The sequence below is a fragment of the Nerophis ophidion genome, linkage group LG07, assembly GCF_033978795.1.
Source record: "Nerophis ophidion isolate RoL-2023_Sa linkage group LG07, RoL_Noph_v1.0, whole genome shotgun sequence".
Lineage (NCBI taxonomy): Eukaryota > Metazoa > Chordata > Actinopteri > Syngnathiformes > Syngnathidae > Nerophis > Nerophis ophidion.
In genome coordinates, this window is record NC_084617.1 from 54,703,133 (window position 1) to 54,765,632 (window position 62,500).

Genomic DNA, 62,500 nt, shown 5'->3' on the forward strand with positions numbered 1-62,500 from the left:
TAGCTCCTGAATAGCTCATACATTCAAACTTATTAGATGTTAGAAGTATATTTAACAGGGAGGTCCTATTTAACATTTATGGCTTCTGATCTGATCCGATACTTTGGCAATAGATCATAGAACTAAAAATGTTTTATAGCAAGTAACTAAAGTAAACACAATAAGTAAATGGTAAATGGCTTATATTTTCAAAGCACTTTTCTACCTTCAAGGTACTCAAAGCGCTTTGACACTATTTCCACATTCACACACTGATGCCAGGAGCTGCCATGCAAGTCCCTAAGACCCCTGCAGAATCAAGGGTGAAGAGTCTTGCTCAAAGACACAACAGACGTGACTAGGATGGCAGAAGCTGGGGATCGTACCAGGAACCCTCAGGTTGCTGGCACGGCCACTCTACCAACCGAGCCACGTCGTTTTTTTATTGAGGTTATCTTATTATATTTAAACATTTCCTAATGTTGTCTGCACCGGATCGGTGTGGCGTCTTCAGTAATGCGGACACTGTATCGATCCGTTGTGGTGAATGAGCTGAGCCGAAAGGCAAAGCTCTCAATTTACTGGTCCATCTACGTTCCCGTCCTCACCGATGGTCATTAGCTTTGGGTAATGACCGAAAGGACAAGATCACGGGTACAAGCGGCCGAAATGAGTTCCCTCCGAAGGGGTGGCGGGTCTTTCACTTAGAGATAGGGTGAGAAGCTCTGTCATCCGGGAGGAGCTCAAAGTAAAGTCGCTGCTCCTCCACATCGAGAGGAGGCAGATGAGGTGGTTAGGGCATCTGCTCAGGATGCTACCCTAACGCCTCCCTAAGAAGGTGTTTAGGGCACGTCTGACCGGCACGAGGCCAAGGGGAAGACCCAGGACACGTTGGGAATACTGTCTCCCGACTGGCCTGGGAATGCCTCAGGATCCCCCGGGAGGAGCTGGATGAAGTGGCTGGGGAGAGGGAAGTCTGGGCTTTCCTGCTCAGGCTGCTGCCCCCTCATATTATAACTTTTATTTATTAAGGCTCTTTTTCGTTCATTTTCTTATTTAAAATGTTATGTTGATTGTTTTTTGTTAGACCTTAAATGAATGAAATAAAACAAACAAGCAAATAAAACAGGTAAACAAAAGGGGATGAGTTAAAGGCAAATATTGGCCCACAATGAGGACATCTCTAATATTTATTACCATTGTGGCTGGGAGTATATGAGATGTATACTTTCTTTCACAGGACCTGACACTTGAATACGCAACTGCCACCAACCCCACAGCCATCACCCCAGAGGAATATTTCAATTCCAATTTTGACCTGGGGAACCGAGACATCGGACGACCGATTGAGCTGAGCATCCGAACACAGAAGTTAGCCACAGATCATGAAGGAAAATATGTATGTCAAAGCCAGTTGTACAGTTGTTGCTTCTCTGGTCCTATACAGGTTTAAAGGTACATTGTGGATGAGCGAAGAGCATCCCCTGTCCCTGGTGAAGCAGGTGACACCCATCATTGACCTCATGGCTCGGACCAGTTCGCATTTTGCACGACTACGAGACTTTGTAACGCTGAAATTCCCTCCTGGATTCCCTGTGAAAATCGGTGATTATTTAGAGCAGTGGTTTTCAAATGGGGGTTCTTGAGATTTTTAAAAAATATTTTAAAAATAGCAACAATTCTAAAATCCTTTTATAAATATATTTATTGAATAATACTTCCACAAAATATGAATGTAAGTTCAAAAACTGTGAAAAGAAATGCAACAATGCAATATATGGTGCTGACAGCTAGATTTTTTTGTGGACATGTTCCATAAATATTGATGTTAAAGATTTCTTTTTTTGTGAACAAATGTTTAGAATTAAGATCATGAATCCAGATGGATATCTATTACAATCCCCAAATAGGGCACTTTAAGTTGATGATTACTTCTATGTGTAGACATCTTTATTTATAATTCAATCACTTGTTTATTTTTGAGTTATTTTTATATGTTTTTTTCCAAATAGTTCAAGAAAGACCACTACAAATGAGCAATATTTTGCACGGTTATACAATTTGATAAATCAGAAACTGATGACATAGTGCTGTATTTTACTTCTGTATCTCTTTTTTTCAACCAAAAATGCTTTGCTCTGATTAAGGGGTATTTGAATTAAAAAAATGTTCACAGCGGGGAACGTCACTGAAAAAAGGTTGAGAACCACTGATTTAGAGAATACAAAAACCCACTTCATTTTTTTTGTTTTATTCCTAGATTTATTTGGGTTTCTCTTATTCAGAAATTCCACTGTTTCACGTGCTGAACGCCAGGATTACCTTTGGAAACGTTAACAAATGCAGTACAGAAGAAGAAGCCAACACAACACCAGCTGCCACGCCGTCGTCCACAGGAGACGACGAGGACGAAGTGGCCAGCGGTAAGAACACAAATGGACTCATATCAACCGCTGTCTTAACGCTGGCTCTGGTGTGTATCCAGTACTTTCAACATTCCAGGTGTGTCCGTCTGTGTTTGTGGTGCCCGACAACTACCAGCGCAGAGGGGGCAGCCGTCACGCACCTGTGCCGAATAACGACGAAGAGTTTTTGCAGTACGCCATCCATCAAAGTCTCCTGGATTCCCACAGAGTTCCAAGCCAGGTAGTGTGGCGTCAACTATTACCGTATTTTCCGGGCTATAAGCTGCACCCACCAAATTTTAGAAGAAACAAATATGTTGACATGTTAGTCGCAGATACATATCTGTACAAAATATTTTGTAATTGTTTATTTACACGCCTAAATTGTTTCCAAACGATGACTGTCACACAACGGTAAAATGGCGGATCAGATAAAATGGAAGACATCGACCCACAAGCTGCGTAGGCTAGCTCTCCAATCAGCTAAACACACTCAATAACTCATCGCTGACGTTTTGGTGAATTTACAAAATTGAAAGACTACAAAAGTAATGCGATTGTAAGTTAATAATACCAACACAGACACTTGTAAACATTTTAGTTTAGTTGTTAATGCTGACGATGCTAGCTTGATTACAGCATGAAATATGCATGAAAACGCTCCTACAGACATCACACATGGGAGGGTTTAGTAAGTGTGAATTGTTTTAGTATTGTAAAACTTCCAAACTTTGGAGTGATGAATGTAGAATTAGTTTCAAAAAGAAACGCTATGGATGAATACTTCCGGTTCAAGGAGCATAACAGGTAGTACATTTTCAACTCGCATCACCTCCAATAAGTGAAGTCGCCCAAAAGATGGCACCATAGCACAAATAACACAACATTTCAGTGACTCTGTCGTTGTTCTATGAAAACTATTTTTTTGGATACGGAACCTTATTGCTGTTACTGAAGAAAAATTCCTAGATGAGCCGCACTATTTTATAAGCCACATGGTTCAAAGCGTGGGGGGGAAAATTAGCGGCTTATAGTCTGGAAAATACATTATTCCTTGTGTGCATCATCTTCCACTTTCTGCTGTGTTGGGAATGATTGTCATGTGTGCATTGCTGCAGGAGGGGACATGGGACGATACACACAGCGAACTCACTGATGTCATGGCCAACAGCCAGAGTGACAGGTAGCCATTTGCAATCTTACATGCTTATTGCTGTTTGTCCCCATTAACACAAGCATCAGGGTCAAAGTGGATAATTAAGGATGTTGTTCCCCCCAAGCACAAAGTTTAAAGATAATTTTTCTGCCATTTAGATATGAAAGTCATAAATGTTGATATGACATAAAAATAGCTGTTAAAATTCACTAATAACGTTGCTGAAGTCAAAAAAAGAAAGACCACCCTAAAAAAATACAAAATGGTTCGTTCTAACTGGACAGCAGCAAACCTAGCATTAGAAACATTCGGATTCACTCGCCACAGACGTCATTACATCATTAAAGCTCACCTTTATGCATTGACACACTGCACCAACATGTTGGAACAAGACTGAGGTCATAGAAGAAAGGTAAAGATAATAAATAAAGTTATGGCAACATTGGAGAAAGTTATGGACAAGTTTCACCCATGTAGTGTCTCTAATCAGGCATGTGATTTTTCCTTCTAAAGTCGGAATTCCGTCTTTTTTAATCTCGGGGAGGAAAAAAGTGTCGACCAATCAACTACGGTGTAATACAATATTACGCCGTAGTTGATTGGTCGATATGTTCCTTGAGACCAATCAGGACATCTGTTATGAATGATAACGTCATTACCGCCATTTTCCAAATGTAGACGATGTCGGTTCTCGAGAGAAAGGACGCTTCACGAGTAAAAGAAATTGATAAACATGCCAAAAATAAGTTTTGATGGAAAAGGAAATCACTGATACTGTTGGGAAGAAGGAAGTTACTACTTTGTTAAGCGATTTTATTCGGAAAATCGATCGTCCCGGAAAAGTTTTGTGCACGTGGTGTCATGATAATATTGACTATAGATCACGAGGTTTCAAGGCTTTGGAAGTACATGCCAAAAGCCAAAAACATATGAAGCAACTTGAAGCAAGGAAAACGAACTTTTCCTAGCTGGTACTTTTGGTTATCAACCGAAAGTGAGCAAACCTTACAGACTTAATCCTTTGTTTACATCGACAACTGCCGTAGACATCAGCTGCAGACAGGGTAGTTAATAATGAGGTAAGCTAAAAAATATTTGCTTGCGAAATACGCATGTTTGTTTTAAATATTAACAAATTATAGCTTTGCGAAATATTAATGTTTTTTTCTAAATATGAAAAGCCCCATGAAAATATATTATGAAATTACAGAAATTCAAAGAGTCGCATTATTGATTCCAGTTAACAATTTATTTGAAATAAATTTGCATATAATACTCGAGGCAGAAGTTGGCAGTGAAATCCAAAAAAGAAGCTATCAAAGCAGAGACCAAAAGGAAAATGCAGGCTGCTCAGAAATTTGCGAAGAAAGCTCATGTTAGGGCTTTCCGAGCAAGTAAATGTGTGAAGTGAACTGAAGTAATGTGGTAGTATTGTAAATAAACTGTAGATAATAATAAAATTAATACAATGTGACACCTGTGGATGTGAAATAACCACAAGATGTAAATATTAGTGACTAAATACTGTTGGGACTGAACCATATACAGTGATTCATTAGGATAATTGGGGTATGTATGTTCTATTAATGATGTTTTCATGTCTTTAAACACTAAAATATTTTCTTCAAATGGTGCTGTCTTTGTTAATTTTAGCATGTTAAATTGGTGAGACACCAGGACCTGGCTGGGGACCTTCGTCCACCAGACCCCCGGAAATTTTGTCAGTCTTTTTCATTGTGGTCAAATCACATGCCTGCTCTAATTGCATATAACTGTAGTGCATTCAAGGACCCTCAATTATAGTTAGAATCAGAGGGGGGGTCACTAGTTTTTTAAAGACCGAAAGACTTAACTCCCAGGAGATGCTCAAGTAACAATATTATTATATTGTTAATGAGGTATTATTATGATTCGTATTATCCATTGATGATGTTCAGATAATCTGTACTTTACTCTTGACATAATTATATTTAAGTGAAAAATAATTGTCATTATTTAAAGTCATGTTCTGGCAACCTTATATTGAATTTGTAGGCGCTTTTTTAACAAGGCCAAGTTATTCAGGGGGGTTACATATATATATTTTTTTCAACTTAATTTTATTTGGTGTGTTAATAAGGAACAAATATACATTGACTTAATAAAAAGAAAACAATCTTCAACTAGTGGAAAACATATATGAATGTATTTTGTTGAAAAAAAAAGAAGTAATATTTAAAACAAAAATAAAAAACTTGTCGTGTTTGGAGGAAGAAGAATACTGAGTTGCATCCCAAGAACACCATAGCTACTGTGAAGCATGGGGGTGGAAACATCATGCTTTGGGGCTGTTTTTCTGCTAAGGGGACAGGACGATTGATCCATGTTAAGGTAAGAATGAATGGGGCCATGTATTGTGAGATTTTGAGCCAAAACCTCCTTCCATCAGTGAGAGCTTTGAATGGTTGACCAAATACTTATTTTCCACCATAATTTACAAATAAATTCTTTAAAATTCCTACAATGTGAATTCCTGGATTTTTTTTTCACATTGTCTCTCACAGTTGAAATGTACCTATGATGGAAATTACAGACCTCTGTCATCATTTTAAGTGGGAGAACTTGCACAATCGGTGGCTGACTAAATACTTTTTTGCCCCACCGTATTTCACCTTTTCTAGGAGGCTACTTTTCATCTAAAAGGTGCTTCTTTACCAAACATAAGTATTATAACCATCTTTTCTTTAACATGCTCTCCCTCACATGTAACATATGAGTCATGCGCTCCCCTGAGAGCTCGATGCCCAGTGGGTCACACTGTGGTCGTCTACCTACTCTTCACTGTCCGTCATGTTATGTAATTCCAGGAGTATCCCAGAGGGGGTGCTAGTGGACTTCGGCGACACCTCCAGCCCCACAAGCACCTTCTCCACCTCCAGCCCCGACTCGGACCTACACCTGGCCATGGAGCTGTCGGCGCGGGCTCAGGAGCAGGACGAGCGGCTCAGGAAGCAGGAGGAAGAGGAGCTGGAGAAGATTTTGCAGTTGTCGCTTACTGAGAAGTAGAAGGATGAAGGAGGGGAACAGGAACAAGATCCAGAAGCAACCACCTCACCTCACTTTCAACTCCCAGTCATCTATGCAACTGCAGAGGTTTCCCTTTAACTACGCATTCTTACTCTACTTTTAAAAGGTGTTTTAATGTAAACACTAACTCTCTTGTCTTCCAGCCATTGTTCTCTGAGGTGTTTTTAATGGCAGTCACGTCAAATATCGGTCTTAAGGCAGCTCACAAGAATGTAATAAAATAAAAAAGACTACTTCAGGTGACTCCACATGAGTTGGCACTCCAGTTTAACTCTTGAAGTGCCAGAGCACTGTATTTAATGTTCCCTTCCCTTGGCATGTCTAATACGAAATCCGTGATCTGATGGCTGGAGCGGAATATTAATGTTTCTACTTTGCATAAGGCCATGAAGGGGTTTACACCAGAAGCCATTTCCATGGAATAACAAATCTCAGGGTTCCAGTTTTACACAACTCTCTCTTACCTGGAAGTAGGTTTTAAACAATGTCACACATCATATGGCTTCAGTTTAAAGTTCACGCAGGATTTTTGTGCTTTTTCAGAAGACTGAGAGGATCACTGCAACAATTGTAAATATTCTGCTTTTCTTTGAGTGGAATTTGTACGACTTTTTTTTTTCCCCCTCTTCCGCTTGAGAAAATACCTGCAACAATCCTGTGCAAAGTGTTGCAGTCTTTTCATGTTCCTTAAAGGTGATTATTCTTCACCTCCTGTAGCCACAAACATCTGTAAATCTTCAGATTTTTTGTTGTTGTTGTGCCAACAGACTTGGTAGAAAGTTTAGATTGTGCCACTTTAAACTTCAAGTTTTTTTGATTCTGAGTTACATCCAAGCATACTCGCTGATGCTCAATTAACCACTGTACTTATTTTACTTACTACAAATCTCAGTAATCTCTCCCTTTTTTTTTGTTTTTGCCAAACTGGTTAATACTGGGACTTTTTTTTTTTTTTCAATATAAAAAAGGGCCAACTTTGCTTCGTTTATTTGAGATGTACTGTATGTAACAACCAATGTGAGCTGGAAGTTTGTTTTCCCCTAAAAAAATAAAGCACTTTATTTCCATAAGGACACTGATGGTGACCTCGTGCCTTATTGACAAGAAGGCAAACTTACATGTTATTAGGTACTTAAATGTAAACAAACAAATGATGCCTTTACCAAGATGTGATTAATTGAACAATGCTTTTAATTTTATCGCAATTTTTCTGTAATTACTCAAAAATAAATTTTGATGACTGAAGTTTTTTTTATATTTTATACCTACCTGAGATAATTTTGAAGTTGTATTACTGTCAACATAGAGCTGGACAATTTGTTTACTTTATAGGAATGCCTTTTTCACACAAAATGGACACAAACATTCTTACTAACTCATATAGATTACATCATAAACATATTTTTTTTCCATAACACTTTTTGAAACATGCTAACTTAAAAATATAAATATATAATTGACACATTACATTATACAGCTCACGCTTTTGTAAACTTAGTGTTACTGTATTAGTCAATATTTCAGTTACACCTGTGATTTTACTTCACTTGTGTTTTATTAGTACCTCAATTTACAAGCTTAATTGTGTTAAGCTCTTATCTAAAATCAATTGCCATTGAAATTAATTTTGCTTTCTCCCCCCAACCCTCAAGCACAGTTTCAAAATGAAACATGATTTTTACAAAGAAAATCTCTCGCACAACAATTGTATACAACAATACAGTCGAATGTTCAACTAAGAACAACAGTAGTGTAATGAAATAATGTCATAATGTACAGCATTTACCTTGCATAGTGGACTTTTACAGTATCTCCTTCCAGTTGCTTTTTCTGGCAAACACACCATCAGCAGCGTTTCATGGATTAATGCCTACTGTTTAGATATTATTTTAACCTCCTTGGCTGGCGTTGGACTCATTCTGTTTCAGAATGGTGCGGAGTACCAGTGCTACGCTCAAATTGTGTCATATTTTTGATTATTATTTTTAATACATTTTATGTAATCTTCTTAGCCCTGACTTTCACACTCATCTTCTTCATTCCCAAGGTTAGAAAAAACAAGTTCAGTCCACATTTAGCTTCAAGCTAATGCTAGCAAGTAAGACCAGTCGTTTTACTCGGATCTTACGGGGGTTCACTGTGACATTTACTGTGCCAAATAATGGCAGCGATGCTTGTAACTCAATTTTTAACTAAAAGCATAACAAAAAGCTCTTATCTCAAAACACTATTAAGTACACTGAAATAGTATTTTTAGAACGTGCCACAGGCTGTTAAAAAAGCTAGTTTAGACCTCCCATCCAGTGACCATTCCAACTTTTATTACATTCAGATTGTGAAATCGTTTGTCTTAGGTCAGTGATTCTCAAACTCCATCTCGTGGTATGCCGAAGAATCAATTAAGTACTCAAACAAAGCGTTACTGTTCAAACTGTGTAATGTTACAGAGGCCAAACTTGTTCAATAAAACCTTTGCCTTGGTTTTAATGAATACTTAGGCCTCATACGTACTTTATTTTAATGTTAGTCATTATGGTGGCACTTGGAGAGCCAATTAAATGTTTTCTGAGGTGGTACTCGGTGAAAAAAGTTTGAGAAGCACTAATCTAAGTAATGTTATCGTAGCAAATGAGCAGTCAAAAAAACAAATAACACCCAAGTGTCTACCAATATAAATTATGCACACTATGCAAATTCCCATCTAAAGTAGCTCATTAATAACCACATTAAAGGGAATAAAATATGTTAAAACTGTTAAGTCAAACAATACAGAATAAATAAAAAAATAATTAAGTACATATACACTATATTGCCAAAAGTATATGTCCAGCTGCCTTGACTCACATATGAACTTGAAGTGCCATAGGGTCCAATATGATGTCGGTCCACCTTTTCCAGCTATTACAGTTTCAACTCCTCTGGGAAGGCTATCCACAAGGTTGCGTAGTGTGTTTCCACCATTCTTCCAAAAGCGCTTTGGTGAGGTCACACACTGATGTTGGTCGAGAAGGCCTGGCTCTCAGTGTCCGTTCTAATTCATCCCAAAGGTGTTCTGTCGGGTTCAGGTCAGGACTCTGTGCAGGCCAGTCAAGTTCATCCACACCAGACTCTGTCATCCCTGTCTTTATGGACCTTGCTTTGTGCACTGGTGCAAAGTCATGTTGGAAGAGGAAGGAGCCCGCTCCAAACGGTTCCCACAAGGTTGGGGGCATGGAAATGTCCAAAATGTTTTTGGTATCCTGTAGAATTCAAATTTCCTTTCACTGGAACTAAAAAAAAAACAACACACACCATAATTCCTCCGCTGACCCATCTCTGTCAGTTTACGTGGCCTACCACTTCGTGGCTGAGTTGCTGTTGATGATGATGATGAATTAGATTTATATTGCGCTTTTCTATTATTAGATACTCAAAGAGCTCAGAGAAATGGGAACCCATCATTCACACCTGGTGGTGGTAAACTACATCTGTAGCCACAGCTGCCCTGGGGTAGACTGACGGAAGCGTGGCTGCCAGTTTGCGCCTACGGCCCCTCCGACCACCACCTATCATTCATTCATCATTCATTCACCAGTGTGAGCGGCACCGGGGGCAAGGGTGAAGTGTCCTGCCCAAGGACACAACGGCAGTGATTTGGATGTCAATAGGTGGGAAGCGAACCTGCAACCCTCAGGTTGCTTTACCCAAACTCTTCCATTTTCTTACAATACAGCCAACAGTTGACTTTGGAATATTTAGGAAATTTCACGACTGGATTTGTTTGTTGCACAAGTGGCATCCTATGACAGTTCCACGCTGGAAATCACTGAAAGCGGCCCATTCTTTTTACAAATGTTTGTGGAAACAGTCTCCATGCCTAAGTGCCGATTTTCCTCACTTGGATGAGTGGCCAAATACTTTTGGCAATATGTATATATGCCTTTTATATGGTCGCTTTTGCAAATGCAAAATAAAACACATTTCAAATAAATGATATTTGATATTTAAAATTATATTTTTTGGACAGCATTATGTTCAACAACTGAACAGAATAAATACACTGACTGTGACAGGCGGTGAAAGGAAAGGAAGTGACGTCACGTTAGGGGTCTCTCCGTCCTTGTTGGGTTTTGTTTTGTTTTTAGTTTCGTTTTCACCGCCTGGACAGAGGCTTGTAGACACACACAGCCATGATGATCATCAGCAGCAGGAGGACGCCCAGGACACTTCCGAGCGTGACTGACACACACACACACACACACACGTCATTACGTCATTCATGTGATGGATAAGGTGTGGTCATCACCCAGCGGCGAAAACCCACATCGACCATGTCTTACCTAAATTCTGCTTGAATAAGACCTCGTAGGGTCTGTCTGCCGTGACGTCATCATCGTGTCCACGCAACGCCACGACGAGGGACACGAAGGAGAAAGTGTGCGCGACGAGAGCGAGCATCACAGCAATGGAGGCTGAAGGCAGCGACGCAGATGCGAGGGTGGAGCCAGATGTCGATGACGATACCAGGGTGGTATCGGTCCGCGCGATATTTTTCCAGCTCTCTTCGACCTTTAGTATCAGTTGGTAGAGCGGCCGTGCCAGCAACTTGAGGGTTGCAGGTTCAATTCCCGCTTCCGCCATCCTAGTCAATGCCGTTGTGTCCTTGGGCAAGACACTTTACCCACCTGCTCCCAGTGCCACCCACACTGACTTAAATGTAACTTAAATATTGGGTTTCACTATGTAAAGCGCTTTGAGTCACTAGAGAAAAGCGCTATATAAATATAATTCACAAATAACGGTGTTTTGTGAAGAGTACCGTATTTCCCTGAATTGCTGCCGGGACGCTAATTAATTTAAAACCTCTTCTCACTCCTGCGCTTACCAAAGGCATGCGGTAAAAGTAAGCATGCGCTAATTATTTTAAAACCTCTTCTCACTCTGGCACTTACCAAAGGTATGCAGTAAAAATTTGAGTGTGATGTAAACTTGGACCTTAAATCCTACTGAATAGCTCTTAATCTTCTTCCCTTCATGCGATTTCAAATTACCGGAATTGAAATCAGCCTCCTCCATTTTGAAAATGATGACAGGGGAAGTGTCACCCGTAACGTCACGAGTTTGACCAGGCGGTAATACTAAGCATGCGCTAATTATTCTAAGAAGCGAGTTTGACCCGGCAGTAATTCAAGTCAGGCGCATACTATATGCCCTGTGGCAATTCAAGGAAATACGGTAGTTCAAGTACTATTGTCATGTTTTGTGCATAAAGACACAGGAACGTATTTAATAATGAGAGCCAATAGAAATGTTTGCTTTATTTTCTTCACATATTTGTAATATGCATCCATCCATCCATCCTTTTTCTACCGCTTGTCCCTTTTGGAGTCGCGGGGTGTGCCTGAGCCTATCTCAGCTGCATTCGAGCAGAAGGCGGCGTACACCCTGGACAAGTCGCCACCTCATCACAGGGCCAACACAGATAAACAGACAACATTCACACTCACATTCACACACTAGGGGCGATTTAGTGTTGCCAATAATGTAATAAAAGAGTACTTTAATTTGTTGGTATTTTTTTGGTCCTAAATATGGTTAAACACTTTCCAAATAAGTGGTGAAGAAGGAGCTGAGCCGGAAGGCAAAGCTCTCAATTTACCGGTCGAGCTACGTTCCCATCCTCACCTATGGTCATGAGCTTTGGGTCATGACCGAAAGGATAAGATCACGGGTACAAGCGGCCGAAATGAGTTTCCTCCGCCGTGTGGCGGGGCTCTCCCTTGGAGATAGGGTGAGAAGCTCTGTCATCCGGGAGGAACTCAAAGTAAAGCCGCGGCTCCTCCACATCGAGAGGAGCCAGATGAGGTGGTTCTGGCATTTGGTCAGGATGCCACCCGAACGCCTTCCTAGGGAGGTGTTTAGGGCACGTCCAACCGGTAGGAGGCCACGGGGAAGACCCAGGACACGTTGGGAAGACTATGTCTCCCGGCTGGCCTGGGAACGCCTCGGGATCCCCCGGGAAGAGCTAGACGACGTGGCTGGGGAGAGGGAAGTCTGGGTTTCCCTGCTTAGGCTGTTGTCCCCGCGACCCGACCTCGGATAAGCGGAAGATGATGGATGGATGGATGGATGCTGTCAGGGGAGGCAAGGTGAGGCACTGCCTCACCTTGCCAACGGGGGAGGGGGGTTAAAAGGCTTAACCTTGAGATATTGAAAAACGAAGTAAAAAATAAAATAATCCATCCATGTCCTACCGCTTGTCCCTTTTTGGGATCGTAGAGGGTGCTGGAGCCTATCTCAGCTGCATTCAGGCGGAAGGCGGTGTACACCCTGAACAAGTCGCCACCTCATCGCAGGGCCAACACAGATAGACAGACAACATTCACACTCACATTCACACACTAGGGCCAATTTAGTGTTGCCAATAATGTAATAAAAGAGTACTTTAATTTGTTGGTATTTTTTGGGTCCTAAATATGGTGAAACACTTTCCAAATAAGTGTGTTGATTTGTTTGTTTGTTTTTCTCTCTCTCTGTACTGCGATGGTTCTTGTAGCAACATGAATATTTGCAGTGACTCGCTGTCAGGGGAGGCAAGGTGAGGCAGTGCCTCACCTTGCCACCGGGGGTGGGGGGTAAAAGGCTTAACCATGAGATATTCAAAAACAAAGTAAAAAATAAAATCATCCATCCATCCATCCATGTCCTACCGCTTGTCCCTTTTTGGGATCGCAGGGGGTGCTGGAGCCTATCTTAGCTGCATTCGGGCAGAAGGCGGTGTACACCCTGGACAAGTCGCCACCTCATCGCAGGGCCAACACAAATAGACAGACAACATTCACACTCACATTCACACACTAGGGCCAATTTAGTGTTGCCAATCAACCTTTCCCCAGGTGCATGTCTTTGGAAGTGGGAGGAAGCCGGAGTACCCGGAGGGAACTCACGCATTCACGGGGAGAACATGCAAACTCCATGGAACTCAGGACTTTGCAGGACCTTCGTAATAAAAAAATTAGTAAATAAAATAATAATATAATAACATTAGTTTTAACATTTTTCTCTTGGTCTATGCTTTCTGTGTGATTTTGGGATGGTTCCTGTATATTTTTGTTAGTTTTCATGGTCAAAATCGCGGAAATTCCGTGTTTCCTGATAAAAATAAGGTGGCAGAGGAGAAGTGAGGCATACACAGGTGGTGCTTCAAAGTGTATTGAGTGCATGCATGCGAGGGGGCGCGCGCCTGTTTCCGTGGGGAAAAGGCAGGCCGTGAGGCAGCAAGTACCTCCGCCTCACAGTAGGGGGCAATATATTGTCAACTTGCAGTTCAAAAGTTTATGAACAGCGGTTGACTCTTTAGAAGTAGAAGAAGAAAACAACTACTACGCGTCCCGCTCACTGTGATGCTTTATGCCCTAAAAATGGAGGATTTGTTTTCTAAAGTAAGGAATTTTTCATGACTGCGCTTTCAATCGAAGCAAGAAATCATTAATACTGGGAGACTAACGCCGGAGCTGCCAGATTTGATTCAAGCGTGTGTGGTCCGAGGACAGAAAATAACGTGTTCACGTCCAAAGGATTCGAAAAGAATGGCTTTGTGGCTGTGCTAAAAAACAAAAAAACACTTTAATTCTTTCCCTGCCTTTTATTCTTAACAAATGACCGTGTTTGGACCCAAATGCATACTTGCCAACCTTCTGGAATTTTTCGGGAGAGTCCCGAATTTCAGTGCCTCTCCCGAAAATCTCCCGGGACAACCACTCTCCCGAATTTCTCCCAATTTCCAGCCGGACCTGAGTGAGGACAGCTTATTGTCACATCCACTTTTCCTCCATATAAACAGCGTGCCGGCCCAGTCACATTATAACATCTACGGCTTTTGGAGCTCAGTGCACAACTGCACACACAACAAGAATGAGACTATTATATATGTCTCTGTTATCCATAGTTGATCTATAGCCCATAAAGTAGGCAGGCACAGAGCTATTTCTCAGTGTGTGTTTATTCCAGCCGGCACGTTAATACACTGACACACAACATCCAGATTCCCATCATGCATTACTTCAAAACTACGGCAAGTAGTAATGTCCAAAAAAAGATAGTGACAGAGAATAGAACGAGGATGGACAATTTAACCCTAAACTCACTCCTTTCCTTCAAATTAAATTTCACAGATGCTGCCCATACCTATGCTCCTTCAAAGGCTGTGCTACTGGCTGCAAAGCATTGCACTTTTCAAATACAACAATGAGTAGAGAGGAGTGTTATGTGTGTGTATGTGTGTATATATATATGTATATACATATATATATACGTATACATACGTATATATACATATATATGTATAAATAAAATATAAATATATATCAACATATGTATATATATATATATATATATATATATATATATATATATATATATATATATACATATATATATATATACATATATATATATATAGAGCCCGTCCCCCGGCCAAATTGTTTTAACCCAATGCGGCCCCCGGGTCAAAAAGTTTGCGGACCCCTGGTCTAGTGTCTGCTTTGTAGTTGCTGTGTTAATTGTGAGCTAAGTGTGTTGAAATGTTTTATTCTAGTATCATACTGTGTGTTTGTAAATCTGACTAGTGGGTCAGTGCCTCCCCAACCTCAAACCTCACTGCACGTCACTGTATATTTGATATATAATTTCATAGTTTGTGAGAATAAAATAAATACGATGCTTAAATATAAGTTTATATTGTACACATAATGTGACTAAAAAGGTATTCCCTTGGGTTAATTCATGCAAGTTTATGTTAAATTAATTTTTGTTACAAACTCATGTAAATTGAGAGGGGTATATATTTTTTGGCCCGGTTTGGACACGTTGTCGGGGGGATAATTAGTATGTGTCGGAATCAAGGAAGCAGCACGAGACAACAAGTGTTTGATGTGGAAGATGTTAATGGAGTCTCGGATTGAAAATAAACTTTATTTCTTTGGAGTTTTTGAGGCCAATGAGGTATGATTATTTCTGATATGTATGTGAAATCAATGTGCTTTTTTGGGGGGGATATCAGACTAATTGTAAGTTCTGTTTGCTTATTTTAGTAGTTCTGATGGCATTATATTTGGCATCGTTGGTAACGTGAAGAAGACGTTGCTAAAATAAATGTCTGTGAGAAAAACAAACGACTTGACACTTGATTAAGACCTTGTAACAATTCTCTTTTCACCAAGTACCACCTCGGAAAATACTTGGCTCTCCAAGTACCACCATAATGACCAACATTACAAAAATAGTGCAATGTGCAATGAACATAAGCACCAAGCACTTTTCTGGCACTTTATGTTGTCAAATGTCTCCGTATGTCCCTGTGTTGCCATTTAATATATTTTACTTCCTGTTTTTAGCCCTGCTTTGTTAATGTTTGTTTTAAAGTCTGTGTTTTATTAATTTGTCTTCCTTAAGAAGCATTAATGTAACCCAATGTTCAAGATACATTTCTTAAACAAGACCATAGAGTTTACCCTGACCTGATTAAAATACAGTAGCATAGTAGGGCTAAGTATTCATTAAAAAGAAGGCAAATGTTTTGTTTAACAAGTATATTCAATATTTACGTCCACTGTACCATTACGCACAGTTTGAACAGTAACACTGTGTTTGAATATAGGAAAATAAAACACTGCTTTAATCAAGTGATTGTCTGGCGTACCACTAGTGGTACACGCACCGCAGTTTGAGAATCCCTGTTGTGTGGCGTTGTATTCCAGTCTTTCCATTGTTGGGCCGCAAAAAAATAACCGTTTCACAGCTGTGGTCCGATAGTTCTCAGCAGTACTCAGTTGCAATACACTTTTCCACCAGTTGTGGCAGTCATGACAATTTCAAACAAACAGAAGCAGTCTTGGGGCTAAAGTCAAAGATACGTTTATAAAGCGCCAAAAATATGACTTAAGTGGTGAAGCTGTATTTTTATTTGCACTTGAAATGTATTGACAGTTTAGTTGAGAATATAATAATATATTTGTTATTATTTATTAATTTAGTTTGGATTCATTTATGTTAGCACTGTATGCAAATGTATTTTTCATCAGTTCTTATGAGTCCCTTCTTTTGCACTATATATGATTAGTGCCTAGTTTTCTAATCAGCCTGACCCAAGTCTTGATATTAAAAGTTTTAGTTAAGACATGCTTTCATATATTTTGACAGGGTTAGTCCTGTTAAACTTCAAGTAGGTAAAACATATTTTTTGAATAACAGAAAAATCCAGGATAAGATTACTAATTCAGTGTTAATATTTAAGTGGGCCCTGGGCCCTTTTGTAGTGGAAAAGTTGGACCCCTGTTTTATTTTGAATATACTCGAGATAAAAAAAAGGAATTTAGTCCCCGAGTTCCCAGATTTATCCAAATTGATACCACAATAAATATGGTATGTACATGATAATGTACATATAATATGATTAAAATAGAGTGGGTTGTAAATATCATATGTTAATAGAATAAATAGGAACATGAAATACATTGTGATAAGAATGTAGAAAAAAGGACAGCAAACCAAACCAATAACAACACAGTTCAGCGCAAGTGGTTTCCTGTGTGCAAGTTCCTTGTGAAAATTATTGTACTACACACTGGAGATCCATCCAAATACATGTGCCGTATGTACTGATAGAAATGATATCACGGGTAGTGGATTGATACTAGCAAGGTAAAATCTACATTTTGCGGTTCTCTTTCATGTTTATTTTCACAAATTAAACAATTTGGTAGCGAATCGCCAAAGTATTTGAATGAGAGCCAATGATGTTTTTCACTTTTATTTAATTATTATGCACTATTGACTTTATTACTGATATTATTTACATTTACACACTTTGTTTAAAAAAAAAAAAGATAAAATACAGTAATGATATACAGGTACTTCATCATATGAAATTAAAGGGGATAAGGGAAAAATGATGGGCTATTATTACATTATCTTATATGTTTGTATTTATATACGGTTTTGTTGAATTATTCACGGATTACAGCAGAATAATAAAATAATAAGCTTGAACAATTTCAGGTGAAAGGTCTCGGTATTAAAGTTGGTATTGGCAATACTGCCCCTCCTTACAGCCATTGGTATCAGATCGATACTAATATATCAAAATCATCTTTATTGTCCAAAATGTGTTTTATAAAGAATATTATTAGTGCAAAAGAGAGAGAAAACTGTGGGATGAAGATTTTAAAACATTTGATTTACACATTTTGAACGAATGAGATATCTAATTATATAATGTACCCCGCCTTCCGCCCGATTGTAGCTGAGATAGGCGCCAGCGCCCCCCGCGACCCCGAAAGGGAATAAGCGGTAGACAATGGATGGATGGATGGATAATATAAAAACAGTACAATGCATCAAAGAACCAGCCTTTTTGGGTATATTACTGTGAGGCATAAAATCTCTCCTTTTATAATGCATTGCAGTTATACAACACTCCAAACCCAACAGTAATATTTATTCTCAATACATCAAAGTTGCACCTTGTGGGATTGTAGGTTTCCATGAAAATGAATACCCTCAGAATACTATATTTATTATCTCCGTCAGATGGCCGTGGTGTTTGGACTATGGTGTGTCGCCTTAGCCAGGAAGTACTCTTTGCCATTAAAGTGGGATTTGTCAGTCTTTTCTTTAATTTAGCCTACTGTTACTCTTTGTTGTGTGTGTTGCTAGTCTGGATTCCAGGATGCAGAGGCGGCAGGCGAAGTGCAGTGTATTTATGAAAAAAGCTAAAATATTGCAGTAGGAAAGTGCACAAAACAAACTAAACAGTTACAAGAAGCACAGGGAAAGCCATGCAACATGGAGCTACAAAGCACGGCACAGCAAAGTGGAAACAAAAATAAGACAGGAAATAAAACAAAATACAATAAACTAATAATAACTGTCATGAGACAACATGACATCTAAAAGTATTGTATTTATTACACAAAAGTTGTTTGATTGTACCGTAAATCTTGATTGTGATTTTTAGGTGTGCTGAAAAAATTCAGTTCACATCCAGTTGCGATTATTTTTTATTTAGATACTAAATCGATTCATCATTGTCAAAAATCGACTCAATAAACAACAGAACATTTTTTTGTAGAATACATTTTTTAAATACGTTTTTCAAGCCATCTCCAGCTTACTCGCTGGGTGTGTACGTCATAAATCAGCAGCCCAGACGATCTTTGGTAACCTGTAACCTTTTTTGAAAAGGTTTTATTATAATTTTTCCACCAAATTATATATTGCAAGAATCTGTTTACTGGGAAATGTGTAGGCTCGAGAATCCTTTCAGAATCAAAACATCACCGCAAGAATCGGATTTGAGTAGAATTGTGAGTTGTTGTCAAACTTACATCCCTTGTAGTTTTTTCATTAAATTTGAAAGGTGTTGAAATCCATTGCCATGTAAAATTGCTAATGCTAATTTATGAGCTTGTCTATGCCAAAACCAATGGAAATTCGCATCAAGCTAGCGCATTTTGAAAAATGGAGCCTTACTGTACTGTACCTGCTTTGTTGGCATGGAAACTTGTAACATTACCCACAGGCAGTCTGGCTGAATCTGAGCGCTTGACTGCTTGTTTCCCCCCCAAGTGCTTCAGCCGGTAACAAATGTATGGAAATAGGGCACCTTTAGATTTTATATGAATTGGTACCCGGTAGTACTGACGGAATTTGATCAGGACCTATCAACGTACCGAATGCGGTACCAATCCTACTTTTAATCCAATTGAAACTTTAATCGTGTTTAACCACAAGCTTTACATAATTATTGTGGAATTCATCGCTTCCTGTTTCTCCAACATACATTATACATTGCGCCAGCAGCCGTAAATTACGTTTAAGTTTACAGGCAGTTGTCTCAGCTGCAAACCTACAAAGGATGTCAAATATTTCTTACAGTAAACCATCACACAAGTGTACTGTAAGGCCTCCATCCCGTTTCTCATCTGTGAAATGTCAAAGAGCAAATGAGAATAGATGGAAAGGTCAAGCTCCTTGGGGCTATATCCTTCGAGAATTACTCAGCAAGTATGATACATGGCCTTTTACCTTCACTCTGTATACAACTTGCTTGTGCACACTATGACTCAACGTGTTGATTTTACTATACAGAAAAGCAGTATAAGATATGGACATCATTTATAACAGCTTTTTCAGACATTACTGTTTTACTAGAAATGTTAAAATACTTTTAATTTTGCTTTCACATCACATTTTCATCATTGCTGTAATTGTTAGTAATATCAAGCTATACCTGTATTACATAACATACTGAATCGCTATGTTGTGTGCACTCATACACTGTTTAAATTACAGTATATATATATATATATATATATATATATATATATATATATATATATATATATATATATATATATATATATATATCCATCCATCCTTTTTCTACCGCTTATTCCCTTTGGGGTCGCGGGGGGCGCTGGTGCCTATCTCAGCTACAATGTATATATATATATATATATATATATATATACACACATGTAAATTATGCTTTTCAATCTATTCATTTATTAAATATCAATACATTTCCATTTCCAACAACCATACAATATAGGTTCCAGTCATTAATATTCCAAGGTTTGTTTTTTTGTTTAAGCATTTTTTGAGTGTAATACAAACAATTCAATTAAAAAAACAAAACAAGTAAAAACAAAGGTTTTGACGAAGAATTGTTCTAAGCAGGGCTGCCCCTCTGTTCCCGCGCTGTGCGTAGGGCGCCATCCGTGGGGGGCCCCGTTTTGTGCAAAGAAGCGCAGGTAAAAATCTTAACTGATGAATGAGCAGGAATAGGAAATTGTACCACAAATGTAGTCCTAGTCTCTTCCTCCTCTGTCACTGATAAGATATAACAGCAAATTTCCCTGATTGTTTATATTGGTCCCTTGTGGTGTTTGCAAATATATCAGTTTTAATTATGTTAATTTTGCACTAAAAAACATCATGTAAATATTTTATTATAATAATATTTGTTAAAAGTCATTCCCTGTTAATCAGTCTTAGTGAAAAAAGGCACAATTTAAATTCATGTTTGACTGAAAAAGTATAAAAATCGTATCACGAAAATACAAAAGTGTGAACATTTTTAGTTTTTACATAAAACTCCTGCCATAGGTCCTTAATTTAGCCACTGCTTCTAATACATAGGTTCACCCCTTTATCCAGATCCTCACCAAAAAAATTGTAATGGCTTCTCCAATGCCTGGTCAGGGTTCCACCCCTGTATATTTGCTTCAAAGTAATCCCCTATAATTAGAATTTTTCACACTACTGGTTAATTTCTCCATCCTGTCACAATTTTTTTTATACAGTTTGTTCTCATTAGGAGTACAAAGGGGAGCAGGAGCCTATCCCAGCTGACATTGAGAGGCGAGGTACATGACCCTGGACTGGTCAGCACAGCTACACATTGGTTTGACTGGATTGAGATTGGCTCCATTTTTCCCAGCGGGCAGTATAGAAAATGGATGGACGTGATGAAACAAGGTGCTTCTGAATACCCAATTACATTTGAAAAAATGTTTTTTTCCTTTCTGGTCCACACATTCGGTGTCAAGCTGTGTTGGAAGAAGAGCAGCAGCCTTTTGAGCAACATCTCTTTTATGTGTATGCTGTTGTATACTTCAATAGACACAAAGCAGCTTTGATCAACGTGGACTAGCTAGAAGCTCTATGGTGGATCATATGGTGCAAATTATTTTATACTCGTGTTTACGTTCCTACCTGTCCTTCTAGCAGTGATGGGGCCTGCTTTGGTCCCCACTAAAACAAGGCTGTCATGTGCAATGTGTTATATGTTGCAAATTACTGGAGCCTGTTAGAACGTGACACTAGTTCACTATAATGTTGATCTCGATGAATTGTATTGACCCAAGTATAAAAAAAAATCTCTTTTTTTAGAAAACATATTTTAAACATGTTGGCAGAGGGGTTAGTGCGTCTGCCTCACAATACGAAGTTCCTGCTGTCCTGGGTTCAAATCCAGGCTCGGGATCTTTCTGTGTGGAGTTTGCATGTTCTCCCCGTGAATGCGTGGGTTCCCTCCGGGTACTCCGGCTTCCTCCCACCTCCAAAGACATGCACCTGGGGATAGGTTGATTGGCAACACTAAATTGGCCCTAGTGTGTGAATGTGAGTGTGAGTGTTGTCCGTCTATCTGCGTTGGCCCTGCGATGAGGTGGCGACTTGTCCAGGGTGTACCCCGCCTTCCGCCCGATTGTAGCTGAGATAGGCGCCAGCGCCCCCCGCGACCCCAAAAGGGAATAAGCGGTAGAAAAATGGATGGATGGATTTTAAAGGCCCACTGAAATGAGATGTTCTTATTTAAACGGGGATAGCAGGTCCATTCTATGTGTCATACTTGATCATTTCGCGATATTGCCATATTTTTGCTGAAAGGATTTAGTAGAGAACATCGACGATAAAGTTCGCAACTTTTGGTGCTGATAAAAAAGCCTCGCCTTTACCAGAAGTCGCAGACGATGACGTCACAAGGGTGAGGGCTACTCACGTCCTCACATTGTTTATAATGGGAGCCTCCAGCAGCTAGAGCTATTCGGACCGAGAAAACGACAATTTCCCCGTTAATTTGAGCGAGGATGAAAGATTTGTGGATGATGATATTGATAGCGAAGGACTAGAAAAAAATAAATAAATAAATAAAATAAAAAGTGACGGCAGTGTGAGCGTTTCAGATGTAATTAGACACATTTACTAGGATAATTCTGGAAGATCCCTTATCTGCTTATTGTTTTAATATTGTTTTAGTGAGGTTGTAAAGACATACCTCAAGGTCGGATGGCTGCGGTGTACACGCAGTGTCTCAGAGAGAAGCCGAGGAGCCAAGCTCACAGCTGCCTTTTAAACAGCTACTGCTGGAGGACGAATAATCCAATGATGTCTCTGGTAAGATATTATCACAATTTTCCAATCCAAATACATGCTGTTTGACGTAGAGAAGAAACATGTTCGCTTGAACGCTCTGTGTTAAAAACAAAGAAACTCCGGCTGTGTCTCGGTGCTAAAGACAGCTGCAATACACCGCTTTCCACCAACAGCATTGTTCTTTATAGTCTCCATTATTAATTGAACAAATTGCAAAAGATTCAGCAACACAGGTGTCCAAATTACTGTGTAATTATGCGATGAAAAGAGACGACTTTTAGCCGTAACTGTTGCTGAGCTAATATTTCCTGACAGTCCGTGACGTCACGCGCATGCGTCATCATTCCGCGACATTTTCAACAGGATACCTCGCGGGAAATTTAAAATTGCAATTTAGTCAACTAAAAAGGCCGTATTGGCATGTGTTGCAATGTTAATATTTCATCATTGATATATAAACTATCAGGCTGCGTAGTAGTGGGTTTCAGTAGGCTTTTAAAATCCAATCACGATGGTCTGAAAAGTATGCCTTTGAATACAATTTCCGAGCGTGTGTGAGTGACAGGAAGACAAGCTCTAACTGAAGATGTTGTTTTTTTCGGCACTCGCGTGAATACATTTTTAAAGGCGGAATATAAGTCGGCTAAGGGGGGAAAATACCGTGAATTGCTTTTTTTTAAGGTATTCCTAGCCACCACCTGCTGCGTGCGTCACTGAGAGGAAAAAAATGGCAACTTTCCCTTTGTGTCGATGCGTTAGTTCTGGTCTTTTGTACCGCATTGACCAAAAAATCAAACAACCCCTCTTTTCCAAGCGTTGTTTTTAGAAAACATTTTTTTAGGAAAGAGTTAAAAAAATCCTGTTTTTAATTGCCAGTCACTATTGAACACCTGGGGATAGGTTGATTGGCAACACTAAATTGGCCCTAGTGTGTGAATGTGAGTGTGAATGTTGTCTGTCTATCTGTGTTGACCCTACAATGAGGTGGCAATTTGTCCAGGGTGTACCCCGCCTTCCGTCCGATTGTAGCTGAGATAGGCACCAGCGCTCCCCGCGACCCCAAAAGGGAATAAGCGGTAGAAAAAGGATGGATGGATAGGCACCAGCGCCCCCCGTGGCCCCAAAGGGAATACGCGGTAGAAACTGGATGGATATTAAACATCATTATCTTAAACAAAGGCCCAACCTTTGGGACACCATTATGGAGCGTGTTGCTACAGGGTCTCTCCAGGCCGCTGGTGTGCGTGCATGTGTGAGTAATAGGAAGAAAAACTCTGATTTAATAGTTTATACATCTTTAAGGCCAGATTATAAATCGGCTCGCGGGAAAATGCTGTCATATATTTTAGTGATTATTATAACACAGTCACTGTTCAAAATACTATTTTTTGTAATTAAGTGTGAAATTTTAAAAATAGCCCAATTTTGTGTGAAAAAGCACATGAATGACAGGGCTCTTCATATGAAATTTTACTACAAACTTATTCCCAGCCACTTCCTGCTCTGTCACTGATAAATACAGGATTTAAAAACAACGCTTAAATAAAAATACTTGTTTTGAAAGGTAGTGGTGCTGGGTTCGAATCCAGGACCGTGTTGAGTTTGAAAGGTTTATAAAAGGATGTTTTAATAATGTTTAAACTGTTATTTAGCAGCAAAAAGAGAAATAATATTTAAGATTTTGCAACCCCAAAAGGGAAAAGCGGTAGGAAATGGATGGATAGTTTTTGTACAAAATATGTATCAAATTCAATTCAAGTTTGATTAAAAACAGGGTAAAAAAAGTTCCACAAAAAAAAAAAAAATTGGAAAATTTTGAGGGGGCTGCATATAAATTCTCACTTTGGGCCCCAATTTAGCCAGTGGCGGCCATGCTTGTGACACTAATGGGGACCAGCAGTGTATGCAATGGATTTATGGATGATAATGACTGCTGTATATCACAGGAATGAAAAAGAGTAAAGACACAAGCTATAATTCGTACTATAATTAGGTCAGACATTTATAAATACTGAAAGCTTATAATTCACACAGCCATGGGCACTTCTCTCATCACAGTACTCACTGGATAAAAAAAATGGCCAAAGCGCTCGTAGATGCAGATTATGAATGAAAAAAAACAATGTTGAGTGTCTTCAGTTATAGAGCAAAAACACTGTCTGGAGAGGCACAATATCGATACAACATTTTTGTAAATACACCGACATATTTAGGCAGATTAAGGCAAAAGAGGCTATTTAAAGTCAACTGAAGCTATTTTTTAAGATGTTTTAAACAATCTAGTTGCACAGTCATCTTATCTCTACATCTCCACCAAATTGCCCTTAGGATCAGTAAAGTTATTACGTTTACAGCCTCATCACCTTAACGTAACAATAAAAAAAAGTGTTAAAATCGTGTTACAGAACATTCAAGGGTTGGCAGGTGTTTTTGTTTAAGCAAGCTGGCGTAGGAATCCTACACTGACTGTATTACAAAGAATTACATCATAAAATTTACAATTAAAAAAAGGAAACCCACACAAATTGTGTGTTTAAACTAGGTTGTGTTCCACTTCCGATACAACTTTTTCACTTCTGATACGATAACAACATGGGAGCCTTGACTATTGGCCAATATCCATACGATAACTGCTCAAATCACATTCTATTATTTTGTAGTGTGGAATGTTAGAAAAGATGTGAACCAGTGAAATGACTCAAACAGAAAACAACAGTAGATAAGAAAAACAATACCCTATTTATCATTAACTGTCTAGAATGGACTTATGTCGTCTTTGAGTTGAAATGGAGTATTTTTTTTTTGGCAACATGCAGTGCCCACAATCATTAATTAAGATAAGCTCATGAAGCAGTAGATTGAATCATGCGGACACCTTTGTTACTGGATACTTTCTAGTGCGCTTTTGCCTAGGAGACTTTGTGTGTGTAAGTATGTGATACTTGTTTGTATTGACAGAGGGCAATATTGTTCAATTAAGGACACATACAGTGGGGCAAAAAAGTATTTAGTCAGCCACCGATTGTGCAAGTTCTCCCACTTAAAATGGTGACAGAGGTCTGTAATTTTCATCATAGGTACACTTCAACTCTGAGAGACAGAATGTGAAAAAAAATCCAGGAATTCACATTGTAGGAATTTTAAAGGATTTATTTGTAAATTATGGTGGAAAATAAGTATTTGGTCAACCATTCAAAGCTCTCACTGATGGAAGGAGGCTTTGGCTCAAAATCTCACGATACATGGCCCTATGCAATTATTTTCCTTAACACGGATCAATCGTCCTGTCCCCTTAGCAGAGAAAATAAAAGCCCCAAAGCATGATGTTTCCACCCCCATGCTTCACAGTAGGTGTGGTGCTCTTGGGATGCAACTCAGTATTCTTCTTCCTCCAAACACGACAAGTTGAGTTTATACCAAAACGTTCTATTTTGGTTTCATCTGACCACATGACATTCTCCCAATCCTCTGCTGTATCATCCATGTGTCCATTTTTGTATAAACTCAACTCGTCGTGTTTGGAGGAAGAAGAATACTGAGTTGCATCCCAAGAACACCATAGCTACTGTGAAGCATGGGGGTGGAAACATCATGCTTCGGGGCTGTTTTTCTGCTAAGGGGGACAGGACGATTGATCCGTGTTAAGGAAAAAATTTCATAGGGCCATGTATCGTGAGATTTTGAGCCAAAACCTCCTTCCATCAGTGAGAGCTTTGAATGTTTGACCAAATACTTATTTTCCACCATAATTTACAAATAAATTCTTTAAAATTCCTACAATGTGACTTCCTAGATTTTTTTTTTCACATTCTGTCTCTCAAAGTTGAAGTGTACATATGATGAAGATTACAGACCTCTGTCATCATTTTAAGTGGGAGAACTTGCACAATCGGTGGCTGACTAAATACTTTTTTGCCCCACCGTATAACATATGTCTAGTTTGTGTGCTATTGTGTGCTTAGCTGTTGTGTAGCTGCTAGCTCCTAGTAGCCTATAACCTACCATGATTACAATTTGTAAATGACTTAACTAAAATATAAGAAAAGACAGACCTGGTGTGTTTATTGGAGGACTTTGGCTGTCCAGCTTTGCACAAACACGCTGCAGGACTGCTTGTATCGCGGCCCCGATATTATAGATTTTAGAAGCAAACCAATATAGTTTTTAATATTGGCCTTTTTGCTAAAATCGGACCACTTTCAATATCGGTTTGGGACATCCCTTATTTAAACAGGCACCCAAAGTAAAGCCTTGTCTTAATCCTATGAAATTACACAAGGAACAAAATACCTTTAAATTTAGCTGAACATGATATTATAATACATTGACTAGTATGTTCCCATACCATAGATATAATGCTGTGATCTCCCATGACATTATGGCAGTGTGAAACATACACTAGTGGAAGAGTTATTGTGGATATTTTTAGTAAGTAGGCTAATGTGCAAAGATGAACACAATGCAGGTGTGAGTATTCATATTGCTGCGCTTCACTATACCCTTAATGTTGAATTCGGAATTGTCCACAGAGTGAGAAAAAGCAGCCCGTTTGAGCTGCAAACAGTCGTAATGTCACAGACAAAACTCGAAAGAAATAAAGAAAGGAGAGACAAGTGTGTTTTTACTGTCTGCTGTTAGTTATGGGACAGTGGCCATGTTGAGGCTGTTGGCATGGATGTCTGGTATGGTTCTCTCTGGCCGCAGACACACTGCCAGCCTCTGTCAGGTACAGAAGTCAAACCATCGAGAAGATGCAATGAATGATTGACTTTAACAAACTCTTTTTTTTTTTGTATCCACTGACCTGTTTCAGAGAACCTGGCGTCCACACCAGCTTATAAACCATGTAGATGGGGATCCACATGAAGGATGACAAGCCAATGAGGTATCCAACTGTGATGCTCCAGTCCGGGTACTTGTAGTCAAACAAGGTGAGGTGGGGTGCTTTGACGAGCGAGCTCACTATGATGTACTGAAAATGGAGGGCAAACATAACACGCTGTTTGTACATAATCAGCTCCTTTTCAGGATTTCTTTGGCTTTTTTATGTGATTGCCGTGGCTGAAAATGTCTGAACAGGGAATAAGCGGCAGAAAATGGATGGATGGATGAATTGAATTGAATGCGCCAGCCTTTTCAGAAAGTTGGAGCAAAGATTTAAGGCTTTTTATGAATGTATTATCAGCATTTTAAGTGTTCCTTGTAATCTAAAAAATCAAAGGATTACAACAAGAAAATTGGATAACAAATACTTTGTGTTGCAGTGCCTGGTTTACAGGCTACGAGGTGGAGCCACCTTGGCGCACACCTTATACCCATTTCCTCCTGACTATTTAAAGTGGAACTGCACTTTTTTTTAATTTTGCCTATGATTCACAATCATCATGAAACACATGACGACGGATGGTTTAAAAAAAAATATTCTAATTATGAAATAAACGTAAATAAACGTCTGCTTACAGCGTAGCCAATGGGAGGTCCTCTATTTCGCCTATAAAATCCAATAAATAACTTTTCAAAAAATGCCAATATTACTTAATTTACATTTTGTGACTTGAAAATTAACAAAGTAGTAGTGATATTGTAATTATAAGCGCTAATGCAAACAAACTATTTATAGCGGCGCCTTGATCACTAGTGTGTTCCTATGTTTACGTCGTCGAGTGGTCAGCTGTTTCCTCACTTCCTTTCTCCCTGTAAGTTGTGTGTAAATCAGAAATCATGCGTCTCATCGGGACAGAAGAAGTCTGAATATGTAATCCAACAAGGGACAAATGATGATCCAGAATCTTATATTTTTTGAGCCTGAACACAAAGAGCATGAGCAATACGTTTTAGAAGCCGAATGTTAAACGGATGCAGCTTTATTGTAACAGTAGCATCCGCAGAATTGGTAGGTTCTAAAAATAAAAACTAACCATAATAAAAGAAACACTTCCTGTAATATTTCCACTGTAGTTGGGATGCCGACTGACGGGACGCTCACGTAAACTTATTTAAATGAAGGTTGAATCGCAATCCTCACGAAGGGTTAAAAAATAAGTAGCCACAACAAGCGTCTTTTTGAGACAAAGCAGAAGCAGCCACCGGCTCAGTGTGTCAACAATAGCGGCGTAAGCTGGCATTAGCTAACTACTATCAATGCGCCGCTAAAATAGGACATTTGCATTGGTGTTTATAATAACAATATCGCTCAGATTTGGTTAATTTTCAGTTCACGACATGTATATGGAGTATTGTTGGCGCTTTCTGCAGGTTTTTAGAGGAAGTATAATCGGGGACCAAGATCGTTTGACTCAACTGTTGGCGATTAACGATTTGGAATGCAAAAAAAAAAAAAGCAAAGCTTAAATGTTCTTGACTTACATTAGGATTGTGAATGATAAACAGCACATCTTCTGACACATTTTTGCATATTTCTAGTATGGACTGATCTGATAATATGGTCAGTGCAGTGCAGAAGCATTACTACAGTGATGTAGTATCTACAGAAATTGCCAAAGATATTTGGAACATAATTTTTTTAATGACTCACTGAATTTGTGGCATTTTGTGACGGTGAGATGATATTTTTATATACTTTGCGGATTGTAAAACAATTGGATATGGTTTGTTGGATACAATGAAACACACATAAGCTGTAAAGTCAACTTGTTTTTTCCACTCTATTGGTACTTTAGTGACAAAAATAAAGAAGTAGTGCAGCAGAGAAGTGTTATGGACAACTAAAGCAAATGATCCAATAAGAAGCACCCTTATTGGAAACCAAGGACAGCTGTGTCCTGATTGCCAATGAGGTACAGATGAGGGAGCCAGAAGTCATGCTGCAGCCCATTCACCTTGGAAGTTGGAAGTCGGAGCTCGAAATGACGTCACAAGCCGAGTTGTGAGTCTTCCAGTTACGAGGTCGGAAATCAAGATGGCCACATCCACGAAAGCTATTTTAAGCCTTCAAACCCGGAGGAAAATATGGTGGATCAAGAGGAAACACAGACTCTACTGCTACCGACGTACATATACCACATGAAAATAAATGTAGTTTACTCTACAGAGTCGTTACCTTATATAAACGTCCAAAAATACATTGTAAAAGGTTGATTTACTGTAACAAAAACAAATCAGAAGTGCTGATAACGGATATCATAGCAGCAGATATCATTGTTTAGAGCAGCCATCTTTAAAAAGAACTCGGGGGTGGTGAGTATGCTCCGACTTTCTTCGTCGAGGAGCGTTCCGGTTGAAATTCCGAATAGGAACTCATAAAATCCGACTTCACAGTACAAATAGAAGGCACCATTAGACCAGAGTAGTGGTGGCAAATGAAGGCAAATAGGAAATAGAATGAAAAATAAGGAAATAATACAAATTTCAAGAAACATATCATGACTGTCATGTGAGATCCTGTGAAATCCATCTGATTTCTGTAATTATGAATTCAAACACTGGATGCACATGTACATACTGAGAAAGGATTATTTTTTCTAAAATGTAAAAAAATAAGTCAAAAGTTTGATATTTCTTGACACAATTTTGTATTGTATCTATCCTAGCACTCTTTTCGTTCACCAAAAATAAAAAAGTAAAAAAGCAGTTTACCTTTAAAGGCCTACTGAAACCCACTACTATCGACAACGCCTTCTGATAGTTTATATATCAATGATGAAATATTAACATTGCAACACATGCCAATATGGCCTTTTTAGTTTGCTAAATTGCAATTTTAAATTTTCCGCGAGTTTTCTTGTTGAAAAACGTCGCGGAATGATGATGCGTACGCGTGACGTCACGGACTGTCAGGAAATATTAGCGCTGCACCACTCGCAGCTAAAAGTCGTCTGCTTTAACCGCATAATTACACAGTATTTTGGACATCTGTGTTGCTGAATCTTTTGCAATTTGTTCATTTAATAATGGAGACTATAAAGAGCAATGCTGTTGGTGGAAAGCGGTGGATTGCAGCTGTCTTTAGCACAGAGACACAGCCGGTGTTTCTTTGTTTGTTGTGAAGCAAAGCGGTCAAGCGAACATGTTTTTTTCAACGTCAACCAGCTTGTTTTAGGATGGGGAAATTGTAATATATATATATCTTACCGGAGACATCAGTGGATTATTCGTCGTCCTGCAGCAGCTGTCAAAAAAGGCAGCTGTGAGCTTGGCTCCTCGGCTTCTCTCTGAGACACTGCGTGTTCACCGCAGCCATCCGACCTTGAGGTATGCCTTTACAATCTTTAAAATCTCACTAAAACCACTTTTAAAACAATAAGCAGATAAGGGATCTTCCAGAATTATCCTAGTAAATGTGTCTAATTACATCTGAAATGCTCACACTGCCGCCACCCGGAGCCGTCGCTTTTTTTTTTTCTTCTAGTCCTTCCCTATCAATATCCTAATTCACAAATCTTTCATCCTCGCTCAAATTAATGGGGAAATTGTCGCTTTCTTGGTCCGAATTGCTCTTACTGCTGGTGGCTCCCATTATAAACAATGTGAATATGTGTGGAGCCCTGCAACTCGTGACGTCACACGCACATACTTCCGGTAAAGGCAGGGCTTTTCTATTAGCGACCAAAAGTTGCGAACTTTATCGTCGATGCTCTATACTAAATCCTTTTAGCAAAAATATGGCAATATCGCGAAATGATCAAGTATGACACATAGAATGAACCTGCTATCCCCGTTTAAATAAGAAAATCTCATTTCAGTAGGCCTTTAAATATGGCCAGAGTAAGAATAACCTAAAACACAATTCAACTGAAAGTGTTAAATGTCAAAAAGAGACAGCCGCAATTAAGGGAATATATATCGGAACTTCATATTTTCATTTGGTGCATTTTTACATTTTGGCATGAATTGTATTAGTCAAATAATAAGTAATAGTCATGACTTCTTACCGCGAGAAAGGCTGGACTGATCACAACCCAGCAAACCTTCCAAAAGAGTCCTGGGGCCTTGCCCAGCATGGCCTGAACGTCATTGCTGAACCTGTTGATACCTAAAAGCAACACAAGTGATGTAAGACAAAGTCTATTACCGTAATAGTCAGTGTCATCCATTCATTTTCTGCCAATTACTAGAGGTTACCACAGTTGACTGGACTGAACAGTCACTAGGCGTGATTTCTGGTTTTATAAGCATATACCACTACGCCAGGGGTGTCCAAAGTGCAGCCCAAGGGCCATTAGCAGCCCGCAGCTCGGTTTTTGTTGGCCCGCGACAAATTGTATATACAAACTAAACAGGTCCAAAATTAGAACAAAAAAACTATGAAAAGTTAAACGAGACCAAATCCCCCAAAAATGGGACCTGAAAACCAAAAAGGGCCGACAACATAAGCGTCTTATTGTATAAGGTCTTTGATGATTTCCGTGTGTCCCATCATGATGAAAAAGTGTTCAAGTTTCTTGTGAGACATGATATGTTTTTGAGTGTACTAATGCTCTCAAAAACATTTCAGTTGACGGTATATTAGCAATAATAGTAAAATACAAGCTTGCTTTAGAGCACGAGTAACATAAATACAAATAAAATCATTATTAAGATGATCAGGAATTATCTTATTGTCTCGTTATCTATAACACAAAGCTGAGATGTAAAAGTTGTTTTCAAATGTTAGCATATGTTGTCCTACATTGTTGTGGTTTGAGTATTTTTTTATATACCAAATGTATAAAAGCGGCCCTCGCATCCTTTAATTTTTCTCTATGTGGCCCTTGCTGGAAAATGTTTGGACACCTCTGCACTACGCTAAGAGTAATAGTGCTGTCAATTCTCAATATTTGCAATTACAAAAAACCCATCCATCCATCCATTTTCTGCCGCTTATTCCCCGTTCGGGGTCGCGGGGGGCGCTGGCGCCCATCCCAGCCACAATCGGGCGGAAGGCGGGGCACACCCCCGGACAAGTCGCCACCTCATCGCAGGGCCCAACACAGATAGACAGACAACACCCACACCCACACTCACCACACTAGGGCCAATTTTAGTGCTGCCAATCAACCTATCCCCAGGTGCATGTCTTTGAAAAAACAATACTGATAAATTGCTATGTTTACCATAGAACCAGGAAACTGCAATGGCCTCAAGGAATCCCACGGCAATGATGGAGCTTCCGACCCCGAACTCCTCCAGCAGCTTCACCACGTATGCACCACCCTGCCATTCATCCATCATTAGTCACCCTTCTTTGTCTATGCAGCAACCACTGCAAAATTAATAAGAGGTGGTCCAAAATAAAAACAAGCAAATTAACCTACATTAGTGAGAGTACTCAAAGAACCCAGGAAGCAGACCACCACCAAGCAAAGGACAAAAAGTTCACGTCTTTGAGAGAAATGATGGGGATATTCATCTAACACCGCTGTGATGATCGCCTCCAGCCCACCGAACTGAAAAAAATTGAGAGGAATTCTTGTTAGGGCGTCCCATTAGGTGTGTTATCAATCACAACATATGCATTTTTAATCTGTTTGCAATTTGTTCAAAAACCTAATGTGTGGAAAAAAAATGTGTACTGGAACAATCCAAAGTCTAATATAATCCGTTCCATGATTGTCTTTCAAATTGCTCGAATTTTAAATCTATTATTCCCGTAGGAAACTATGTAAATTGAATAATTTTATTCTGACCTCACACATCATAAAACATGTTCTTTTTTAACAATACAGTCCAGGTTTTAAGAACAACATGATAAAAAAAAGTGCTGTCAAAGTATTTTTTTAAATCAGATTAATCCCACTTTTGAATGGTGATTAATCTGAATTAAGCCAATTTGCCTGCAAGATTTAAAGTAATTAGAAAAAAAAAAACAATATTTCGACGCAACTGCAATTTTGTAGTCAGATTGTCATACTGGCTCATTTTTTAAATGTTTTACATACAGGCACGTCTTTTGCTTGCGCAAAATTTGATATCAATGGTATGTAAATTTCTTTTAGGAATTGTTTTGAAGTGAAATTTGCTATGAGTCATGTTTGTACTGCCACAATAACGGATCCCTGAACAAAAGCAACCCACGCCACCTTTTGTGTAACAATCGGTGGTTAAGGTGAAGGAGTATGTATAGGAGTATAAATTGTGTGATTAATCTGCATTGATACATGATTAATGCAATAACTTTCTGTGATGAGTCACATTAGTTAATGCATTCAATGTGACAGCCCTCATAAAAAGTATTTAATCCCATGCAATAAAACTAAAACAAAGTACAGCTACCTTTGTTTGAACACATCTTAAGCTCTGTGGTTGTTTTGTTGGTATAAACTGCATCCAGACTCTTATCTTGACTTGTAATTGTATGAATGTTCCCAATAAACTGACACTAACATCCCAGTATGGACATTGGTACTGTAGTGGGTAGTGTGACGTCATCATGTAATTTGTAATGAAAAGGCTAACACACATAGGGCCTGATCTGCTAAAGATTTGCGTGTACTAAAACATGTGCAAACTTGCACATATGGCCTGATCTACTAAAGGTTTGCGTGTTCTAAAACATGTGCAAACTTGATAGCACATACAAATCGTGTGTAAAGTGTTTTATGTCTGTTAAGTGAACGTAATAAGGAGGGCAATCCATTTAGCGTCTTTGTTCTCATGAATATGCAGAATATATACTGATTATCAAAAGGCCCACAATACTGGGAGAAGTAGATGCACATATAATATATAGACAATGCGCAATGTAATTTCTCAACTCTCATCAACGTTTTGTGAACACTATTTTGCATCTTTATTTAGCATGTCTGAAATGTACATGCAAACTGATACAGTTACGCATGCGGCTGTGTGAAATATATATTTGAACGTATTTAGACTGTTAATAATTTTTTTTAAATGTGAAGACGTATCGTCTGTTCAGCAATATCATTTTATAATTTTATAGCTGCATGCTGGGTGATTTAAGATTGAAACAAATTCACATTATGCATTTTGGTGTCCTGAAGTGTTTTTTTTTTTAAGGTGATTGTTTTTTTCACACAAGATATATATTATTAACATATCTCCTGTATGAAAAAAAACTTCTTGAAATGTGCAATTTTTTGCGCCTTGAGCATAGTAAGTTCAGCCTCTCTCCATGAGCGCATCTGCAGCACACAAAAATAAAAGTGTATTTCATTGTGGATGCATCGCAGGACTGCTTCTAAAATGCCAATAAAAAGTAGTACATATCTGCTGCTTGTTTGAAAACATAGCAAAACGCCACAGCTAGGAACATGATAATATGAGTGTGCAGTAAATGATCGAGTGTCTCCAGGGTGAAAACCACGTAGAAAAAACCTCATTTGAATAAGGTGGTCTACACCAGTTATGACTACCACGTGTAATACCGCTTATTCCCTTTGGGGTCTTGGGGGGGCGCTGGTGCCTATCTCAGCTACAATCGGGTGGAAGGCGGCGTACACCCTGGACAAGTCGACATGGCCACTAATACATAATAACACATGCTATTTTAGACATGCTGTTTAGCGCGTGGTATTTGGATCTTAGTAAGTCATACTGTATTTAATTTTTATTCAATAATTGGTAACATCACTTCAGCATTCTACAGCCTTTTGCTTTGTTCTGTTTTCCCATTTTTTTCATTTTATTTCAACAAAGGGCTACGGGTCCATTAAAAAAAGAACTATGTTCATTAAATGGCCCCCAGGCCACACTTTGTCTTCCCGGTGTAATAATAAACCAGTGGTGTGTGAAGTGTTGCCAAACAGCAGACAAGTGTCTCTTAAACTATGTTTTCTAAGTACTTTTATAAGTGGTAAAGGTTGGGTTTCATGCTTCTGGGGGTTTTCTGCACACTTCCCTGAGCTTGTGGTGGCGGATCCCCGCTCTCACTTGCACAGTTTGTACTATAGTAACTGCTTGTTTTTGATTCCTTTATTGACTGCTTGTATTTGATTCCCCAATAAATGCATGGCACAAGGTACACCTCTCTTTCAGGTTTTAATGCTCGCTAAATATAGCGGCAAAGTCGATCATTTCTGCCACGTTTTATTCTCTGGCAAACCAGGCGCGTATGATATGAGTTGTGAAGTGGCGTTAAGCAACACCTGCAGTTATGCTACACTGTCCTGTCACACTTGCATTATAATTTGTTTGTGAATGAGGAAGAACCGGAAACGTTTGTCACAGACTTTCACATATAAGTAAATATATGGAAAACACTTGCTCGTTTTTGTTCAAAAAGTGCAAGCAAGTAAGTTTTTTTCCCGGCGTTGACTCAGTACTAAAATGCTGAGAATTGACATGTGTTGTATAGTATTCTGTACAACGTTCCCTTTAAAGTGTGCACCTGTGCAATTGCGCACTGGTCACATTTCCTCTGCGCACAACAAATCTATGCCGCGCACTGAACTAAATCCATTCTGAACTCTAAACAAAATAAACACAACTATTTGTTCTGTAAGATTTTGCAGAGCAACTCTGTGAGTGTCAGGTGACAACAAGCGGGCACAACAGATAAAAACAATGTTCATTGACACTGTTATTGTAACGTCTGTCGAGACGCTTAAAGGGGACAGGAATTCTATTGATGGTTTTATTGATCAAAACTGTTTCTATTCGGCCTTAACCACACCAAAAATATTAGTAAAAAACTAGTCATTTATTGCCGTACAAACCAGGCCAAAACTTTGTCATCTGTTTTATCAACTGGAGCCGCTCACTTACGCTCACCTGCACCAACACACTCGCTCATGGCAATAAGACGCTGATGCGTTTATGGCAACACAAAAAGTTGGACAACTCTAACACCACACCAAGTGTAAATGCCAGGTCGTTACACTATGACTCCTTAATCAGATGTGTGCTTATTCTACTGCCATTTATAAAGAGTGTTAATTTTTGGATGTTAATCATGAAATCTTGTTACTAGAACGTTACAGGAATGTACACTTTATCTCATGGTTACATCTCATTGTGCAACATGCGAAGGTTTTAAGGGGAACTAAATGTGATCTCTGAAAGGGGTACAAATTATTTCCAAAGTAGGACCCCCACCTAGGCATAAAATACTAGTACATAGCTCATGAAAAACAAGACTTTTTTGTTATTTGCAGTGTAAGTGGGCCAAATCACTTATTTTGGAAAGTAATCCCATGAAAATGGGACAGGTGTGGAGCTAGTATGGCCAAAGTGTACATGTCGGATGTTGCTCACATGTGCTCCACTGAATGGTCTGGGAGTTTTTGTGTTTGCTTAATGCTTAGACAAATGAAAACCTTAGAGGGAACAATGAATTTGTACTGATAATATTTAAAAAAAATAAGTTATTAATATATGTTTTGCATGTTGGTATTGAAGTATCTTATTTCTACATATGTGTGAGGATATTTTCTTTTTTACATCATTTTGTTAAACTTCAACTTCCGCTGTATTCGATTTTGAATCTCTTTCGATATCTATTGCTGTGCATCACATGTAAGACTTGATAGCACGTACCGTACTTCCAAATCATTATGTCTATTTCTTTCTGTCAGTTCATACCGTGCTGTCCAGTCCCAGAGTGATCATCATTACGAAAAAAATGATCGCAAAGAAGGTGGAACCCATCATGTTGGCGATGGCCTCGGGGTAGGTGATGAAGAGTAAACTGGGTCCTGAGAGCAATGAAAACACTGATGAGGATGGAGTTGAGTGGGAATATGGATGATGCCGTGCGTCTTGTGATCACCTTTATCTCTGGCCACATCCTCCACCTTTACTTGCCTCATCTCTGCCATGTAGCCCAGCACTGTAAAGATGACAAACCCTGACACGAAGCTGGTCAGACAGTTCACCAAACTGGTCACAATGGCGTCGCTAGAGAGGCAGACAGGAAACACAAAAAATGTACAGTACATGTAGGCTTTTTGTGGCCCTAAACGCGATTTTGTTTGAGTAGCCTACTGTATGCCGTATCACAGGCACTGTCTTGTATTGAATTTGAAAATGTGTACACCTGCAGCCTACATATGTACAAAATAAAATGAGTCCAAAATTAGGTGGGTGGGGCTTAAATTTAGGTGCATTGTGTAGCCTAGAACTTACGGTAATACTGTATTATTATTATTCCGCCCACTAAAACCTTATCAAGTAAGACACACAGGTCTTTGGCCTTTTGGTTTTCAGGTAACATTTTTAAGGCAATCGGGTAAGTTTAATTTGTTTGTTATTTTTTCAGTGTAATGTTTTGTCTTGGGCTTCACGGTGGAAGAGGGGTTAGTGCGTCTGCTTCACAATACAAAGGTCCTGAGTAGTCCTGGGTTCAATCCCAAGCTCGGGATCTTTTTGTGTGGAGTTTGCATGTCCTCCCCGTGAATTTCTGGGTTCCTTCCGGGTACTCCGGCTTCCTCCCACTTCCAAAGACATGCACCTGGGGATAGGTTGATTGGCAACACTAAATTGGCCCTAGTGTGTGAATGTGAGTGTGAATGTTGTCTGTCTATCTGCGGTGAGGTGGCGACTTGTCCAGGGTGTACAACGCCTTCCGCCCGATTGTAGCTGAGATAGGCACCAGCGCCCCCCCGCGACCCCAAAGGGAATAAGCGTTAGAAAATGGATGGATGGATGGATGTTTTCTCTTAGAATGTGTCATGGGCCAATAAAGAAACTACCTGCCGGTCCCTGTCCCTACATTGGACACGCCTAATTTAGAGCTCGTCAAATGTCACTGAGGGTCCCACTAAACACAGTGCTTCAGAGTAACACAAATCATTTTTAAATAAAATGTTGAATAACTGATTGTATTACATTCAGTGTTATTATACTGTATACAGTATATCATAGCTGTCAGTTGAAATTGTTATCAAAAAGACAATAAAACTAAATGGATGAATAAAAGTGTATTTTTAATAATTCATTTTCTTCTTTGTGTCCTAATTCGAACATTACTTCAGCCGATGTCTCATCAAAGATTTAAAACAAGACTGTTCTTAGTTTTTGGCCAGTGTCATTCACCATGAACTGTTTACTATATCAACTAATTACATCAGTCGAAAACTCATCATGTGTGGCTTTTAAATCAATTTTTTTGCTTACGGCTTGGCATGTTTATCCACTATTTCTTCATTCAACTTCTCTTACCGGAAAAAAAATGTAATAGCCTGTCAACTTTTCCATTTCCATCCATCTGCATATGTGTTTATGTTTTGCTCTTTATTAGGCAAGGTCTTAAGTTATTTAGTGTGTTAAGATGGTGAGTGTTCAGTACAGACCAGGGGTGTTACACTTTATTGAGAGCCACATTGCAGTTATGGCAGATATGAATACAAACGTATAATATGGAGGGAAAACATTTTAACAAATTAATACATCTTTAAATAATGACTTAATTATGTCATTATTAACTATGATTGGAATTAAATACATAAATGTGTTACTAAATGTGCAATTAATGTATTCAATGTAAACTTACGTTGAATCTTTCAGTTCATAATTTATTTAATTATTTCATGATTTATTCATTTTAGATTTACATTTTGTTAATAGGGCCTTTAATACTAACGTTATATAGTGATAATGCATGTTGACACATTTTGTGTTTCGCAAATTTGACAGTGACAAGCGAATGTACTGTATTTTTGCTAGCAGCTAACATATTTTACAGTGCAAAGCCACTTCTACTTCAGTAATCCTCGCCTCTATGGCAGCAAAACAACTACCTCTATGTTTCTTACAAGTACCATATCATTGGAGGATGAGGAATAGCAAAACCTACTACACAACACACCGTAGGAGTATATGCTAACTGCAAGCAGGAGCTCTTGAATGCAAGTGGAGGTGGGCGGATCGATACGAATATCGACAGTAATGATGCCAAATATAGTATGGTACAATGGTTAGATCAATATTTTTTTGCGATTAAACAATCTTTTGTTGTTTTTGTTATTGTTTACAAACTCAGGGGCAAACAACTAAGAATTTTAACTCGAGCTAATAGTAAGAAATAATTGTAATATTTATTTGATATTGTTGCATGCTGTGTTTTATGTCTGATTATAATTGTGATAAAAAATTACATTATTTAATGATCTTGAAATTTTTAAGAGTCAGTATCAGCTTTGGTATGACCAATACGTCCCTTATAACTACTTGGTATTAGATCAATACCTAAACTTATAGTGTTAAAGAAATACAAAATAATAAGTGCTTATTACATTCTGACAGGGTTGTAGATAGAATCATGATTCAACAGAAATGACCCAGATGTTACAATAAATTAGCAAGTGAATTAATAATCGCCGTGACAAAATAATACAACTGGAAATAAAGGAATATGTTACCACATATGTCAGCAAATAAATTAGAAGCATTTGTAGCCTGTTTTGTAATGGTTCTATTATCATTCATATAGCAAATAATATATTGTGATATTAATCGTTATCGCAGGAGCCTGCAATATATATTCCAATATGGATTTTAGGCCATATTGCCCATCCCTATTATGTTGCAAAAGCAGTGTTTGGAAATGTGTATTATGTTTAAATTCGCTTGCACCTTAAAACAGTTATTAAAGATAGTTACACACAATGTTCAGACAGTAATAAAAATGTGTGGATTTGTTGTTAGACTATGTCATATGTTAACAAATTGCCAGTTAAAATTCTTATAGTCAACAATTTAAGCATACATTTAGATGAGTCATGTAATATAACAGTTTGTATAGACCTGGGATATTCAACTGGCGGCCTGGGAGCCAAATCTGGTTCGGGAATGACACCATACTTGAGAGACAAAAACGTTTGCAGAAAATTCCTACAAAACACTAGAGTGCTCCTGTTGTATAGAGGAAGTTGGACCACTGCAATCACTGTGGAAGATCCTTGCATTGATATTTTAACGTTGTTAGCAACACTAGGGTCCGAGCTTATGATTTCCTTAACGGAGGTGTTCCTCAAGGCACCCCTTTATGTCCTCTCCTCTTTTATATAACTAAGGTGTTGCTGTAGCTTGTTTACTTCAGATGCAGTCAGTAGTCATTTGTTCAATGTGTTTAGTGACACTATTGGTGTTCCTCAGGTTTCCATTTTAGGTCCTCTCTTTTTCAGCATTTACATTATTTAGCTTATAGCCCACGCGAGCAGTTAAAAGGTCAGTTAAAAAAATTTGTGTGAGACCAACATTTTTTAAGCAGATTCTTAAAACACTAAAGTGCAGTCATAACGGTAACGCTGACAAAATAAACCAAAATCAAATGTCTACTGTAGAGAACGCTGATAAAATAAGACTACCTTATTTTCCGGACTACAAGGCGCACTTAAAATCCTTTTTTCTCAAAACTCGACAGTGTGCCTTATAACCCGGAGCGCCTAATAAACACCAACATTTTAAATGTCACACGGCGCTAAAAAATCCATCAAAATGTTTTAGTACGACTTTGGTAAGCTATGAAGCCGCACCGCTTCAAGGATTGTCGGAGCATTAAAAAAAAGAGTATTAATATGGTGTGTGTATAAGGTAAGACATATTATCTGGTATTTTGTTTCGCAATATTATGGAAAAGCAACTTTTCCTACCTTCTGGTACTTGCTGATCTGTATTTGGGATTTGCGTGAATCCTGAAAAATTATGTGGGTCCGCCTTTGTAGTCCATGATGACACCGTAGTTGCTAAGCTTCTTATTTTTCTCAATCATTTTGTTATAGGACATTCATTCTGCGCTGTTGCCATTTCTAATATAAAGTTGTAAAAAGTTATCTGTTAGTAAACTCGCCATGAAAGCGTTAAAACATACCGGTGTAGTGAGTTTACATTATTCACCCAAGGAACTTTAGTTATTAGAGCGTTTCAGTCAGACATTTTTTTCACGAGACACATTTCCGGTGTGGTTGTTTCCGGATGAGGAGATGCTGCTCTGTTCTTGATTGAAGTTAAGTCTGAATGTCATTACAAAAGTTAGCTCAATCTTTTGACACTTCTTCCACTCCCGTCCTTGCACACTACACGGCTACAACAAAGATGACTGGGAGAAGACGCTGCCGAAAGTGAGCCACGTAAATAAGACCTCCCACAAAACGGCGTATCCGGAAGCAATTTTCAGAAAGATACCTGAAGATGATCTGTAAAACATAATCATGCAACATTTTGACCAAAGAACCACCATTACATGTTATGTGGACAACAAGGAAGTGTTTTACATTTAGAAAAAAATAATAATAGTATGACTCCTTTAATGTGCCTTATAATCCGGTGAGCCTAAAATATGAAAAAAAATAAAAAATAGACCATTCATCTGCAGTGCGCCTAACAATCCAGTGCGCCCTATGGCCCAGAAAATACTGTAATAGTCGCCCGTCCTTACCTTTCTGAAAATTTGAGCACCACAACAATTTAGTTCTTACCGGTAGCAGTTGTTAGTAAAAGGGTTATAGCTGGAGAGTGCCAAGAGTACTCCGAAGCCGGGACCAAGGGAGAAGAAGATCTGAGAAGCAGCATCCACCCACACCTTAAAACAATATTGGAGAGAAAGCAATTAATATCTGTCGTCTATCTGCATATTCAACTATAATATAACAAAAGCAATGAAGTCAAATTCCCAATAACTCATCATGGTTATGTGTGAGATTTGAGGAGGCTGTGGAGCGTTGTTATGTCAGCTTCATATTGTAGCTGCCTTGTTGCCACCCAGCTGTACACAGGGAGATCTGAAGAGGAGCGTGTTAAAAGGAGAGGGCTGCGTTTTGAGTGAGTAAAGGGAAGCCTTTGTTAATGGGCAAAAAATCTAAACCAATTATGCATCTTATTATCCCACTCTGTAGTTTATTTATGCATCTCATTTCATCTCATCCATATTCGCCTCCAACCAATGCGCTTCCACTGTTTTTTTTTTTTTTGCTTTTTGGCAAACCGCCTCACCGTTCCAAAGATAGAGAAGGATAAGAGCTTTTTACTTACTGTAAGAGCTCTTTACTGTCAGTTACTTAAGGGGATCACATTTGTCAGATGAAAAAAGACTGCATTAATATACCTAAATCCAAAATTATTCATACCCATTTATGTGTTCTTTCTATAAAGCGCACATTTAGATCGAAAACAAAAAAGAAGTAAAAATAAATGACCAAAGCAAAACAAAAAACTATGACATTTCTTTAAATAATAATACCATGGTATTATTTCTATATACAATGTATGCATATTAAGCCTGTCCGGTTCTCTACACCAGCAGTTCTTAATAGCCAAACATTTCATTTCAATTCACAAAATATCACCAGAAATAATGAAACACTACAGTTTTATGGTGAACAGATCATTAGAAACAGTAGATAGATGTTTATTAATGGTGAAGTATTGGCAAATGCACTCTGAATAAGTAGACCATGGTTCACATCCCAGTCAGGGTAAATGGCAACATGTGAAAAAGTAAATTCATATTTTTAATTAGTATAATTATACTTTGATTATGTTTGTATTTGTATTTCTTTGTATTATTACTTCTAGATCATTACACACATGCTCCTGCTCTACATCATTAGTTCTCATCTTCTTTCAGCAAAGTAGCACCTGTAAAATATATTTTTCAGCCTAGTACATTTAAACAGAAAAAGGCATTTTTGGTTAAAAAAAAAAAAAAAGTAAAACACAGCAATGTACAGTAGCATAACATGCATCGGATTTATCACTGTCCAAAAGAGTCTATCCTATCCTATCTTATCATATCCCACTCATCTGTAGTGATCTGGTTTGAAGCATTTGGGGATTATAACAAAATGGAAATACCAAATTAATCTATAAACTTTATTTATTATTGAATGTTTTTTTTTATTCTGTCCCACTCAGTTACAATAAACATACCATTAAAGTTCGGTACAGTTTATATCTTTGTATAAAGAACATGATTCCTATTGTCGCCAATTTTTTCCCTAATGTTATGGGATTTTTAAACTCAAGTACTCTCTGTAGTCCCTTTAAGTAGGTAATTGTACCCCTATTCGAGAACCAGTGCTCTAGAGTATGATATAAGTTATAGGACCCGTTTGAAGAAAGGTGCAAGAGATTGTGTTTACAAAACAAAAAAGCCAGGAATGAGTATGGTCCTTAAAATGTAAACAACAACAATGCTTAGTATTTTACATTAGCATATTTTTAACACAAAGTCTTGCGGTCTTTACAACACAGAGGCCTGATCTACTAAGAAGCTTTAATTCTGGGCGATAAACTATTTAATTGCGATCCAGACAACAAAACAATTTTAGCACGCCAAAAGTGCTCTGGTGTTGAACTGGTGCGTCCGGAATTATCCAGAATCGAATGCATGAAAAGGCAAGTTGCAAAACACCAGCAGAAAACCAAAATGAATAAATTAAACTCATTCAGCAGCTATAAAATTCTAAAATTATATTGCTGAATGGACAATATGTCTACTATTTTTTCATTTCTGACAGTCTGGGATCGCCTTCTTTCTCACATACATTGGTGCGTAACTGTGCCAGTTTGCACAAACATTCCAAATGTGCTCAATAAAGATGCAAAACGGTTGAAGTCTTGATGTATCACATTGCGAGCACTACATGACTATATTGCCATCTCCTACTCACAATATTGTGGGTGTTCTAATGATTAGCATGTACTCTGCATATACATAAAGACAAACATGCTAAATTAAGTGTGCTTTCTATTTTGATTATTTAAAAGACCCAATCCTCTGTGCACAAGCTTAGTAGATCAGCTTTGCGTGCGCTATAAAGTTTATGTATTTTATTACACGCAAACCTTTACTACAAGTATGTCACTCGTTTTTTTTAAGGGCCACATCGCACTATGGCTGCCCTATAGAGGGCCACATGTAACTGAATCTAAATTAATATACATGTATAATAGCCTTCTTACACAATTTGCATAGGTAACACTTTTTGATTACTAAATTATTTCATAAACAGATCGATTGATAACTTGCTTTGCTTGTTGTAGGATCAGATCATTTTACAGTGAACAACGTATACCCTTGTATGCAGTACAATTTTTTGTCAAAAGTACCTGCATTTTGTCAGAAAGTTCTTTATCAATTCCTCCCTTTTTTAAGTTTTTTAAATGACATGGCGGGCCACGTAAATTCATGCGGCATATCACATTCAATGATGCGGCGGGCCAACATAAATTGTAGCAGCGGACCACATAAAATGATGCAGCGGACCACTTAAAATGATGCAGCAGGCCACAAAATGATGTGACAAACCACATTAGAGTGGCTGTTTGCAACAAGGCGCAACTTTCCACTGTATTTTACAGTGGACACATTAAAATGCCGCGGCAGGCCACTTTAAATCACGTGGCGGGCCAGATGTGGCCCCGAGACCCTGAGTTTGACACCTGTGCTTTAGTAAGTCAGGCTCCAGGAAGGCAGTCATTATTTTAACTATGTGAAAAACCCTCATGTTTAATAACTGCTTACATTGTATTATTGGAAGAGCCAGTCTACTCACACTGGTCTCCAGTAGTTTGTCCCATTGGGGTTTGAGGTAAAACTCCACTCCTCTCCAAGCTCCTGGCAGAGTGGCACCACGGATCAACAGAATGAAAAGAACGATGTAGGGCAGAGTGGCAGTTACCCATACAACCTGGATGCAAAAGAAGGACATAATCATCCTGTGTTCTCTGAGCGGAAAAAGTGTATGTTGACGTGTCACCTTTCCAGAAGTCTTCACCCCCTTCCAGAGGCTGAAGTAAACAATAGTAAAAATGAGAAAAAGGCAGAGCATCAGCTGCCAGCGAACACCTCCGACGTTTGCCAGGCCTGATGACTTGTGGATCTCGAGGACGTTCCTCCTATCAGGATAGAACGCATCCCGCCATTACGAGGCTTTCAACACACAAACCTCAACTCGAGGCAAATCTTTATAGCGAATAAGCTGCTTCTTACACCCGCACTTACATGCACTTACGTGTAAAATTCCTCTGCCGGAGATCTGGAGGAATCTGTCCATGTGACGTTGTCAATGCCAAAGTAGTTGGTGCAGTTGGCAGTGTTCCACGCATTGTCGCAGTTTGTCCATGGCAAGATGGTGGAGAAGGAGGAGTAGAAGTAGAAGAGGGCCCAGGCGATGATGGTGTTGTAATAGAAGGACACGTACAAGGCAATGACGCAAATGGCATAACCTATTCCTAAAAAAAACAATAAATCATCAGCAAATTAACTGTATTAATGACACTATACCTATCAGCACAATCAAATAAGAACCAATACTGTATCAAAGCGGTCATCCATTTTCAATATTGCATGTCCTCATTAGGGTTATTGCTTTGTGGTGGCCAAGCAGTGTCTGTTCTCAATGGGTATTTAACATTTAGCCTTTCTCAAAGAAAAATACCCTATGCTTGCGTTGTTTTTGGCTATACAAACCGTTCAAGTCGCGAAAAGGATAAACGTTTCTTTAGAGTTTTCCCGATAGTTAATCAAAAATGACGGAAGAGTGCAAGATTTTCCGAAAAAGAAAAGGAAAAAGTGGCACACACTCCAGTACAAGGGAGCAGAGTCACAGAACGCACAGGTTTGTAGTCACCATTCCGTTGAACGTTTGCTTGAAACATTTTTAATATACTTAAAGGGGAACTGCACTTTTTGGGGAATTTTGCCTATTGTTCACAATCATTATGAGGGACAAGAACACACATGTCTCTGTTTTTACAATTTTAAAGACGATAAAAACTTTGTAGCCATCAAAGCCCTTCAAAACCCCCCAGCAACATTTTATATACAAACTACAAGTCTGTATATAATATAGTAACACACACTTTCATAACACTATGTAATATTTTCAATATTTACTGTATTTTGATCATTTTAATCATTTCCGGGATAGAATTTCTATGCGCATTCATCTCTGTTTCGATAGCAGCGCACGTCTGACTTCTGCCAACATGTGTGTTCCTACTTTCGGAATAGAAGCGAGTACAAAGGAAGAGTGAGACGTTGGAGCAGACAAACGAAAGCCGGGAGATGGGGATGAAAGCAATTTTGATGCTATAAATATGGAACTTGGAGCAAAGATATTTCAACATAAATGGATTGCTTACCCATAATGAACATGATAGGTCCCCGGCAGTTGGACCAGACAAACAACTGTCCATCGAGTGAGTCACTTTATGATCGATCATGATACACGCAGCACACCATGCATGTTAGAGTTACAGTACATATGCTGTCTGGCTAGCTCAGCTGTGTACAAACAAAACATGAAATGTGGGCTAATACATTAATATTACTGTAAGATGGTTGTTCATGTTTTTCAGTAGGTACAGATTGGTGTTGATTGCACTGTTGTGCATTACAAACTCAAATGTGTTTTGTGTTGTTGTAGAAGCTAACTTAAAATTTTGCCATAGCTAGCTTTTACGGCTAATACCGAAACACTCAGGTGTGTTACTACGATAGAAAAAGGGTTCCTCGGTGTTTGCTCTTACAATAACAATGTCGCTACAGTTTGGTTATTACACAGCTTAAAGAACGTAAATTAAGTGTTGTTTACATGTTTTTAATACATTTTCAAAGTGAGTAAGGGTAGAATTGATTGCTCCCAATAGATGCACCTCTAGCTACCTAGAACGAACCGATTTCTATATGTTAGAAAGTGAAAGAAACTAAAACCTTTTATCTTCTCGTCTCTCGTAATGATTGTGAACGATAGGCAAAATTCCAAAAAAGAGCAGGTCCCCTTTAACTTGTTTAGTATTTCCCAGTAAAATATAATTTTTGATATTATTTGTAATAACATTTTTAACAAAAAAGAAACTACAAAGCCATAGTCAATGATCTTTTGTCAAGAAAGGTACCTCTCCATCCACCCTCTTGATTATTTTGTTCACAAATGTGTCAGAGTACATAGATAACAAGACAAAAATTCAATATGGTGATGATTTAGTAATTTCTAGTTTGTTAAACTGATATGCAGTCACGCGTGTTAAGCTTTCAGGTGCTAGTTGTTTACATGGACACAAGACGCAAAGTTCAAACATTGTAAATTGTAACATTACCCGAGCAAAAAACAATGCATTATTATCCAGGAGAGTCTTGATACCGGCCCTGCGATGACGTGGCGACCTGTCCAGGGTGTACCCAGCCTTCCGCCTGATTGTAGCTGAGATAGGCACCAGTGCCCCCCGCGACCCCAAAGGGAATAAGCGGTGGAAATGGATGGATGGATGGGGTCTTGATACCATTTTCCTTGTCCCAGCCACACACAAAGAAGTTGTAGGCCTCAATGATTCTCCAAATCCTCATCTTTTTTGTCGTGTGTAATGACGTCGGAGCACAAGATAGTTCAATATGTCTGGGAACTCCACCGACGGATAATCTTTGAGTTCACATGACAAATCTTTTTTTGATAAAGTATAGGGATCTATTCGATTGCATAGTTTGATTTTTTTTTTCATAATATCTGATTTTTGGCTCTTTGCGTAACAGTTTGCGAGCTGCTTGCTGCAAAACAGCAAGGTTGACCATCGCTTTATTTCACTAGCGGGAAGAAGTCACGTGTCAGAATACAAGCAATAGGTAATTTGGAGCCTATCGCAGCTGACTTAAGGGAACACCCTAGCCTGGTCACTAGTATACCACACAGCACATATAAACAAAGAACTATTCACATCTACAGACCATTAAAGCAGAAATATGCCAAATTATTTTGGGGGCCACATTTCCAGAAATGCAGGACTCCTTATCCTTAGCCCTACTTTGTATATATGCCTGAGAACAGCAGACATTTGGTTTTTATTGATTCATTTTGTCAGACTTTTGCGGTTTTTAACGACCTTCAGCAAAAACGACTGTCAAAGATCATCTTAATGACAGCAATTTGAGTGTTTTTTTAAGAATCTGCTGCAAAAATGTAGATCTCTTAAGTTTTTTTAACTGAATTCACGAGCCACAAATTGAAAAGCCAAAATTATGAAAAAGAGAAGACCTAAAATGGAACCTTGAGGAACACCACACTTAATAACTAAAAAAGTTGAACAAACAATGACTGACTGCATCTAAAGTCAAAAAGCTTATATACTGTAAATCCATCCATCCATTCATTCATTTTCTACCGCTTGTCCCTCTCGGAGTCACGGGAGTGCTGGAGCCCATCCCAGCTGCACTCGGGCGGAAGGCGGGGTACATCCTCGACAAGTTGCCCCCTCATCACTGGGCCAACACAGCTAGACAAACAACATTCACACACTAGGAACAATCACATTACAAATATGTGTAACTGACAAAAATGAGAGGACTTAAAGGGGTGCTTTGAGGAACGCCTCAATAATTTAAATCACAAGTTTGAACCTCAGTTTTCTGTGTTTGCTAGCAGGGTTAAAATGGCAATGCAAGGATCTGCCAATGTGTTAACAGTGGTCAAAGTTCCATATACAACAGGAGCACGCTAGTGTTTTTAGGAATTTGCTGCAAAAATGTTTGGCTCCAAAGTTTTGAACTGAACTCAGGGGACTGGCAGCTTGGGGGTTTGAGAGTTGAATGACCCTGATTTAAAGTGTCCAATTAAATTAACATGCATGTTTTTGGACTTTGTAGGAAGCCGGAGTACTGATGTAAGGATGGAAACAACATACAAACAGTGATACACAGAGATGTTCCAAGGCAGATATGCTAATAACATATAAATATTTAAAAATATGTTTATTGAGTACTAAATTGGCCCTAGTGTGTGAATGTGAGAGTGAATGTTGTCTGTCTATCTGTGTTGGCCCTGCGATGAGTTGGCGACTTGTCCAGGGTGTACCCCGCCTTCCGCCCGATTGTAGCTGAGATAGGCGCCAGCGCCCCCCGCGACCCCAAAAGGGAATAAGCGGTAGAAAATGGATGGATGGATGTTTATTGAGTGGTGGTGAATTGCACCTGCAGCTGCTAATTTAGATATGAGAGGGTCAAAGTTCATATAAAGGAAAATTTACTGATAAGGGCATTTTTTTATTACATGTGTCAAACTCAAGCACCAGGGCCGGATTTGCAACACGACATCATTGTATATGGCCCGCAAAAGCCTACAAAAAATGTGCATCAATAAAGTACTTGATCTTTCCTACTAAATATAGTTGTTATTTCCATTTTGACGGAAAAACATTTATTTACTACATGCAAATATGTTTTGAAATGTTATATTGTCCAATAATTGAACAAATAATATGTCGTCATATATTTAAAAAAAAAATGTTTGTCTAAATATCTGATTAACTTAAAAATAAGTTATAGGCAAATGTATAATAATATAAAAAGGTGATTATATATTTATATTAATATATATACACTGTTACAAGTGTGTGGCCATTTGAGGGCACCCAAAACTGAGATGTGGCCCTCAATGTAAATGAATTTGACACTTGTGTAATATTAAATGCCTTCATGTCACATAGGTGTGCCAATGTATTTTTACACTCTGTGGCTTACCTTTGAAAATGGGGCAGATGTGTTTCCATATGGATATGGCGCCGGTTCTGTGAAACTGTCCCAGTGCTAGCTCCATGTAAAAGAGGGGCACTCCTCCAAAGATGGCCATCAGGATATATGGAATGAGGAAAGCTCCTGCACACATGTGTAGAGATGAGCATTACCACAAGATTGTGTATTAAGGGTAAACACTGAGTTTTGTATTGCTACACAGCAGGCAATGTTGCAAACAGCTAAAATTATGCACAAAGCAATCTATAACCGGTTACCCGAGAATGTACAACAATTCTTCTCAACAAAAGAGGAGAAATATAATGTTAGAGTAAAATCTAATTTAAAACATTTGTATGCTCGTACAACACTTAAAACCTTTAGCATAGCTGTATGTGGAATTAAATTATGGACTGGATTAACCAAAGAAATCAAACAAAACACCAATGTATTTCATTTAGGAGACTGTTCGAACTACAAGTGTTCACAAAGTACACAGAACAAGAATTATGAGGAACATCTTGAACCCGTTCTTCTTTTTTTTTAATTGAGATAAAGATTATTTATAGTATACTATGATATATTATTTATTTGTTCACTGTTATGTTACAGAGAAAAAGGAAATTGGATAAAATTGCTATGGCATGAAAAGGGGTAGGATTAAATAAGCTCAGTTTCTTCCTACTCCTTTTTGGGCGTGTTGTAATGGAACAACTGGAAATATGTGATGAATTACATCGCATGGTATGCATGTTTGAAATAAACTGAAACTGAACTGAACTGAGAGCGGGGATGTTCATAAAACATGAATTTTAAATTAAAACATGAATTTGTCTTCTTCTTTTTTTTGCCTTCACACTTAGATTTTGCTTTTGTTAATTGCATCACAAGCGCTGTTTATGCTTAAGGTGGAAGTTAGGGGAATTAAAATAAATATATGAGAAATGTTGATTGCACATATTTGCTATCTATTAATTTAAAACATTTTAAAATAATTTTACTTGATTACTTTTTTTATTTTTTGATGCCAATCAGATTTAAAGTAAATGGCTAATGTATTATCACAAACGTTGCATGAGCGATGAACTTAAAGTGTGTTTAAATCCAATTTCCTGGGACAGGTAGAGTAAATAAACACTTTTTTACAGGCTAATTCAGCACCATAGACAGCACTTAAAGGCTGCTTTCACTTCTCTGAAGACTTGCCAAAACGACGGATATGTTTATATAAAAGCCAACTTACCGCCACCATTTTGGTAACATATGTACGGAAATCTCCAAACATTTCCAAGGTCCACGGCGAAGCCCACAACAGACAGGAGAAAGTCCATCTTTTTGCTCCATTTGTCCCTTGAGTCCGTCTGCGTGATGATGGGCACCGGGACCACGTTGTTGGGCGTGTAGCCGAGGTTCGGGGAGCCGTGGTGGGTCATACTACTGGCCATGACCGCCGAGTTGTGTTGGGTCACCGGACTGTGAAAAAGTCATACCGAGAAAGGCAGCTCGGTGAGGGGAAAGAAGGGGGCGGGGGGATTCGCCTATCATGATGACGTAGGCGAGGGGCGGGGCCCGCATGGACACCTGAATTACTGCCAGAGGGAGACGTCAATCTTGCTGGTAATAATAATGATTTTTTTAAAGACTGATCAACAGATTAGTATGACTCAAAATGTTTAAAATGTCTCTGGCAATGCATTTCGAGCTGTTGAAAACCTAGATGAGGCGTTCCTGAAAGAATTGCTGAAGTAGAACTGAAATGCTTATAGTGTCAAGTCCAGGATATCATTTTTGTTTTGGTCATGTTATGTTTTGGTTTTTGGACATTCAGTTCTTGCGTTTGCACTTCCCTGTTTTCTTGGTTTCCATAGTAAATCATTAGTTTCCACCTTCTCTCCAAGTCACGCCCCGGTCCTCAGTTCTCACACCTGCTAATCATTATCATAGTCATTATTTAAGCCATTCTGTTTCTGTCTTCGTCCTGGAAACTTTACCTTACCTACCGATGTACCTCCACATCCTGTATTCATCTGCATCATGCCTTGCTGTTCGTTTTAGTCCACGCCACGTAAGTTTTGTATTTATGCCTCAGTGCAAGTTTTGTATTTTCATGCCACAGTGCAAGTGTTTTTGTTTCATGCTTGTAGTTTGTAGCATTTATGCTAGTCTTTTGTTTTTTCATTAGCCAAGTTTGTTTTCCGCCCTCGTGCACACCCTTTGTTTGCCTTTGTGTAGTTTTGTTAGAATATTAATAAATATGTACTCACGTTCACGCCTGGCTCGTGACAATCATCCTTTGCGTTGGAAAAACAAAATATCCCATAGTCCAAGTCCATGTCTGACAGATAGAATGTAGTATGAATTTAAGAATACTTTGAATGTTGGAATGGTTTGAATGTTGAAGAGTTTGAATTTCCTGAAAAATCGGAAATTGGTTCGGAACTTGGGAATGTGTTTGTCACGGCCTGGGCGTACGTCAGTGCACATTCATCTGTGCGTGGCGTTGGACACACCTCCAAGGCGCCAGGAGCGCACCTGTCCAGCTGCAGCAAGCAGCTGCAATCAATCGCCAGCAATCATTGCACCGGTCGCTAATGAGAAGACCTGCCTTCATAAGCTATCACAACCTGCTATCCTGGGCCAGAACGTAGCTACCTGTTCCTGTACAGTAAGCAGATATTCTAAAAGCGATATGCATACTCTCTCTCTGTGTTTCTTCCCCTCAGTGATTAGGTTGGTCTTGTGTCCCCGTTGTCGTCTTCCAGCAGCCTACCTCCATTCCCGTGTTACGAACTGTGTGTCTCGTCTCCCTGTGTTCCTCTCTGGGTCTCTGGCTGCCCCTTTTGGATCTCGACCTCTCGCCTGGACACAGACTTTGACGCCTCTCTTTTGCCCCCGACTTCCTGCCAGCTCACGGATCTCTGAGCAAGCCCTGCCCCTCTTTGGACTTCCGCCTCTCGCTCAACACTACTGGTAACACACTACAGTTTAATTTCCACACATAGTCGCACACCACCGATATTTTGGATTAGTCACACTCCATTCCCTTACGTATGTGTATAGTGTTAAATAGTAAATATAGAGTTAAACAAAGTCCCTGTTGTCTGTGCCGTTTTTCTTCCCCTGTACACAAGTAACAGTGTTAGTTTGAATGTCCAGGAATGTGAGGAGTGTGTTGATGTTGGAATGGTTTGAAAAGTTTGAAAATTGTGGGAATTGTGCAACTTAGAAAAATGCCCCATTCATTTCAATGGGAATTTCCTGAAAATTTTGGGGGAAAGTTTATATATATATATATATATATATATATATATATATATATATATATATATATATATATATATATATATATATAGGGCTTCACGGTGGCAGAGGGGTTAGTGCGTCTGCCTCACAATACGAAGTTCCTGCAGTCCTGGGTTCAAATCCAGGCTCGGGATCTTTCTGTGTGGAGTTTGCATGTTCTCCCCGTGAATGCGTGGGTTCCCTCCGGGTACTCCAGCTTCCTCCCACTTCCAAAGACATGCACCTGGGGATAGGTTGATTGGCAACACTAAATTGGCCCTAGTGTGTGAATGTGAGTGTGAATGTTGTTTGTCTATCTGTGTTGGCCCTGCGATGAGGTGGCGACTTGTCCAGGGTGTACCCTGCCTTCCGCCCGATTGTAGCTGAGATAGGCGCCAGCGCCCCCCGCGACCCCGAAAGGGAATAACCGGTAGAAAATGGATGGATGGATATATATATATATATATATATATATATATATATATATATATATATATATATATATATATATATATATATATATATATGTGTATAAATGATTAGGAGCATGAATGTCCTGAATTGTTTAAATCGTGCAAAAAATGTTGAAGTAGTAACATTTGTTATTGAGAAATTGTATTACAAAATCCCTGGAATTTCTAGAAAAACAGGATTTTTTTCCAGGTCAAAAAACAACTTGTTTTTTTGTCCTGATTAAGAAGAATTATTTGACGGTGGAACGGTTGAAGAGGGTTGAAAATGTGGAAGAAGTAGTCGACAGAAAAAAGGGTGAAATGCGCTTGAAAAAAACAGGATTTCCTGGATTTTTTTTAACTTGGAAAAAATTATAGTTGGAATGTCCAGTAATGTGTGGAATGTGTTGATGTTGGAATGGTTTCAATAGGTTGAAAAATGTGGGAATTATGCAACTTTTCAATGGGAATTTCTTGGAAATTTGGGAATATGAGGAAAAGTGTTTTTTTTTTGTTTTTTTTTAATAATTAGGAGCATGAGTGTCCTTAGTGAGATGAATTGATTGGTTTTAGAATTGTTTAAGTTGTGTAAGAAATGTTGAAGTTGTAACATTTTTAATTGAGGAATGGTATTATGGAATTCCTGGAATTTCGGGAAAACCAGAAATTTTTCAAGGTCAAAAAACAACTTCATTTCTTGTCCTGATTAAGAGGAATTTTTTTGACGGTGGGACAGTTGAAGTGTGTTGAAAAATGTGGAAAGAGTAGTGATGAAAAATGGTGAAAAATGCGTTTGAAAAAACGTGAATTCCTGAAATGTTTTTGAACTTGGAAAAATTATAGTTTGAATGTCCAGGAATGTGTAGAATATGTAGATGTTTGAATAGGTTGAAAAATGTGGGGATTGTGCAACATGGACAAAATATCCCATTCATTTCAATGGGAATTTCCTGGAAATTTGGGGAATTTCAGAGAAAGTGTTTTTGTGTGAATGCCCCTAATGAGGTGAATTGATTGGTGTTGGAATTGTGTTGGAATCGTTTAAATCATGCAACAAATATTGAAGTAGTAACATCATTACTACTTTGAAGACCTCCTCAATCCCACCAACACGTCTTCCTATGAGGAATTGGTGCCTGGGGAATCTGTGGTGGGCTCTCCTATTTCTGGGGCTGAGGTTGCTGAGGTAGTTAAAAAGCTCCTCGGCTGCAAGGCCCCGGGGGTAGATGAGATCCTCCCGGAGTTCCTTAAAGCTCTGGATGCTGTGGGGCTGTCTTGGTTGACAAGACTCTGCAGCATCGCGTGGACATCGGGGGCAGTACCTCTGGATTGGCAGACCGGGGTGGTGGTCCCTCTCTTTAAGAAGGGGGACCAGAGGGTGTGTTCCAACTATCGTGAGATCACACTCCTCAGCCTTCCCGGTAAGGTTTATTCAGGTGTACTGAAGAGGAGGCTATGCCGGATAGTCGAACCTCGGATTCAGGAGGAACAGTGTGGTTTTCGTCCTGGTCGTGGAACTGTAGACCAGCTCTATACTCTCGGCAGGGTTCTTGAGGGTGCATGGGAGTTTGCCCAACCAGTCTACATGTGCTTTGTGGACTTGGAGAAGGCATTCGACCGTGTCCCTCGGGAAGTCCTGTGGGGAGTGCTCAGAGAGTACGGGGTACCGGACTATCTTACTGTGGCGGTCCGCTTCCTGTATGATCAGTGTCAGAGCTTGGTCCGCATTGCCGGCAGTAAGTCGAACACGTTTCCAGTGAGGGTTGGACTCTGCCAAGGCTGCCCTTTGTCACCGATTCTGTTCATAACTTTTATGGACAGAATTTCTAGGCGCAGTCAAGGCGTTGAGGGGTTTCGGTTTGGTGGCCGTGGGATCAGGTCTCTGCTTTTTGCAGATGATGTGGTCCTGATGGCTTCATCTGGCCGGGATCTTCAGCTCTCACTGGATCGGTTCGCAGCCGAGTGTGAAGCGACCGGAATGAGAATCAACACCTCCAAGTCCGAGTCCATGGTTCTCTCCCGGAAAAGGGTGGAGTGCCATCTCCGGGTTGGGGAGGAGACCCTGCCCCAAGTGGAGGAGTTCAAGTACCTAGGAGTCTTGTTCACGACTGGGGGAAGAGTGGATCGTGAGATCGACAGGCGGATCGGTGCGGCGTCTTCAGTAATGCGGACGTTGTACCGACCCGTTGTGGTGAAGAAGGAGCTGAGCCGGAAAGCAAAGCTCTCAATTTACCGGTCGATCTATGTTCCCATCCTCACCTATAGTCATGAGCTTTGGGTCATGACCGAAAGGGTAAGATCACGGGTACAAGCGGCCGAAATGTGTTTCCTCTGCCGGGTGGCGGGGCTCTCCCTTAGAAATAGGGTAAGGAGCTCTGCCATCCGAGAGGAGCTCAAAGTAAAGCCGCTGCTCCTCCACATCGAGAGGAGCCAGATGAGGTGGCTCGGGCATCTGGTCAGGATGCCACCCGAACGCCTCCCTAGGGAGGTGTTTAGGGCACGTCAAACCGGTAGGAGGCCACGGGGAAGACCCAGGAGACGTTGGGAAGACTATGTCTCCTGGCCTGGGAACGGCTCGGGATCCCCCAAGAAGAGCTAGACGAAGTGGCTGGGGAGAGGGAAGTCTGGGTTTCCCTGCTTAGGCTGCTGCCCCCGCGACCTGATCTCGGATAAGCGGAAGATCATGAATGGATGGATGAATGAATGGATGGAACATCATTAATTGAGAAATAGTATTACGGAATCCTGGAATTTCGGGAAAACAAGTAATTTTTCCAGTTCAAAAAACAACTTTGTTTTTTGTCCTGATTAAGAGGAATGATTTGACGGTGGAACGGTTGAAGTGGGTTAAAAAATGTGGAAGGAGTAGTCAACAGAAAAAAGGGTGAAAAATGCGTTTGACAAAACTGGAATTCCTGGAATTTTTTTTTTTAACTTGGAAAAATTATAGTTTGAATGTCCAGGAATGTGTGGAATGTGTTGATGTTGGAATAGGTTGAAAAATGTGGGAAACTTGGGAAAATGTCCCATTCATTTCAATGGGAATTTCCTGGAAATTTGGGAATTTCCTTGAAAGCGTTTTTTCATGTGTCCAGAGATGTATTTCCTGGGTTTAAAACAATATTATGAATTTTAAAAAAAGGAAAAAAGATTTTGTGACGATAAAAAATACGCTCTTGTACTTGGTATCTTTACAGTGGATGCCAGGTGTAAATCCACCAAAGGCGTTTGTTTACATTTTGACGCCGGTGAGCTACGGTGTGTAGTCAAGCATGTTCAGCTATTCTTCGTCTTGCAGGGATGATATTTGTAAGAAACTTACTTTATTTGTTGCCATGGAGGTGAGGATTAGTGATTTAGGAGTAGCTACAACACTGCGGATGGATGTTCGCCATTAGCTAGCTTATCATGTCTTAAATCACCTCTTCCTGAGAGTGTTTCAGTGTTATAACTTCACCTTTATCGTCTGTTTTTAGGCCAAAATGTGTCCGTTCTCCCTTTTCTGTCTACACACTGTGTCTGCTTGTATGTACTCAGTGATTGTGCGCTGCCGAACATGCTCCTCTGCTCGCAAAACCAGCAATGTCACGAAGGTACTTTTCTAACAGGGTATAGTATATAATGGTATGAATGTGTGTGTGAATGGGTAAATGTGGAAGTAATGTCAAAGCGCTTTGAGTACCTTGAAGGTAGAAAAGCGCTATACAAGTACAACCCATTTATTTATTTATATAATGGTATACAGTACAACCCTTCAAACCTACATTTGTCAGTAAGATGGTTATGGAGACGGGGGTGGGAGAGTCAATCAGGGAGAGGGGGGATGGTGGGGCTGTGACTTTCCTGAACTCCATGATCATCTCCACTGTTTTCTGGGCGTTCAGCTCCAGGTTGTTGAGGCTGCACCAGGACGCCAGCCGGTCCACCTCTCTCCTGAAGGCAGACCCGTCGCCATCCGATATGAGCCCGATGAGGGTAGTGTCGTCCGCAAACTTGAGCAGCTTTACCAACTGGTGAATGGAGTTTGTGTACAGGGAGAAGAGCCAGGGGGAAAGTACACAGCCCTGAGGAGTACCAGTGTTCGTGGTTGGACTGTCCGAGACAATCTTCCCCAGCCGCACGTGCTGTCTTCTGTCCGTCAGGAAGTCATTGATCCAACTGCAGAGGGAGTCGGGCAAGCTGAGCTGGTAGAGCTTGTCTCGTAGTAGTCTAGGGAGGATGGTGTTGAAGGCAGAGCTGAAGTCCACGAACAGGATTCTCGCGTAGGTTCCTGGGGAGTCCAGATGCTCCAGGATGAAGTGGAGGGCCAGGTTCACTGCATCATCCACAGACCTGTTTGCTCTGTAGGCGAACTGCAGTGGGTCCAGGAGGGGGGCGGTGATGTCTTTGAGGTAGGGCAGGACCAAGCGCTCAAAGGACTTCATGACCACAGGCGTAAGCGCCACCGGTCTGTAGTCATTAAGTCCTGTGATCCGAGCTTTCTTGGGGACAGGGACGATGGTGGAGGTCTTGAAACATGACGGCACGCGGCATAGCTCCAGAGAGGTGTTAAAAATGTCAGTAAAGACAAACAAATCACAGAAGAAGTCCGGAGCTAAAGTCATAGAATAGTTTTTGTGTGCAAAAAAATTACTAAAGTGGTGAAGCAGTATTTTCATTGACTATTTTTGATTTGAAAAACATGTATATTACATAATTATTTTTTATCATTAACTTAGTTAGAATGTATCTATTTTAGCACTGCGTATTTGTATGTAAATGTATTTTTCATCAGTTTATATTTGAGACACACAATTTTATATTTAATTAATATTTGTTTTTCAAAATATTTTTTGTTATTAACACATGCTTTCTTACCATGTCACATGGTATATCCAGTTGAACCTTCAATGGGTCGCATTGACTACTATTAAAATTAAGATTAAGATTGTTAATTCAGTGGAAATATATATATGATATATTCATCATGAATATACCGTACAATTAGGTATATATGCTCTGGTTGTGTGTGTTTGTACATCATTTGTGTTATAGTGATCTGTTGAACGTGTATTGACTCAATGCAAATCAATTAATGTAAACTAACTGTAGACTCTTTAAAACATTGTGTTGCTATTTTTCTTTATTTTTCTATACATATCTTGTTTTTTTATTAATCGATTTACAAAGTTTGATGTCAACCCAATTTTTCAAATGCACTAACTATTTGAGTGGGACCCTGGCCCTTCTGTAGTGGAAAAGTTGGGCCCCCGAGGTCAAAAAAAGTTAAGAACCCCTGGCTTAAAGGATCTAGAAAGGAGCCATTATTGAGGTTTATTAGCTTTGTTATGTTAGATTTGTACGGTTCATGATTGCTTGTGTTACATTACATTATTATATTATGTTTTCGATCGCTTTTTATTATGTCCTTAGGTTATTAAATCTGTTATTATATTGTTGTTATGCACTTATGTTTTAATGTCTGATGTATCTTGCTTATTGCCGGAATATAATTAAGACCCCAGGAAGAGTGGATGGCCTCAGCTAATGTGGATCTTATTTGGAATGAATATATTTGTGAACAATTTATTGTACAAATTGTAATCACTCAAAGGGAAACTGGCTTCACGGTTTGCTGTATAAATTGTGTAAGAGATATTAAAATAAGATGGTGAAACAATGGGGATTGCACCCTTCAGAGGACTTCCAGAAGTTGTTCAATGCCTTGCTTGAGAACATTTCAAAAGATGTCAGGAAGCATAACAGCATTTAGCAGAATACTAGAGGTCTTTCTCTGATCAATACCGGAAACAAATGCTATAAAGACTTATACTATGCAGACTAGAAAATGGTTCAAAACAAAATGGTCTTTGCAAACAAGCTGCCCAGTTTGACAGTTTAATCCAGGAATCTTTAAAAAGCACCTTGAGCCAACTTAATCCTGATAAAGTGTTAATACCATTTCTATGAGAATAGAATCACAAGAGCTAAAACACTGTCATTAAGAAAACCTGATAGCATGTTGTTGTAATCAAATCCATCGCTTTTAGCACTGGGCAACACGAAAAGACTGCCGGCAGGATATTCAGAGATCCGCAGTCTTGCTGTCATGTCTGTGCAGAGTGCATCAAATGAAGTTAGTCTGGGAAATGGATATGACACTGAGACACATTGTGCCATCATTAATGTGTCACCTAAAAGCTAAATGGCTACCAAGTGTCTAGCTACTAATAAAGATAACATATAATAGACTATATGGACAGATGTGAAGTGCTGGGACACAAAGTCATTATGGCTTCCGGTGGAAAAAATTGAAAAAAAAAAAAAAAATTGGTACGGTAGTTGGTCTTCTTTTTTTACTCTTTTGGTAAGAGTTTTTAGAAGATGTTAAAGGAGATCTGGGCAAATTAAGGCCCGGACGTTAAACTATTCAATCCCGCCCGCCGGACATTCCCAAATTATTTTTTAGATCTTTAAGAAGGAAACTGTAGCTGCCATTATGATGTGCAGTGATGTTTTCAAATTACCGTAAGTCTTGAACTATACAAAGTATTTTAATGGTTGGAATCTGCACTTTTGAGTGATATCCGGGTTATTACAGCAATCTGAGTCACAGTAGCTCAGAAAGGCACCAAACAGTGTGGGTGGGGAGCGTTTCCACAGGGTGTTTCCAGAGCGGCCAGCCTGAAATGCGGGTGTCAGGGACAGATGCGGAAGGAGATTTTTACCACTAACTTCTAAAGCTTAATAATGGATCAGATATATCAGATTGTAGGTGGGGGGTTTTAATCCTTCACATTCATATTTCGCTGTTTGTTGCATTTTGGTTGCGTTTTGCTTGATTGCAAAATATATCAATGGAGAGGGGGTGTGACATTCATATGTTGTCAATATTAGGTGTTTAATCTTCTATAAGTATTATTGTAAATCTTACATTCTTTATTTTCATGTACATTGCGGGTGTCTCATTCAGTAAAGAAAATAAAAAATTCTATTATGTTTTTTAAGGTGGTCTGTCATAACGTTTTTAGCTTTCAATCAGACCTTATTGTGAGGTTTTGTATTAGTGTTCCTAAAAATGTACAGCAGATTTTCACAGCTTACATATATACTATATATATATATATATATATATATATATATATATATATATATATATATATATATATATATATATATATATATACATATACATATATATACATATATATATATATGTATATATATATGTATACTTTTTAAATACACCAATGGTGCAACTGGACACATCCTCAGTGATGTAACCTAGGATCACAGGGGGTTTCGGGTCTTTCAACAATCAGACCCCCTCCCCTAGGCGACCCAGCCAGGGTTGATCAGGCCCCAGCCTGTGTCCAGGTAGCGCTACTGCCCTACATGCCACGCCTCTCCCCTCCTGATCCACAGCCACCTTGATGCCACTTCTGCTGCATCTGTGACTAACTTCATGGCCCTTTGCTGGCTGGCCCCTGTGATGCCAAGCATTCTGTAGGCCCTGCAGAGAGATTTGCCCACAAACCCTCGACACCCCACTTCAACCGGCCGGCACATCGCTCGCCACCCATTGCTCCGACACTCCTCCACAAGCTGAGAGTACTTTGCACTCTTCCTCTCATTGGCCTCCTCCATACGGTCCTCCCAAGGCACTGTGAGCTCCAAGAGGATTACCTGCTTGGAGGCCACTGAGGTGAGCACAATATCTGGCCTTAGTGTTGTTTTAGCAACCACGTCAGGGAACTTCAACTGCTTTCCCAGATCAACTGACAGCTCCCAGTCGCGTGCTGTTGCCAACAGGCCAGACGAGGTGTTCCGGGCAGCCGGTGTTGACTTCTCCCCAGCTCTGATGAAAGCAGTACTCTTCACTGGGCGGAGGCTCTTGCTGTGACTGACTCCCCTGCAGATGGCATCAGCTATGGCCTTCAGGACCTGGTCATGTCGCCAGCGGTACCGCCCTTCACCCAGGGCTTTTGGACAACAGCTTAGGATGTGCTCCAAGGTTCCTCTCCTCTGGCAGAGGGGGCACCCTGGTGTCTCCACCTTTCCCCAGGTGAAGAGGTTGGATGGACTTGGCAGCACATCGTAGACCGCCTGGATCAAGAACTTTATTCGATGGGGTTCGGCTTTCCAGAGCTCGGTCCATGTGACCTTACGCTCTGATACTTGTTCCCATCTCGTCCAGGCGCCCTGTTGCCGCATTCCCGCCATCTGGCAGGCTCGCCTTTCCTCAACTCCTGCTCGCACTTCCTCGAGGATCAGTGACCTCTTCTCTTTCCCCTGCGCCTTGTCATAGCGAGGTGTTCTTCTGCTACCTAAGCCAGATCTCCCCTGCGCCACTGTTCCCACCAAAACCTTTTGCCGTAGCCTTGCCTCTGCAACATCCACAGCCTCGACAGCTCTCCACTTCCGCCCCGTCCTGACTTCAATCCCAGCCTGTGCAACCTTTGGGTCACTGGACTCCCGATACTGTAGGAGCTCCCTGGACCGTGTCACCATGAACTCCTCGCTCAGGCTGCTGATGGGGAGCTTCAGTTTGTTGTTATGCCCGTATAGAGCAATGCTGCTCAGGCTTCGCGGCAGTCCTAGCCACCTGCGCAGGAACCTACTGACCCTCATCTCAAAGCCTTCCACCGTTGAAATGGGGACTTCGTACACCATGAGGGGCCAGAGGATCCGAGGGAGAATCCCGTGCTGGTAAATCCAGGCCTTGAACTTGCCAGGAAGGCCAGACTTATCCACCACGGTCAGCCAGGTCTCCAGGTCTTGGTTGGTCGATCTTGTGGAGGCTGCGTCTCTCAGGCTACAATTAAACACCTTTCCCAAGCTCTTCACAGGTTCCTCGGTGAGTGATGGTATTTTGGTGGTGCCAAGTGAGAAGCAGAACTTGCCAGTAACCTTTCCTTTC

The 62,500-nt window shown here is 39.6% G+C and overlaps 2 protein-coding genes, 1 long non-coding RNA gene and 1 pseudogene across 3 annotated transcripts in view; 1 reads left to right on the forward strand and 3 right to left on the reverse strand.

The window, feature by feature from the left end:
• The window catches only part of ankrd13a (ankyrin repeat domain 13A), a 24,261-nt gene extending 16,410 nt beyond the window's left edge, over nucleotides 1-7,851 (forward strand). Inside the window, exons 10-15 of the mRNA XM_061906531.1 lie at nucleotides 1,220-1,350; nucleotides 1,427-1,584; nucleotides 2,265-2,402; nucleotides 2,465-2,625; nucleotides 3,503-3,567; nucleotides 6,387-7,851. Of these exons, the coding sequence (XP_061762515.1) occupies nucleotides 1,220-1,350; nucleotides 1,427-1,584; nucleotides 2,265-2,402; nucleotides 2,465-2,625; nucleotides 3,503-3,567; nucleotides 6,387-6,585 (852 nt within the window). The 3' untranslated portion in view covers nucleotides 6,586-7,851. The remainder of the gene's footprint in view (nucleotides 1-1,219; nucleotides 1,351-1,426; nucleotides 1,585-2,264; nucleotides 2,403-2,464; nucleotides 2,626-3,502; nucleotides 3,568-6,386) is intronic.
• A 2,725-nt stretch (nucleotides 7,852-10,576) lies between these two features.
• On the reverse strand, nucleotides 10,577-11,077 carry LOC133556528 (uncharacterized). Its single transcript, XR_009807538.1, has 2 exons — nucleotides 10,926-11,077; nucleotides 10,577-10,824 (listed from the first exon to the last, which is right to left on the reverse strand). It is a non-coding gene; the product is annotated as an uncharacterized LOC133556528 (long non-coding RNA).
• Nucleotides 11,078-26,444: 15,367 nt separating this feature from the next.
• Nucleotides 26,445-51,356, reverse strand: slc6a4b (solute carrier family 6 member 4b). The gene is made up of 13 exons (XM_061906532.1): nucleotides 51,111-51,356; nucleotides 49,877-50,011; nucleotides 45,378-45,597; nucleotides 45,123-45,261; nucleotides 44,919-45,053; nucleotides 41,841-41,944; nucleotides 37,193-37,320; nucleotides 37,006-37,118; nucleotides 32,778-32,909; nucleotides 32,577-32,676; nucleotides 31,416-31,516; nucleotides 27,329-27,496; nucleotides 26,445-27,243 (listed from the first exon to the last, which is right to left on the reverse strand). Exons 1-13 carry the CDS (start codon nucleotides 51,310-51,312, stop codon nucleotides 27,163-27,165), a joined length of 1,758 nt encoding a protein of 585 aa, XP_061762516.1. The 5' UTR covers nucleotides 51,313-51,356; the 3' UTR covers nucleotides 26,445-27,162.
• Nucleotides 51,357-60,845: 9,489 nt separating this feature from the next.
• LOC133556530 (uncharacterized) overlaps nucleotides 60,846-62,500 on the reverse strand; it is a 3,820-nt pseudogene continuing 2,165 nt past the window's right edge.

Excerpts from the sequence above, each read along its gene's own strand:
- slc6a4b (XM_061906532.1), bottom strand. The coding sequence starts at position 51,312 with ATGGCCAGTAGTATGACCCACCACGGCTCCCCGAACCTCGGCTACACG. Across the intron at positions 31,517-32,576 it reads TGCAGTTTCCTGGTTCTATG|GTATCAACAGGTTCAGCAAT; the intron begins GTAAACATAGCA and ends TGTTGCTTTTAG. Across the intron at positions 27,497-31,415 it reads TCAGTCCAGCCTTTCTCGCG|TACATCATAGTGAGCTCGCT; the intron begins GTAAGAAGTCAT and ends CTCCATTTTCAG.